This window comes from Aegilops tauschii, chromosome 3 (assembly GCF_002575655.3).
Source record: "Aegilops tauschii subsp. strangulata cultivar AL8/78 chromosome 3, Aet v6.0, whole genome shotgun sequence".
In the NCBI taxonomy this organism is placed as follows: Eukaryota; Viridiplantae; Streptophyta; class Magnoliopsida; order Poales; family Poaceae; genus Aegilops; species Aegilops tauschii.
The window spans coordinates 357,593,319-357,665,256 of record NC_053037.3 but is presented as its reverse complement, the minus strand read 5'-3'; the positions used below and the strand labels follow the sequence as shown (position 1 = coordinate 357,665,256).

Genomic DNA, 71,938 nt, shown 5'->3' with positions numbered 1-71,938 from the left:
CTCCCTCCGCCACTCAGCCGGAGCCTCTTCCCCGACGATGTCATCCACAACAACACCTCGACGTCCCTCATCCACCGTACCGGATGAGGATCCGTCGTCGATCTCGTCGTCCCGCCGGTTCAGCCACCCCGTCCTCCACCTCCAAGGAGCTGCCCCGACATTCCCCTCGTCTTTCGCGCCACCTCCATTCCCACACCTCCGTCTTCACCTGCACCACCGGAAGAGTAGCATCACCACCGTTTCCTCGGATGAAGCTGAGGCCTAATCGGCGCCACCAAAGAGGTTGTACACTAATCGCCGCATTTTCTTCTTGATTCGATCTCACGGTGCTGCCGGCGCTCGGTCCCGAGCCGACATGGCGCAGCTCCATCCACGGCGGCGTCGCGGGCCACTTCCTCCACGGCGTCGCTCCCTTGGCGGCGACGTCCACATCAGTACGAGCTGCTGCTGCTTTAGCTCTCGCTCGCGCTGCTGCTCTGCTCTTGCTCTCGGTCCCCTGCCTGGTCTGCTCTTGCTCGCGCTGCTGCTCTCGCTCTTGCTCTTGCTTGCGTTGCTGCTCCAATTTGGCTACACTTCAGTCGACTAAATCGACTTGTGGGTCAGTCGATTTTCAAGGGGTGGGGGGCTCGCCGAAGTTAAGGAAAAACCAGCCGCAGCGGGGAGGGGGGCTCGCCGGAGAGGTACCCCACTATCTATCTTAGGGTTCAGGGTGGGGGCGGTGGTCGCCGGCGATGGTGGGGCGGTGGCGTGGGGATTGCCGAAGAAAAAGCTCGGCACGGGCTGGCCTAGATGGATGGCCGGAGCGGTGGCGGACCGGCGGTGGGGAGTGATTTCGGGGCGGGCAGGGCGGCGCACCGCCGGGCGCAGGCGGCGGGGGGGGGGGGGGCAGCGGTTTGGCCAGTGTTGTTAGTCGATTGATGCTTCTACACGACCAGCTGCCCCGTCTCTCGCACATGCTGCTGCTACTGCTTTTCTGCTACTAGTGCGTTCAGTTTCGACAGTAAAATTCAGTTTTGACAGCAAAATTCAGTTTCAACAGTTAAGTTCAGTTTCAACAGTTAAATTCAGTTTTGACAGTTAAGTTCAGAGATGAGCGGCTGATGTATTTTACATCTAGCACTTTGTGGTTATGTATTTTACGTCATCTATTGGAGATAGTATTGCAATTGCACTCAGGTTAACGTTGTCTCTCTTGTCCTGCTTCAGCCTCGGCGTCGTACAACTCACCAGAGCTGCTCCAACGATGAAACCCTCCATCACAGCAGAGCAGTACCCCGAGCTCCATCTCAAGATGCCTAAGATGTTCTTCCCCTCCTCCGACAGCCAAGTCAGCCGGATCATCCTCACCGACCAACCCAATCACGCTGAGATCGACATGGCTTCGCCAAAGAGGTTGTACACTTGTTGCATCTCTTTTTTAGTCTACATGTTATATATATTGTCCACTGAGCACACGTAGTAACGTGACATACGATTAGTTTCTCCTACTATATGACAAGCACTGAGGTACCTAGCAACTTAGCTATCCGTGATGGACTCTCTTGAACACCATCATTATTTATCTCTGCGCGTTTGAGCTGTGCATTTGTCGATGGGCTTGGGAATTGAGCTAGTAGGGCAGTGGCCTGGGTCCAAAGTAGTAGAACTAGCACAAAAACATTTTTTGAGTGTAGGCTTTTCCTTGCTCAAGCCTGCCTACTAGAATCGCTAGTGCTTGAAAGGAAAAGTGAAGGAAAACATAGGAATTGGAAAGTTTCCTATGGTACTACTACTCATGCATTTGGTTCAAAGGAATGGAGCAAAGGAAAACTGTAGGATTTGTTCCTTTAGTGTCTCTTTGAAATAAAAACCGTAGGAATTTTAATATCCACTTGTCCTCCTTTTCAAATTCCTATTCATGAAGCACAAGACTAAGAGATAGTAACATAATAGCATTATAACCGTACATTTTCTTGTGGCTTGACTTAATCTCACCATGCTTCTTTGCATCCTGTGATCTTCCAATTCTTGTGAACCAAACACCCAGATTGGCAGAAATACTGTGTTTTTAAATTCTCTGTTTTGCACGTGCATTCCTATCCTATTACTGTGTATTTCCTATCCCTGCGTTGTTAGAATCCTCCATTTCAAACCAGCCCTTACAGAATTACTTATCTTATAGATAGTTGTCAAAGAAAACCTTGTGTGGTTTGTCCCGCTCCTGTTGTGCCGTCGTCCACCCCAGCTCAGCTGCTCCAACGACAGAAGGGTCCAGCACAATAGGGATCCGGCCTCCAGACTGTCTTTCGCCGCCTCAGATCTTCTTCCCCGCCGCAGACAGCCATGACAACTGCATTATCATCATCAACCGAGCAGATGACCTAGAGGACTACACGGGTCCGCAAGAGAGGTCGCACTCTTTTGTGTCTGCTTATGTTATGCATCGCTTAATATTACATGCTACTTTATCGTTATGTTCACCGATTAGACTCTGAGTCAACTCCAAACTAATGGTCAAACTTGAGTTTTTAAATGGTTTTGGGGTACATATCGGGGCCGCAATCAATAGTATCTATCTACTATCTGGTTAATCTCTGGTGTCTACTATGAGTTTCATGTTGGGTGGGAAACAAACAGTGAAGAAGCCATTATCTGTATTTTTTAACTGAAGACATTATCTGCCTGCTATCATTGGTTTTGGATCTATCCACAGGTTGCTACCATCACTCTAGATTTCTGCATGCACTCCTTACATAATCTCACTATGTTTTATTCCTATGCATGTCAGATATTGTACACAATGGAACTGAACATGTAGAGCAAAAGAGACGAGCCTTGCGTGGCAGTAAAATTTCATGCAGACGTCGCTCCATGGTAGGCGCAAAGGCAGCCCCCCTCCACCCATTTCGGATTGTAATCGAGAGGAAGATATTTGTTCTGAGGGGGATTCAGAAGGAGAAGACCACTCCTATTTACCCCCTGAAGTCTTCGCTCTAACTTGGCATGCTGATGTTGGTTATATCATGCATATAGTGCCTTGCATTGCTTACTTTATACATCAAATATGTCATCTGCTTAGTTTAGACATGCTTTGTGTGAATGCCATCTGTTTAGTTTATTCATCATTTATGTGAATTATGCAACGCCACCTTGTTTAGCCAGGCATCATATATGTGAATTTTGCAATGCCATCTTGCTTAGCCAGTCATCTTATATGTGAATTATATCAGGCCACCTTTTTTTCATTACGTATTACATTTGTCAACAATGTTAGTACATTCAACTACTCTTTGTGTGCATCAACCATTTGACACGGTGATGGAAAATTTTGGAGTGAAAACAAGGTCTTCAGAGCAGACTATGCTATCTGATGAAGTGCATATCTCGCTGGTTACGGATAGCTCCTCAGAGGAGGATTCAGAGATAGATGACCAGTCATATTTCCCCCCTGAGGTGTATGCTCTAACTTGGCAGGGTTATGTTCTCATATCGTGCATATGGTGTCTTGCATTGCTATGTCATTTGATTAGTTTAGACATGCTTTGTGTGAATGCTACCTGTTTAGTGTCTAATTACCATATATGTGAATTATGCATTGCCATCTTGTTGCAGGACATTATATATGTGAATTATGCAATGATATCTTGTTGCAAAGGCATTATGTATGTGAATTATGCAATGCCATGCTGTTTAGCCAATCATCATGTATTTGAATTATATCATGCTATCTTTTTTTGTATTACGTGTTCCATTTGTCGACAACGTTTGTATATTCAACTACTCTTCCTGTGCATCAGCCATTTGAAGCAGTGATGGAAGTATCTGGAGTGAAAACAAGGTATTCAGAGCAGACAATGCTACCTACTGAAGCAGACATCTTGCTGGTTACAGAGAGCTCCTCAGAGGAGGATTCAGAGACTGATGACCAGTCCTATTTCCCCCCGAGGTCTATGCTCAAACTTGGCAGGGTTATATTACCCATGTCATGCATGTTGTCTTGCATTGCTTAGTTTTTACATCATATATGGATTTCCATCTGCTTACTTGATTACTATATAAATCATATATTTGAATTATATCAGGCCATCATGTTTACATACACAGCATCTATCTGAATTATGGCATGGCAACCCATTTAATAAAGACATCATATAGTTATATCATCTCATCCTGTTTAGTGTTTACGGTCATCATATTTTGAATTATGTCATTCTATCCGTGAATTATATCATGCTATCATGTTTCCATAGGCGGCATGTATGGGAATTATGGCATGCCAACCTATTTAATAAACACATTATATAGTTATATAATGTCATCCTGTTTAGATAGTCATCATACTTTGAACTATGTCTTTCCATCTTTTTTAGTTAGCCATCATAATGTGAAATTGTGTCATGCTATCCTGTTTAGTTAGCCATCATATATGTGAAATCGTGTCATGCTATCCTGTTTGGTTAGACAACATAAATGTGAATTATTTCATGCCCTCTTTTATTCCCCACTATCCATTGCACCTGTCTATCATACAATGTATGTACATTCAATTACTTTTCTTGTTTATCAGCCATTTGAATTGGAGAGGGTGATGGCAGTATCTAAGGGAGTAGCAACCCGGCCTTCAGAAAAGATAGTGCTACCAGTTGATGTAGATAGAACCACGGTTGTACTTGCCCAAGAACCAGCCCCACCACACATAACCCAGACTCTCGCAGATTGTACCCCTACCCAGTTGGACAGAGAACCAGCTACACCCCTTCTAACCCCAACCCCAGCAGATAGTAACCCAGTTCCAGTTGACACAGCACCGTCTCCACCATAGAGCACCCAAACACGAGCAGTTAGTAAGGGAACTGCAGTACTCAAAGCACGAGGACCACCACTCCGAATCCCAACTCAACGCCTAAAGGAGAAGAAGAATTGTTCTCAGGTCAGGTTCTATAGCTATGGTTCACACTCCTTTGCTCTTGCATCACTCTATTTACTCATACCAACTATTTTCAATTTGAAGGATGGAATTGAAACTCCAATGGTGCAACAGGTATGTTTTAAACCTGTTTCTTTAACTGGTTTGCTATTCTAACTTGCTCTATGTTGATTTTAGTTTCAATTGAATAAATAGTTATGTTCTCATGTCATGCACACTACAAGTGTTGTTATTGTCTATAGTGTCCCACACTTATATTCTTTCTATTCTGCTTTGTCTTGAACAAATATTATCTGAACTGTGTCTCTATCTTGATTTGGCAACAAAAACTAGAATGATATAGACCATAAAGTGACCATGGTACATAGATACATGTTTGTTTCATGCTGTTATCCTGTGCACTTTACTACTGAACTGATTTACCAAAATGAGTTTCATATACAACATGGTAAACATGTGATGTGTCTGCTTGTTTCTCTTTTAGAATGCGGACAAAATATTGGAGAACACTACCCCGTTATGCAATGGTAAAGGAAGTAATGCAGATAAGGTTCAAGATAGTGAGACATCCCTGTCGGTCTCCAAGAAAGCTGATAAAAACTATCTTGACGACAGTGAGAGAACCCAAAAGTCCTGTCTTGATGTAGTGTTCGAGTTACTGGCCACTACTGCTCGCACAAGCTCTTCGAACTCGCTGCCTGAATCAGTTCATCTTCTTGAGTCTCACCTTCAAGTTGAAAGACATCGATCAGATGTGCTGCGACAGGAAGCTGAAGGACTGAGGAAGTCCCTGCAAAATTCAGATGCATACTTTCTAGAGCAACAGCAAGCGCTGGAGGATTTAGGCGCCAAACAAGAGAAAGTTAATAAGCTTGCTAAGCATCTTGCCAGCATTATGGGTACCCAGGATATTGTTTCTTGAGCTCTTCTGAAGTGGTTTCAGTTCTGGACTTGTTTTGCTACGGCGTTTATTTGCACTGGTCGCCAACTTTGACAACCAGTGTATATGATATGCTGCTTTGTTCCCTATATTTGCAGTGGTGGCGAACTTGGATGCCAAGTGGATGTAATATGTGTAATAGCCGTGATAGCCTAGCGTAAGTTGCTTGCTTATTTATTTCCTTGTTGTCTTGTTTATATGTTTGCTTGTAGTCAGAGTTCTTTTTCCGTGGTTTGCTAGTGGCCGCAATAACCTATTTTTTAAAACTAGGCCACAATAACCATGGGCTACATATTTACTGTAGTTACCATTGGCCTGCTACGGGCCATAGAAACAATGGGCCTTCTAAGGGTCGTAGAAACAATGTGCCTTCTACGGGCCGTAGCATCAATGGGCCTTCTACGGGCCGTATGATTGATAGGCTAAACATGGGCCAATAACAGACCGCATTATGGGTCGTAAACGGGCTAGATTTGGAATCGTCCGTTCATGGGCCGTAAACGGGCTAGATTTGGAATCATCCGTTCATGGGCCGACAATAACAGGTCGTCGTTAATCGGCTGTTTTTGATGACGCTATAAAAATGGCCCAACGGATTAATGGGCCGCAAACGGGCCGATTGTAACCACGGGCTGAATTTGGCCCACAAGCAGAAAAGGCCAATAACGGGCCGTAAGTAACCGAATGCTGGAAATGAGCCCAAGAATAAATGCGCCCTGAGAAGGCCGAAAGATAACACGGGTTGGAAACGGCCCAATGGAATAATGGGCCGTTGATGGGTATAAAGCGGTACACTGTTCATTGCGGGCCAGATTCACCACGGGCCGTTAATGGGCCAAGAGTTACAAATGGCCTCGTATGGGCCAAAAGACATCATGGGCCATACATGGGCCGGAAGTCACAACGGGCTAGAATCATATTGGACGGCCCAGATGAAGCTACTGGGCTTAATTCCGATAGGCCGTAACGAGTCGAGAGTTAGCGGGCCATAAATAGGCTATATACGAACATGCCGTTAAGAGGATTTCCATGGGCCGGCCCGTTACCTTTTGACCAAGTCAAATAGGCCGGCCTTTTTCACCGGAATGAGCCTCTGTTGGGCCATGCCACGTGTCGACGTATCATAGGCGCCTCCTGTCCAATGAATGGATGACATCTGTCCCAACGGTGAGCCAACACGTGTTTCCTCCGGCCAATGAGAATTTTACACGTGGAAAATCCTCATTGGTCTGGGCTGTTAGCGGGTTATCGGATCCAAAACCGGACCCGATAGCTTAACAGCGACCCGTTACGGTGGATGCCATGTGTCGGTCACCCTTGACGAAAGCACTTCCATGACGCGCCATTTATCGTCATGGAAGTGGACACTTCCGTGATGATAATTTTGGTAATGTCATGGTACACTTCTACGACAGCACAGGTATGACTATCTTGATTCTGTCATAAAATCGTCATGGATGTACATGCATGCAAGAAAACGTGACCTACTGTAACAAACACGTATCATCATGGAAGTGTATTTTTTTGTAGTGTAAGTAGTTCTACTACTGGGAATTCAAACGAATTAGCTTTAGATACTGTTGAAGAACAACATAGCAAAAAATATATAGGATGAGCTAATATTACAAAAAAATATAGGTGCTAATTGACAAGATCGACAACTTTTACTATGAATATTTATGACCCCTTTTTTATATTTGAGATGACAATACAACCTAAGTTATAGTGTACTGAGTATATATTTGCAATTGAAATATGAAAACAAAATACTTACATGTTTATGTGGTTTTAACTTGCCCGGGCCCCCTGAAATCTCAGGACCAGCCCTGAATGCGAGTACAATGATAAAGAGACCTTAGCTTCTTTTGTTAAGGAAAAACATGATTTTTGTGAAATAGAACAAATTGAAGAATTTGCTATTTTCAAGGCTACTTATGAAATGGGAAAGGCAGTCCCACGCGACGAGTCGTTTTCTTGCAACAAGGGTCTTGTTTCAGTAGATTTATGCAACAGATGACTAGTTTCAGAAAGAAAGAAAAAAGATTCGGTGGTGAAGGTTTTTTCCTGCAACTGGGGTCTTGTTTCAAAAGATTTCTGCAACAGATTTTTGTTTCAGAAAGAAAAGAAATGTTTCGTTTGTAAAGGGTTTTTTTTTCTGCAACAAGGGTCTTGTTTCAGAAACATAGCCCGAGCGCCGCAGGAGTGCCAGTCGTTAGAGAGTGAGTGGTCAGACATTGCAACAAGAGGCATGTTTCAGAAACATAGCTCCGATTGCAGAAAACGCAGAAGAAGTGTCGGGCGTGAGAGGTCGCCGCCGTCGTGCTCTATTGGAGCTAGCAGCTGCTCGTCAGGCTGATACGGAGGAGGAGCAGCAACTCCGGCAAGCACGGCAAGGACTAGTTCCCCAGCGCGCCGGCGGTAGCGATTTTGCGGTGGCGGCGACTGCCGCCGCGCTGGGCGGAGCTGTGGAAGGATGACAGAGAGGGGATTCTGCTTCTGAAACTGAGCGGCTGTTGCAGGAAATAGGCAGTAGGTGGTACCGGCGAAGGGGGGGAACATCCGGGAAAGTATTCCCGATGTTTCGCATTTTCGGACAGATGAAACGGAGGGGGAAAGTTGCGAGTTCGATATGTTAGGGATGTGTGGCGGACGAACGGACTACGTATTCGGGTTCGTCTCGTCGTTCTGAGCAACTTTCATGTACAAAGTATTTTCATTCGAGGTACGGTTTATTTTATATTAATTTTCAAAGTTTAAAATCATTTTTAGAATGAACAGAATTAATTTAATTCGAAACTGGATTTATGACATCAGAATGATGTCATGCTGACGTCAAAGGTCAACCGGGGGTTGACTGGTCAACCTGACCAGTGGGTCCCACTGGTCAGTGACACATATTAATTAAACATAATAATTAACCTAATCAGGATTAATTAGGGGTGGGCCCCACTGTTATCGACTAATTAATTAATTAACTAACAGTTTAATTAGTCTAGTTTTTTGATTAGTTTAATTAATCAAAATTAATTAAGTTAATTAATTCTTTAATTAATTAATTATTTTTAATAAATTTTTTTTTTATTTTTTTATTTTTATTTTTTTAAACCGTTCTGTGGGGGGGGGGGGGGGGCGTGTCATATGCCCAGGGGGCCTAACTGGCGCACGGGTAAGCGGGCGCTGGGAGAAATGGTGCAGGTGCTCGCACCCGACGCCATGAGAGGCGAGGGCGAGCGCGCCTGGGGGCCTCGGTGGCCGGAGAAGACAGGAGCAGCACCGGGTGCGGGGAGCTGCGGGCACACACGCCGGCGGACTCTGTTGAGCCTAGGTAGGGCTGCGACGTGTTGATCTTCCGCGGCCGGGTATGACCCAGAAAAGTGTGTCCGGCCAAATGGGATCGAGCGTGTTGGGTTATGTGGTGCACCCCTGCAGGGAAGTTTATCTATTCGAATAGCCGTGTCCCTCGGTAAAAGGACGACCCGGAGTTGTACCTTGACCTTATGACAACTAGAACCGGATACTTAATAAAATACACCCTTCCAAGTGCCAGATACAACCCGGTGATCGCTCTTTAACAGGGCGACGAGGAGGGGATCGCCGGGTAGGATTATGCTATACGATGCTACTTGGAGGACTTCAATCTACTCTCTTCTACATGCTGCAAGATGGAGGCTGCCAGAAGCGTAGTCTTCGACAGGATTAGCTATCCCCCTCTTATTCTGGCATTCTGCAGTTCAGTCCACTGATATGGCCCTTTACACATATACCCATTGCATATGTAGTGTAGCTCCTTGCTTGCGAGTACTTTGGATGAGTACTCACGTTTGCTTTTCTCCCTCTTTTCCCCTTTCTACACCTGATTGTCGCAACCAGATGCTGGAGTCCAGGAGCTAGAGATCCCGAGTATGATTCTACATGGAGTTCGGCTTCGAGGAGTAGTTAGGAGGTCCCAGGCAGGAAGCCTTGCCTTTTCGATCGTTGCTACTTTTGTGCTAGCCTTCTTAAGGCAAACTTGTTTAACTTATGTCTGTACTCAGATATTGTTGCTTCCGCTGACTCGTCTATGATCGAGCACTTGTATTCGAGCCCTCGAGGCCCCTGGCTTGTATTATGATGCTTGTATGACTTATTTTATTTTTAGAGTTGTGTTGTGATATCTTCCCGTGAGTCCCTGATCTTGATCGTACACGTTTGCGTGTATGATTAGTGTACGGTCAAATCGGGGGCGTCACAAGTTGGTATCAGAGCCGACTGCCTGTAGGAATCCCCCTTTCCAACTCCTTGGCCGAAGTTGAGTCTAGTCATTGCTAAACTTTTACTAACATGGCTGTGTGGCTTACGGGCCCACGTTGCCATTGGGTGGTATTAGGATCTTTTACTCCTTGTCTATACTCTGGGGCTCTGAACTCTCTCCTATTCGGGTTAAATGATTTTGCTAAAAGGACTAACTGTAGGTTCTCGTAAATGCTTTCTCCCGGAGAGCCCTTTTTCACAGATGGTCGCCGACTGCACCAGAAGATGTTGAAGATACTCTTCGATCATTCCCAAGACCCTTGTGCCCTCTGCCTTTTCAATTCCCTACTACCGATATATCCATATGGATAACAACATACACTTGTTGTTCATACAATTACTCTGAGTTTCTCGTGTTATTACCAGATACATCGAATTGCTCTCCGGTTTTTTTAGAATCCCTTGTACCACTGCCTTGCAGTTCGTTTCCACCTAAATACCCCTACGAATAATTTCTCGCACTTATCGAGTATCCGCTCATCCCCAAATGATTCATGTATTTCACAAAGTCTTCGAAATACCATTCGATCTTCCGAAAATCCTCAGCAACCTATTGCTCTGGAATTTCTTGCTTGCTTTAATTATGATTAATCCCATAAGTCTGGTAATCTTATTAGCATCCTTTGTCATTATAATTTGAGTATGTTGATTCAATATGTTGCGATGCTCGCATTCCTCAGTCGAATCCTAGAATTCATCCTTCCGGCTCAGATGTCATTTGAACAGGAGCTGGTTCTCGACTAATCAAATTACTGTCGATTGTATCCCTAAGGCTATTCAACTTATCCATCCCTAATCAGAGCATTGCTTCGGATCCCTTGATTTGGAAATCATAATTCCTTTGCATTTGAGCTTTGAGTTAGTCAGTTGCTTCTATAATCCGATGCACTTGCATTCCTTCTTCCTTTGATGGAGTACCGTTGCTCATGTCAGATCCCTTGTGGACCACCAGATCCTTTGTTGGATTTTATCCGACAGCGTCCTTCGTATTCACTAAACCTGTGAGCTTTTCCTCGGATACATAATGCCTTTGGTAAATTGTATCCTCTGCTTTGTCAACCATGCTCTACTTTTGAGCTTGTGTTATTTACTCCTGAAGTTTGTAGTATATCTTTCTACGATGCCCCGATGGGTTGAACTTATGCCTTCCTTAATCTGTGTGAACCCGAAGGATTTCGCGGGACATACTTATCTGGTATTGCACCAGGTAAAACTTTCGACAACTAATGTCATTATCAAAATACGAGAGGCGAATGGAAGGTTATGCATTGAAGAAGTGGGAGTCGACCTTGAACCTTTGTGTTCATGCCCATGGACACGATGTAGATCCTATCATGGAAGCTTCTTATAATAATAGCTATTTCCCTGGTATAATATCATCTGGTATCTGTGAATTGATCCTATGCAATCGTGGTTCCGACCATATTTTCCCTTTGATCCCATTTCTCGGACAAGTTAAAGCACTTGTCTTTTGCAAGTCAATACCCCAGACCAACCTCTACTTTGATCTACCGTCGAGTATTACCCTCTGGTATCTCGAGAATATCTAAGAACTGTGTTGCATCTTATGAGTCTTCATCAGCTATTATTTCTCACTAATTCCAATTTTTCCAACGGGTTCTGAGTTGTTAGAACCCCTCAAGGACACCGATAAGTGAATCAATTCCACACTCCGATTCAATAACTCTAAGTAATTTTCTTTGCTTATGAGTTTAATAATCATTTAAGTCATTCCTAGCCTGATCGGCTATATCATTAGCGGGCTAAATTTTAACTGTGCTACCTCGTCCTTATTCCCGGAGCACCACTTTCGATAATGAGCTAAGTTTACGTCGATTTTCCTCGTCGTATCATTTAGCCTTGAACAACAAGCTTGATTTCGAGTTTGTGTCGTACCCCTGGTTCCAATAACCTTTCGCTTCATCATTCCTTTGACTTGATGTCATCGCCGATCGATTACCTCTTCATAAATTCTCGCTACAAATGTGTCGTGAACATCATCAACATTCTGAGCTCTTCCAAGATATCTATCGAATTCTCGATGAGAAATACCATCCTTGCCCTCGATGATTTGTTTTATCATCGACCATTTTATTGCCTTTCATTCAACACAAACTTGTTCGTGTTTTGTGTTGTACCTTGATTTCCTTGCTATCCAACTTATGCTAAGTTCTACAGCAGAGTATTACCATCTTTGATGTCAAGTATGTTGTGAGGATTGCTCCACCTCTTAAGAATTCTTGCTATAATGATACTTATCACCATCACCATTCTTTCTTGGTCCTCGTGTTGATCCCAACCGGGGTACCCACAAGTGAACGGTGTTGTTTGGATTCTGCTCTTCTAGCAACCCTATTGCTTTGAAATTAATGATCGATAGTTCATTCTTAGCCTATCGGTTATTGAATCACCAGTCTAAACATTGATCGTGCAACCTAGCCCATATTTCGGGTGCACATTTCAACCAATGTTTAACTGTGTATGTTTTCCTCGAGCATACATCATTAAGTCATTCGATCTAGCTAATGTTATCTCCTTGTTCACATAGTTGTGGAAATCCATCTTTTGGAAATCTCAATGGATTGTCGCTGAGTCAATCAGTCACCTCCTCATCCTCTCGTTGGCTTACTGACGGACTCTTGTTTCGGAACTCGCTTCCATAGTTCATTTCCCGAGAATCTTACAATGTCGTCTCGTCAATTTGTTTTGCGCCTTTCTTCTCAGGCATCCTGAGTCTGAGGTATCCAAACACCGATCATATTTAAATCTCGGTCATATATGATGGTTGGAACATTTTTCCAAGAGTTATAACACTGGTCTTTTATGACCCGGTAAGGTGATGATGCCCAGCACACCTGGCGGGATGACCTGTTGTTATAGTTTCCTTATTAGCAAGGTTATCCATTCTTCCGTGAGGAAATTGTAAGACTTATTCTATAAGTTGTTCCTGATGGATCCTTTTTGTTTCCAAAGTCTGATCTTCACGTGTTGACCATGTCAAGGCTATCTCGAAACATGTCTATGGTACTCCAATTTTCAACAGGAACATTTGAAGCCCAATGCTAAATGTTTCCTGCTCAATTATCCAAACACCGCTGTATGGGTAATGTCATGAAAATTCTCTCCCGTACCTAAAGAGTTCTCTACATTATATCATGTCATGGATATCATGCTCTGCTTGTCCTTGGGAAGGATATACCCTTGAGATATGTGTTTAAACATATTTTCCTTTCCATTCTTCTGTTTAATCTGATAATCATATTTTTCCTTTCCCTTGTTTGGATTAACCATTCTTGTGATCTATATGATCTAAGCAGTAATATTCTCCTACTTATGTAAGCACCTCGGTGTACAGTTCTGTCAATAAGACCCTGTTACTATTGTTGATGGCATTCCGGTAGCCACCGATGGACGAGAACCTTGCCTATTGGTCCGCCTCGTTCAACGAGCAGGAAAATGGTTCTCTTCGTCCCTCGCCCTTGGTACCGATGTGGTTGCCGACATAACTGACAGGTTATCCTCTGACATGCCTTGCTTACATGATCGTGTAAGACGTCATCGCCTTCCTACTATTAAACCACATGGTGGGCCCATAACCCACAGATCCACAGGATCGAAACCTGACTCTCCTGTACACCCTGTTGTCAAAGTTATTCCTCGAGCTTGACTTTGTATGTAATTCACGGGCCACATGCCTAGCAATCTATTCTGGTATCATACGCAATACTTATTCTCGCTGCTCTGAACCCCTTTTCTCACTCTGGTTCAGACTTCGAGCAACTATCTATCCGCCGGGAACCTCTTATTGTACCTTCGTACCTTACCCTCGATGTATTTTATATGTTCAGCTCGAGAGATAATCTTAAGCTCATTCATGGGTTAACCCCAGATTGTTTTCCCTCATTAGCGTTCTATCGTTGTCAGGCTGCCCCTTTCCTATTCATAAGTACGATGGAGCTCCCGAGGAAAGGATGCCAACATCGTCATGATGACCGAAGCAGAGAAATGGAGACACCCACGTAATGGATTGACCTCCTCGAGAAGATCCACCGAGACCGAGATACTCGTTAGAATTTCGTAACCAAATCCCTTCCCCGTCACTTCCCCTCTTAAATCTCGGGACGAGATTTCTTGTAGTAGAGGAGAATTGCGACGCCCGGATATTTAAGCTACAGTAATTCCCTATTAATCATGCCACGTCATCGGGGTTACTGTTGTTAATCTCACGTTAGTTCGAAACCGATTCTAATTCAAATCCAAAATCAAGCAAACAATAAAAGTTTTCAAATATTAAAATTAAAATGTTCGGAAGGAACCAAATATTGCATAGATAATTATGGTGGAGAAACCACACCTTTATAAAATGTTTAAATAATATGAGATGAATAAAACAGTAGCAAAAACAAATATTTAAATTCTTTTAAAGTGATAAACAAGTTCAAACTATTATATTTATGTGCCAAGTTAATTGTGGCAGTGGTATAATTACTATTACTAGATTAGGAACTTACTATATGTTTTACAAAATTAAAACAAGTTGAAAGATGAAATAAACAGAAAAGAAATTGAAAGATAAAAGAAAAAAAGAAAAGAAAACAAAAGAAAAGAAAACACCCCGGCTCCCCAAGGGCATTGGCCCACTGGCCCATCTGAACGGCCGGCCATAACCGGCCCACCAGCCGCGCCCATATCCCCCACTGCTCCCGAAACCCTAGAGCCCCACCCCACTTCCCCCACGTTCCCCACCCTCTCCCTCCAGCGCCGTCACAGGAGAGGGCGCACGAACCCTCCCCCCCCCCATCGCTCGCCCCACTCTCCCCTCGCTCTCTTCCCCCACCCGAGGACCCGATCTGGATCGGGGCGCTCGCCTCCCCCGATCCCGGTGACCCCGTCGCCCCCGAAGCCCCTCGACCTCGTCGTCATCCATCGCCGCACCCCGTTTCCATCTCTTCCTCGCGGCCTCGGCGAGCACGCCCGCGCTCGAGGACTACCGCCGTCGCCCCGGAGCTGCCACACCGTCGCCGGACCTTGTCACCGCCTCACCGTCCTCCTCCTCGTCTCCTCCTCGACCCTCGCTGCCTAACCCCTACCGCCCCAGTGAGCTTCCCCCTCTCCTCTCTCCCATGCGCGCTCGGCCTCTTTCCCCGTGCTCAGTTCCGTCGCCCGCCGTTGCTCGCGGACGGCCGCAACCGGCCAACCCCGCGGCGCCCCGCTCGCGCGTCCCGCTCCTGCCGGCGCCCCATGGCCCCGTGCCTCGGCGCGCCTCGTCTCCGCCCTCTCCTCCTCCCGTGGCCGCGCCACCGCGCCCGCCCGCGTGCCAATGGCCGCCGGCGCCTCCCGCGCTCCCCCCCCCCCCGCACCTGCCGAAGGCCGCCACGGCTTGTCCGCCGGCGCGTGTGCCCGCAGCTCCCCGCACCCGGTGCTGCTCCTGTCTTCTCCGGCCACCGAGGCCCCCAGGCGCGCTCGCCCTCGCCTCTCATGGCGTCGGGTGCGAGCACCCGCACCATTTCGCCCAGCGCCCGCTTACCCGTGCGCCCGTTAGGCCCCCTGGGCATATGACACGGGGGGCCCACCCCCCACAGAACGGTTTAAAAAAATAAAAATAAAAATAAAAATAAATAATATATATTTATTAAAAATAATTAATTAATTAAAGAATTAATTAACTAAATTAATTTTGATTAATTAAACTAATCAAATAACTAAACTAATTAAACTGTTAGTTAATTAATTAATTAGTCGATAACAGTGGGGCCCACCCCTAATTAATCCTGATTAGGTTAATTATTATGTTTAATTAATATGTGTCACTGACCAGTGGGACCCACTGGTCAGGTTGACCAGTCAACCCCCGGTTGACCTTTGACGTCAGCATGACATCATTCTGATGTCATAAATCCAGTTTCGAATTAAATTAATTCTGTTCATTCTAAAAATGATTTTAAACTTTGAAAATTAATATAAAATAAACCGTACCTCGAATGAAAATACTTTGTACATGAAAGTTGCTCAGAACGACGAGACGAACCCGAATACGTAGTCCGTTCGTCCGCCACACATCCCTAACATATCGAACTCGCAACTTTCCCCCTCCGTTTCATCTGTCCGAAAATGCGAAACATCGGGAATACTTTCCCGGATGTTCCCCCCCTTCGCCGGTACCACCTACTGCCGCGTTAGGGCACACCTAGTACCGCTCATTGTCATGTCACGCATCTTCATGCTTATGTTTGCATTGTATTTACTGTTTCTTCCCCCTCTTCTCTCCGGTAGACTACGAGACCGACGTTGCTGCTGTCCAGTTCGACTACGGAGTTGACGACCCCTCCTACTTGCCAGAGCAACCAGGCAAGCCCCCCCTTGATCACCAGATATCGCCTACTCTACTCTCTACTGCTTGCATTAGAGTAGTGTAGCATGTTACTGCTTTCGATTAATCCTATTCTATTGCATAGCCTGTCATTGTTGCCACAGTTGTTACCCTTACCTTCTATCCTACTGCTTAGTATAGGATGCTAGTGTTCCATCAGTGGCCCTACACTCTTGTCCGTCTGCCATGCTATACTACTGGGCCGTGATCACTTCGAGAGGTGATCACGGGTATATACTATATACTTTATATACATGACACATGTGGTGACTAAAGTCGGGTCGGCTCGTTGAGTACCCGCAAGTGATTCTGATGAGGGGCTGAAAGGACAGGTGGCTCCATCCCGGTAGAGGTGGGCCTGGGTTCCTGACGGCCCCCGACTGTTACTTTATGGCGGAGCGACAGGGCAGGTTGAGACCACCTAGGAGAGAGGTGGGCCTGGCCCTGGTCGGCGTTCGCGGATACTTAACACGCTTAACGAGATCTTGGTATTTGATCTGAGTCTGGCCATTTGGTCTATACGCACTAACCATCTACGCGGGAGTAGTTATGGGTATCCCGACGTCGTGGTATCAGCCAAAGCTCTTCTTGACGTCAGCGACGGAGCGGCGCGCGCCGGATTGGACTGGAACGCCTGCTAGGCTAGGTATGCTTCCGGCCGCGTACGCAACGTGCAGGTGTGCAATGGGCGATGGGCCCAGACCCCTGCGCGCATAGGATTTAGACCGGCGTGTTGACCTCTCTGTTGAGCCTAGGTGGGGCTGCGACGTGTTGATCTTCCGCGGCCGGGCATGACCCAGAAAAGTGTCTCCGGCCAAATGGGATCGAGCGTGTTGGGTTATGTGGTGCACCCCTGCAGGGAAGTTTATCTATTCGAATAGTCGTGTCCCTCGGTAAAAGGACGACCCGGAGTTGTACCTTGACCTTATGACAACTAGAACCGGATACTTAATAAAATACACCCTTCCAAGTGCCAGATACAACCCGGTGATCGCTCTCTAACAGGGCGACGAGGAGGGGATCGCCGGGTAGGATTATGCTATACGATGCTACTTGTAGAACTTCAATCTACTCTCTTCTACATGCTGCAAGATGGAGGCTGCCAGAAGCGTAGTCTTCGACAGGATTAGCTATCCCCCTCTTATTCTGGCATTCTGCAGTTCAGTCCACTGATATGGCCCTTTACACATATACCCATTGCATATGTAGTGTAGCTCCTTGCTTGCGAGTACTTTGGATGAGTACTCACGTTTGCTTTTCTCCCTCTTTTCCCTTTCTACACCTGATTGTCGCAACCAGATGCTGGAGTCCAGGAGCTAGACATCCCGAGGATGATTCTACATGGAGTTCGGCTTTGAGGAGTAGTTAGGAGGTCCCAGGCAGGAGGCCTTGCCTTTTCGATCGTTGCTACTTTTGTGCTAGCCTTCTTAAGGCAAACTTGTTTAACTTATGTCTGTACTCAGATATTGTTGCTTTCGCTGAATCGTCTATGATCGAGCACTTGTATTCGAGCCCTCGAGGCCCCTGGCTTGTATTATGATGCTTGTATGACTTATTTTATTTTTAGAGTTGTGTTGTGATATCTTCCCGTGAGTCCCTGATCTTGATCGTACACGTTTGCATGTATGATTAGTGTACGGTCAAATCGGGGGCGTCACAAGTAGGGAGGTGGTCACGTGTGTGCGATGGTTAGATCAGATGGGTGTCAGGGTGCTCATCCAACGGTGCTCCATGCGGCGGATGTTTCCAATACATCCGCCGGAAGACGCATAGCAGCGCCCTTATGAAATTGCCTCTTTGCTTGAGAATGTTGGAAATGATGATGCTATTATAAATTTAATTTCTTTCTATACTTAAATATTTATTTGAAAATTTCAATAGTAATCCTTATATTACTAATTAAATCAAAATGATCACCTCTATCAAAGAAGAGACTAATGTTTTGCGCGAACCAATAAAAGAAGAAATTATTGTAAGCTCATTAGATGAAAAAGATGAGGAGGAGAGGGAAGAACAAAAGGAGAAACAATGGATTAACTATTCGTGCCCACCTTTTGATGAGAGTAACTCTTTAACTCATACATTGTTTAAATGCTTCAAGTGACTTAGGAAAGTATTTATTAAATGTAAAGAGGGGAGGAGAGATAAACAAACATGTTATATTGGAATTCCACATACGATAAATAAAAAGATGTATTACATGTTTGGAACCCTACAACAGGTGAAGGAATTAATTGACCGATATGCACTGTATATTGTTGGGTCCTATCACACAATGTGACGTGAGCGATTTTTGACCTGACATGGCCTTGTCAGAACATCTCCGACCAAATGGAAAGAGTTGAACTTCAACCACATTTTTTAGGATTTCAGCTGCAACATGTTAAATTTCAAATTCATGAACATTGATTTCAACTCATTTTAATTAGGAAATGGGAAGGTTTCAACTTATAAAACAAATTTTTTAGGAAGTTTTAACTAAATAAGGTTTGGTTCCATCTTCATGAACATCGGCTTTCAACTGCAAAAGCAATATTTTAGGAAATGTGAAGACTTCATTTACCACAGCAAGAGATATGGAGGGTGTTTGATTGAAAAACAAATGAGTTTTCAACTTCATGGACGTTAACTTTCAACTCAAGGTTTATCAACTTTCAATCTGATTCAAGCCACTTTCAACCCAAATCTCATCATAGAAATTTGAAGAAAATCAAGTTTCGCTTCCTAGTAAACTTTAGTTTAGTGAACCAACCGTCCTCTGTAGCAGAAAAAAATGAACAAGCCTTATGTTGTTGTTGATGTCACTAGAACCGAGAAGATTCACTACAAAAAAAAGACACATCCGTGACATTTTGGGCCGAACGATTTTTTTTCTGTCATACATATGACACTTCTATGACGATAATTGTGACAAAACCCGGTATCATCATAGATTTGGTGGGCTCCTACTTCTATGACAAAAAATCATGACAGAAAATGGGCTTTTCGTCCTGGGCGGGCCGGAGACGCAGCTGCATGACATTCTTTGGGCCGTCCATGATGGAAAAACCCGTGGTAGAAGCGAGGGCGAGGAAAATTTCGGGGAGTTCCCGGTTACGGTGGGAGGTCGGGGGCCGAGCGATGCGCGTTTCTCTCGTACACGTACACGCGTGTGTGCTAGGCGTTGGCTCTAACTGAACCCGAGCGAGGCGTTGGGCTCTAACTGAACCCGAGCGGGCTGGCACAAATTGAGATTGGGTTGTTTATATTGGGTACAATTGCGAGTGGGAACTTGTGAATGTGTACACTCATCAGCGGATTCCACTTCCAAAAATCTCCGAGTGCCTTGAGGTTGAGCACACAGATGATCTACGTACGTTCAAATACGATCATGGTGACTGTCGTCTACTGAAGATAGCAATTTGTCGAGTTCCCAACCGCTCTTGGAATTACAAGAACTATCAAGTTGTTGCTATCTTCGACAAGCTTGTTGCCGTCCTTCGTGGTTCGACTGGATGGATATTGCTCAAAAATCAGTTTCTATACACGGATGTGTACTGTGATGCAATTGAATACGAGGATCTTGTGTTTGCTGCCACCACTCGTGGCACTGTTTTTGCATGGGATCCTCGTAGTTTTGGTACGTTTGTCTTCCACCGTGATTATAATTGTTTCATCCACATGCATGCGGGTTAGCAAGTTTCCCTTTACTAATTAACCTTCTTCTTGTGTTTCCAAGGTCCTGTGAACATTCCACCACCTATACTTGAAAAATTTTATAAGCAAGGGGGAGATGACGATGGTGATGATCACGAGCATGAGGAGGAGCAGAACTTATATACTCAGTGGCGCCTGGCAACTAATTCCGATGGATCACCTCTTCTTGTCTGTGTACAGTGCACTCAGACTGTTACTACTGAGGAAGCAGGTGTTGTCTCCCATGGTCGCCCTCTCGTGACCTATTCCAACACCCGTTGCATGGTATTCAGGACGGATACTAGTGTGCTAGCGGAAACACCTTCTCCCTGGTTCAGTATTGATAGTCTTGGAACAAACTCGCTCTTTCTTGGACCAAACTATCCAATGATGGTGAAAGGCGATCCAGCTGCTGTTGACACAACGTTACTACCATTTATGAGAAGCAATTGTATCTATACCTCGGACATTTCGGTGGTTCCCTACCCTGGTCCTGATATATGCCGCTTCAGCCTGGATGATCAGTCCTGCGTTGCTCTCGATATTGACAATAGCTGGCCCTTCCCAGAGCATCTATGGTTCAAAGCAAGCGTTTCCAACGCCGAGGATTGGTTGGGTTGAAGTTCATTTCATTGCTTGTTATTTGTTGTGTGATGAAAACTTTAGTATTTGCTAGAATGTTTTGTTGGAAATAATCTATAATCCAACATGTATCCTCGTTGTCATTGTGTGTTGATGACTTGTATTTAATGAATGGTACATTTCAGTTGCGAATGCATGTCATAGACTCAATTTATGAATGGTTTTCGAGTCACTTCTTGGAGTGTGAGTACCGTAGTAGTATAGCCAGCATCCGGTTAGTATATGAAGTTGCCACATCACATAGAGCCAACCTAATATTGGAGTATGCTAGCCCTCCACCGGCGCGCCGCTTCAAATGGCGGAGGAAGTGAGAGGTCGCATCACCTTGTGTCCAGATCTGAGATGCCACGTGTACCAGATGAATGACTCCAAGTTCGACCACCGTGATGTTAGGTGCGAGCCCAGGAACACTGTTGGAGAGACCCCCCTCATAATTTTCCTACATTGGTCGTTTGATTCATAGGATAGAATGCACTCCAACTTTTGTTTCACTTCCTTTGTTCCTACGAAGAGAGTACTTGCTTTAAATGATGTGCTGCTGCAAGAGCCGCCTATATTTATTAACCATGCTCTAAAAAGGTGGACCAGCTTTGGCTATAGTAGTACTGTACTAGGTTAGTAGGTGACCTTGCGCTTGGCTCTTCTCCTCTTCCGGAAGTCGAACAATAATGATGGTACTACAGTAGTACTTCTGGCAATCTGACACCAAATGAACTGCTGCACGTCCACCGCTTGTAAGCAAAAGTTTCTCCTCGTGCTGCGAGCCACCGCGCACGCGTTGGCGAGGGAGAAGGCGTAGTAAGCAAGCTTCTCGTCGTTCTGCGAGTTGACGGGACACATCAAAGTTATTTATTAGTACTCTCTTCAAAAAGGGCCGACCATGTCCATGGCTACCATCCCGTGCTTTGTCATTGGGTACGTGCACTATTCACGTATCTTTTTTTCATCATTGATTTTTTGGTACATGGAAATACATCACCAAAATTTTGACTAGGAAAGCAAGACCAAAGAAAACAAGAACCACAAGAATACATAAGATATCCAACTTCCATAACCGCTCCTGTAAGTTGGATTAGTGCCTTCTCGATGCATTCATTGTTGATCTGCGGAGGCTCGATCTTGCGTGCTTCTTTCTTCTTCGAGTGTAAAGAAGTAGACGTGTCTAGCCTCTATTCTATCAACAAGTGCACTAGTCTCATCTCTAGCCTCTATGCTAGCTAAAAGTGCTAGAACATCTACTAAACTGTGCTCTATCAATATATCATTGTACTCTTCTTCCCAATACCAAAACTTGCTTCCATTCTACACAATAAAATTTTAAGTTAGCACAACTAGTCTAATCCGAGAGCACAACCGAAGATTTGGTCGAGTTCTTCCTCCTTTTGCCGACACGTGGGACATCCAGCATCCAGGTCGTGTCATGCAAGAAAATAGAGTGGTAGGTGAAGCCACGTGATGTGCATCTTGGGTTAAACTGTAAATAGAATCTTACTACTCTTGAGTAACTCCAAAAGCGGCCACCGAAGATCTTTATTGGATTTGTTTTTCATCACCAGCACGTCAAGGTGAAAGATGTACAGGTTCAGTGGGTCCTCTTGCGTTTTCACTGACATGTGGGACCGCATATGAGCAAACAAACGATGGGCTCCGCGCGTCTGCTGGCTGGCTGAGAAGAGAGATACAGGAGGGCCGAGCACAGACTCCAGGAAATTTGTTCTACGTACTCGATATAGTGGAGTAACCAGCACCTCGATATAGTGGGGTGGCATGGGCCATAACTAGCATTCATGTCTAGCAGTACGGCACACGCCACCCACACGAGTCCCATCTGACACCAATTTTCTTGGAGTCCGTGCTAGCTACAGCCATCTCTTCTCCCTCCTGTTTTCTCAGCCATTGCGCGGTGGGCGGGGTGGGGGTTTGCTGATAGTCGGTTTGCTCAACTGCGGTCCCACTTGTAAGTGAAAATGCAACACAGCACGCATTCCCCCTTGAGCGGCGTTCCGGACAAACCGTGTGGGGGTGCGACGCGAACACGGCAGGCTTTTCCTTTTGAACTTGTAACTTGTAAATTTTAGTTCTGCTCCATGGGGCGACCGATAGATAGAAATAACGATTTTCCCTAGAGTAATGAGAAGTTTGGTTCTGGCACGGTTCATGCATGGAGTACGTAGGAAAATTATGAAGTTGATGCGAAAGGTAAGATAATTACTAGTAGTACCATATACTACTACATGGATTTGACGGAAAGATAAAGATACATACGGATCCATCAACGACATCCTCACGCCCTAGTGCACCGGGTCACCAACCGACGTGTGAGGAGCAGCGGCGTTGGCGCCAAGCTCAACGTGCTTCTAGACAATGCCATCCAAGGTTGCCCTGCGGTCCAAGAAGGCCAGCGTCCTATCGTCCTCCTCTTGCATGTAGTAGTCCTTGTGGACGATTTGCGCGTAGACGTGGGTGATTATGTCGATGGTGTCTTGCTGCACCACGCGCTGCGCGGCGAGCGCGACCTCGAGGCGGACATTCTCCGGCGCGACGGCGGGCAGTCGCAGGGCAACCAGTGCGTCGAAGAGGTTGTCACCATAGAGGCTGTTGAGGGTGGCAGGCATCACAGAGCCTGGGCGCGTGGGCTGGAGGCGTACGTCAAGGTCGTCCGCGAGCTTCTTGACGATGGTGAACTTGTCGAGGAAGCCGACGAGGACCTCGTCGAACAAGGAGACGAAGCTGTCGTCCAAGTGGCCCCTCGCCCTGGCGGCCTCAAGCACTACCTGGAGACATTCCTCGGTGCCAGGATGCAGGCCGGCGTCGTGGACCATCTGGCAAACCCGGCTGATGCTCGCGCTCATCGCCTCCATGGGTCTAGCTTCTAGTCAACTAATCTTGCGATTGGAGTGATCACTCTTGCCCTTAGGTGCGTAGGTGCGTAGGATTTCGTAGATTGGACTGGCGGGAGCCTTTATATGAGAAGTGCAAACTGCGTTGAATTCACGTGCGTGTTGGCCATCTACTCCTCGCCCCTCTACTGCACCTGCCTTTGGCTGTATGACAGGTTGGCCAGCCACCCGTTGGACCCACGTGTCATACACCCAAAGGCAGGTGCAGTAAGAAGACGACGAGTCCTTTTGTACAATTTCCGAAAGGACGTGTAGGCCGAGGCGCCTCTTCGTGTACCGTGGCAAACTGGCAACCGTCCACCGACTCTTCGCCTTTCCCTCTCGATTTGGAACTGTTGTCGCACAGTTGACCGTATTTGAACGTACGTAGATCATCTGTGTGCTCAACCTCAGGGCACTCTACACCGTCGAGGCGTAGACGTGGATGTGCAGGTCGACGGTTTCTTGCATGGCGAGGCGCTGCGCGGCGAGCGCGGCCTCGAGGTGCACATTCTTCGTCGCGACCTCCGGCACCTGCAGGGCCACCAGGGCTTGAAAGAGTTCGTCACCATGGAGGCCGATGAGGGTGGCAGGCAATGAGGAGCCTGGGCGCGCGGGCTGGAGCAGTACGGCAAGGTCGTCCGCGTGCTTCTTGACGGCGGTGAACTTGCGGATGAAGTTGACCATCGTGTCGTCCATGCGAGAGGCGAAGCCGGCGTCGGCGAGGGCTACGATGCCTGCGGTCGCCAGCACCGTCTGGAAACGCTGCGCGGTGCGGGGCCGCAGGCCGGCGCCTTGGATGATTTGGCACAGCCGACTGCCGCCCGCGTCCATCGCCTCCATAGGTGCTTGTGGCTTCTGGTCACTTGGTTTTGGATTGGAGTGAGCAGTGTTGCGCAGAGACTTGGGAGTAGATGGATTGGAGTGGTGGGGCGCCTTTATTATATGAGAGTACAAACTCTGTTGCATTCACATCGTGCTGGCTCTATTCTGCTTTTCCAATTAATTCTCTCTGCATGTAATTGAGGATGCAACATTGACCGTTCAACCTCTTTGGAACCGCTACCCTCTCCCTCCTTGGCATTCAAGCACCTATGGACCCGTCGACAACGAGGTGCCTATGGTGACTTCGTAAATTTCAAGATGATAGTGCCGTGCGTGTGTGCGTTCATAGGGGTGAGTGTATGCGCGTGTATATGAGCGCTTGCGTCTGTACTGTGTAAAAAAACGTAAATGCGTGTCAAAAAGAAACTAGTCAGTATACTCAATATTGTGCACCTCGGAGAGGAAAACGATAGAACTAGTACGTATTTATTTACGATGCAGATTCACTCATTTTGCTCCATATGTACTCCGTCTCGGTGTAGTCTAGTCACTTGTTGAAATCTCTAGAAGGGCAAATACTCCTTTCTGGTTTACAGGGCTATACTAGCAAGTAGTTGTACGTACTAGTACAATAGTGGGATCACATAGCAATTTTGTCTCATGCAAGAGCCTGGCTATATGCGTGCTCCAATGTTCGCAACTGCAACGTTCAGTTTGCGCTTGGCTCTTCGCCTCTTCGAGAAGACGAACAATGATGTTACTACTACTGCTTCTACAGTGTCGAATCTACTGCTGCATGTCCGTCCACCGCGAGCGGGACGGATAGCTTGTTGTAGAAGTACTACTAAGCAAAAGCCTGTCCTCGTTTGCGAGCAACCGCGCGCATGGGTGAGGGAGAAGGCGTGTAGTAAAATCAAGCTTCTCCTCGTTGTATGAGTTGACGCGACACATCATAGCACTGGCCCCACATGCTTGCCTCTAAACTTGGCTGAAAGACCCGCAGTGTACAATATATTTGCTGCAACCTCTAACATTTACCCACCACAAATTAAAATATATGTGGCCGTATGCATCGTTCTGATGCAGAGGCCGGGGAGTCCCCCCTTTTTGAAAAAAACAAATTAAAATATATATTCCTGTCTTGACCAGATTTGCGTGCAAACTACAATCACCAGGGTGTCAGGTAGGGCCAGAAGACTATTTTAATTTTTTTTTAAACTTCAAGACGGCCACATAGCATGGAGCCGGCCCCAACAATATTAAGCTTACAGGCACGGTACACGCTATCCTAGACTACTCTACACATGAAACTGCCACACGAGCGTCCGGGTTGCGCTTGGCTCTTCGCCTCTTCAGGAAGTCGAACAATGATGGAGTACTACTGCACTGGAGGAGTACTACAGTACGCTTCTGGCCATCTGACACCGATTGAACTGCTGCATGTCCACCGCGTGCGGGAGGGAGAGCGTGTAGCGAAAGCTTCTCCTAGTCTTGCCAGCCACCACGCTCATGGGCGAGGGAGGGACGCTCCTGCCTTTGCGTGTATGACAGGTGGGCCCGACAGGTGTGTGGCCAACCTGTCATACAGCCAAAGGCAGGTGCAGTTAAGTCCGCGAGGGAGAGGATAATCAAACTTCTCGTTGATGTACGAGTTGACGCGACACATCAAAGCACTGCACTCGATATATTTCAATAATTTGCGTTTACCGATGCATTAATTACAACGCATGCATGCATGTCGTGACTCTCCTTTTGATACTTGCATGTGTTGATTTAATGCACCTTGAAGTAGTATAAAATATGTGACGGTAAAGCTTTGTAATACCCCAGCCCAAGTCGAGAGATGGTTGTGCACGAGGAGGGCGAGATCATGCAGACCGAACAGGACCCAACGATGGAGCTCTCTAAGGTCTCGATGGACCTCACCGTGCTCCACTGCCCCTTGTGCCTCCGCCCCTTGACGCCTCCAGTGTATTAGGTTCGAATACACCTCGTCCGTTCGGCTGATTGAGCAAGGTGCAAGTTTCTTGATTGATATGATGTTCGATTGATTTCTGCAGTGCAAGGGAGGGCACCTGGCCTGCGCGGACTACCGCGTCCTTATATATTCATCAGTCTTGCCATAAGTCGCAGTAGATGCTATATAGGTCCGTCGGATCTTACATCAAGATCCGTGCTTTCAGATTTTCTTTTTCTCTCTTAAATCTCAGTCGAGTGAGACATAGCCACGCCATTAAACAGAGGCTCGGGCGCCATTAATGGAGACCTTGGGAGAGAGGTGGACGGCAGATGGTGGTCAAAGGGCTCTCCTCCCGATAAGCACGCGCAGGGGTCTGATCGCACGCCTCTCGTACTCAAATAGCTACCCTGCACGGCGCCTCCTAGCTAATAAAAAATGGGGACGCGTGGCGGCACGTAAATGGTACTAGTAAGTAGAACGCCCACGGTTTCAATAATACTTGTGTTTCCGATTGTAACGTGACAACACTTGTTCCAAAATGACTTTGTTGATTGTTAATGTGTGCGCCTTCCCAAATCGGACTGCAAATTTACCACGGCATGTTGGTGCCATGTCATGGCACCAAGCCAAGTTTCATTATTTTCATGCGTGTTTTGGATTTACAGGAATTAAAAAACTAAGTTTCTCAATGTTTCCAACCCAGCCACGACGCCTAGAATTTTGAATTTCATTCCCATTTCTTGCATGGAACCTAGAAATTTACCCGAGGACACACATGTGATTTTTCAACCAACTTTGGTGCACTGGAACATGTGCTTGTATTTCAAATTTGAATTATGCACACAAAGGTAACACGTTCCCTCCCAGAACCACGAGCCTTCTTGAGAGAAGCTCCGATTTGCAAGAAGCTTATACCAAAATTTGTTCCTATTCGGCCAATTTTTTTTACCACAGCATGGTACTACCATGACATGACACCATGCGAAGTTTCATGATTTTAAAACCAAGTTTCTCAATGTCCTCGACCGAGCCACGATGCCCGGATGTTTGAATTTTATTCTCATTTTTTGCATGGGACCTACTCCCTCCTTCCATCTATATAGGGCCTAATGTGTTTTTCAAGACAGCCTTTGACTATTGACAAGATTAATAGCACATGAGATGTATACTATGAAAATTATATTATTGGAAGCTCCTTTGACATACAAATTTGAAGGTATGCTTTGTGTAAGTTGCATGTCATATATTATTGCTCTAACGTTTGGTCAAAGTTAGCCTCGAAAAACGCATTAGGACCTATATAGATGGAAGGAGGGAGTAGAAATTCACCCGAGGACAAATTTGTGATTTTTCAACCAACTTTGGTGCACGGGAGCATGTGCTTGTAGTTCAAATTTGAATTATGCACATTAAATGACCAAAAACTCAATTAATGTGTAAATAAGGCCAAACGAAGCCGGAATAATTCCAAAATTTAACAGAGCACTCATGTAGTTCTATGTTGCCTTTGTAAATAAACTGAAGGGGGACAACGTATATCGTTTCGCACTCAAAGGTGGCACGTTCCCTCTCAGAACCACGCGCCTTCTTGAGAGAAGCTTCGGTTTGCAAGAAGCTTATACCAAAATCTGTTCCTATTCGGCCAATTTTTTTACCACAACATGGTAGTACCATGACATGACATCCATGAGTTTCATGATTTTCAGACGTGTTTTGGATTTACATGAATTTTAAAACCAAGTTTCTCAATGTTCTCGGCCGAGCCACGATGCCCAGATGTTTTAATTTTATTCTCATTTCTTGCATGGGACCTAGAAATTCACCCGAGGACACAAATGTGATTTTTCAACCAACTTTGGTGCACGAGAGCATGTGCTTGTAGTTCAAATTTGACTTATGCACATTAAATGACCAGAAACTCAATTAATGTATAAAAAACGACAAACGAACCCGGAATAATTCCAAAATTTAACAGGGCACTAATGTAGTTCTATGTTGCCTTTGTTAAGAAACTCAAGGGGGGCAGCGTATATCGTTTCACACTCAAAGGTGGCACGTTCCCTCTTAGAACCACGAGCTTCCAAATCGGCCTAATATTTTACCACAACATGTTAGTGCCATGACATGACACCATGCCAAGTTTCATGATTTCCAGGCGAGTTTTGGATTTACATGAATTTAAAATCAAAGTTTCTTGATGTTCTCGGCCGAGTCATGACGCCCAGATGTTTGAATTTCATTATCATTTCTTCCATGGGACCTAGAAATTCAACCAAGGACACACATGTGATTTTTCAGCCCACTTTGGTGCACCGGAGCATGTGCATGCAATTCATATTTAGATTATGCACATTAAAAGTCCAGAAACTCAATTAATGTATTAAGGGAGATCGATCGGCATCCATGCATATGTGCAGGAGAGGAATAAGGTTGGGAGAGAGACAGAGCTAGAGTGTTGGAGGGGGTGGTAGTGGAGTTGCTTCTAACAAATGGTGGGATAGGCTTGCTAGACAAATGGAGGGCACGCCCGCAATATCAATAAGAGAGGAGATGGCTGCTTGTTGTCTGTGCACGTGCGTGTGAGAGATGGGTCAGGAGGCATGCACGAATGATGAGGGGGGACGATGTGGCTGTGGTAAGCAGACGTAACTACATAGGAAGATCAATCGCCCTTTGTTAGAGAAAGGAGAGACATAACTTGTGAGGTGTGTCGATCGATGGGGGGGTAGTTAAAGTCGATCTAGGTATATGTTGGGAGATCGATCGGTATACATGCATGTGTGTGTTAGAAGCAAATGAGGCACGAGGAGAAGGATAGAGAGAGGGGGATGCATGTAGGAGGTGGTACGAGAGGCATACTATATCGAGGGGGGAGGAGTGTGCGAGTACGAGAACGATGAAAAGAGTGGTGGGAGTGAGGCATGGACGGTGACAAGAGAAGAGGGGAAGCTTGTGTTTGTGCTAGGCACACCTGGCTAGAGAGGCATATCGATCGATGTGTGTCGTGAAGAAGGAGCTGGGGGGCCTACGCACACCATGGGTGAACGACCTAAAGTGAAAAGACGAATTTGCGCGATGGAGCTAGAGAATGCTGAGGGAGGGTGAGAGGGATGCGGGCGTGTGCATGCACAAGAGAAAGTTAGCGCTAGCTACAAAGATAAGAGGGTTGTGTGGGTGTAAAAGACGAATAGAGATCATATATACTTCATTATAAAAAAGCGAATTCGGATATTTGAAGAATTTATCATAGTGTTTCAAACCGACGCATGTGTGAATATATATAACGGTAATACACATGGTGTGGTTATGAACATGTTATACTATATTTAATATATTTTATCTCTACTCTTATAAAAAAAACAGAGTTGTTGATGATGGTGTGCCTGCCATCCTGCATTATAGGCCGTCCGATTTATATCTGGCGGATAGCAAGGAAACTATGATGGTTGAAGTTGGCAACAATCATGATTGTAGATTCTTATTGAAATAGAGAAACGAATTCAAATTTAGTTCAAATTGCAGCGGTAGTATAGACATTTGGAATGCACTAAAATGTTGGTATGAGTAGGTTACATGCATTATACAGCAAGCGAAAAAAATTAATCGGACATAACATGGACTCATACTCCCTCCTTCCATCTATATAGGGCGTAATGAGATTTTTAAGACCGCCTTTGACTATTGACAAGATTAATAGTACATGACATGCACAATGTGAAAATTATATCATTGAAAGAACCTTTCATAGACGAATTTAACGGTGTGCATTGTGTAAGTTGCATGTCATATATCATTGCTCTAATATTTGGTCAAAGTTAGCATCGAAAAACGCATTGGCTCCCAAAACTGGCTCCGAAATTACAACGCACGCGAAAACTCCCTCCAGCTGTCAAATCCCGACACGCGAAATCCCCCTTCTAACCCTGAGCCGAAAGGGCCGCTAGTTTAAATCGGTGGGGGATACTTTTGTAACACACCCTACATTTTGGACAAGCGCGTCCCTAAGTCATGCTTCACCCCCTCCCATCGCCCCCTTTTCGCCATTCGAAATCCCAGGCCGCCATAACCTCTCCTCTCCAGCCGCGAAACCCCGCCCTCCTCCGTCCGCCACGTCACCGCTGCCCAGCCGGAGCCTCTTCCCCGACTACGTCGTCCACCGCAACAGCTCGACGTACCTCGTCCACCTCCCCGGATGAGGATCCGTCGTCCATCTCGCCGTCCCGCCGGTTCAGCCGCCCCGTCCTCCACCTCCAAGGAGCTGCTCCGACGATCGCCTCGTCTATCGCGACTGCTCCATCCCCACAGCGCCACCTTAACCTGCTCCACCGGAACCGCAGCATCCTTACCGACTCCTCGGACGAAGCCGAGGCCTACTCGGCACCACCAAAGAGGTTGTACACTCATCGCATCGCACCTTCTCCTTAACTCGACCTCCCGGCGCCGACGGTGCTCCATCCCGCACCCCCATGGAGCGGCTACCTTGAAGCCGGCGCCGCGGGCGACATCTCCACGGCGGCTCTCCCCCAGTGCGAGGCCCCTTCAGCGGCGGCGTCCATACCAGCCGGATCTGCTGCTGCTGCTCTAGCTCTCGCTCGCGCTGCTGCTGCTGCTCCGGCTCTCGCTCAATCGCTCGCTCGCCCAGCTGCTGCTAATGCTCTCCCCCTCGCTCGTGCTGCTGCTCTGCTCCGATTAAGCCACACTTCAGTCGACTGAATCGACGTTTGGGTCAGTCGATTTTCAGGGGTTGGGGGGCTCGCCGGAGTTATGGAAGAACCACCCGCAGCGGGGACGGGGGCTCGCCGGAGAGGTACCCCACTATCTATCTTAGGGTTCAGGATGGGGGCGGGGGGCCTAGAGGGCTGGCCGGGGCGGCGGTGGCGAGGTGTTTCGGGCGGCGAGGCGGCGCTGGGGCCGGCGGTTCGGCCAGTGGTGGCTGGCGGATCAGGGGGGTGCAGGTTGAAGATGAACTGCAGGCCCTCCCTAAACTACATGTCAAGTGCCTCTCTGCTACCATTGCGTTCAGTTTCGACAGTAGCATTCAGATTCCACAGTAAATTTCAGTTTCGACAGTTAAGTTCAGAGTCAACAGTTTTTACCTCATCTGTTGTAGTCAGGTGGTTTTTGGTGATGTTAATTTTACATCCATTTTACATCATCTATTGGAGATGCTATTAGAATCCCACTTGAGATTGACGATGTCTGTCTTGTGCTACTTCAGCCTTGACGTCTTACGGCTCACCGGAGCTGCTCCAACGACAGAACGATCCATCACAACAGAGCAGTGCCCTGGACACCGTCTACAGATTCCTCAGATCTTCCTCCACACCTCCGACAGCCACCTCTGTCTCAACTGCTTCAGCGACCAACCCAATGATGCTGAGGTCGACGCGACTACGGCAAAGAGGTTGTACACTTGTTGCATCACATATTACTATACATTCATGTCGATCCATTAGGGCTATTTTGGTTCAACGGAAAAACGTTGATCCACTCGTTGTTGCCATCACTCTAAATTTCTGCATGCTCTCCTTACATAATCTCACCATATTTTTTTCGTATGCATGTCAGATATTGTACACAGTCATGCTGAACATGTAGAGAAAAAGAGAAGAGTTTTGGGCGGCAATACAATGTCATGCAGACATCGCTCCATTGTGGGTTCAATGGCAAACCCTCCCCACCCCTCTCCAGATTGTAATCCAGAGGAAGATATCTGTTCTGAGGTGGATTCAGACGCCGCTGAACACTCCTATTTACCCCCAAGGTGTTTTCTCTACCTTGGCATGATGATGTTAGTCATATCATGCATATGTTGCCTTGCAGTGCCTACTTTTGACATCATATATGTCATCTGCTTAGTTTAGACATGTTCTGTAATGCCACCTGTTTAGTTTCTATATCATATATGGGAATTATGCAGTCTCATGTCTTTTAGCCAGCCATAGTATATGTGAAATGTGCAATGCCATCCTGTTTAACCAGGCACCATATATTTGAATGATATCTTGCCCATCCTTTTCTTCATTACATTTCCATTTGTCGACAATGTTTGTACATTAAACTACTCTTCCTGTGAATCAGCCATTTGGGTGGGAGATGGAAAAATCTGGAGTGAAAGCAAGGCCTTCAGAGCAGACAGTTCTACCTGTCGAAGCAGATCTCTTGTTGGGTCCCGATAGCTCCTCAGAGATGGATTCAGAGACAGATGACCAGTCCTATTCCCCCACTGAGGTGTATGCTCTAACTTGGCACGGTTATACTGCTCATATCATGCATACGGTGTCTTGCATTGCATAGTTTAGACATCATATACACAATATTCAACACCATGTTCTTAGTTCAGACATCATATCGAATGCCCTCTGTTTAGCATATAAATCAGATATGTGAATTAAATGGTGCGATCCTGATTACTTAGATAACATTTAGGTGAATTATGTCATGCGATCATGTTTAGTTATTCATCATATCTTTGAATTATGTTATGCTATGCTATCCAGTTTAGATAGACATCATATATGTGAAATTATGTCATGCTATCCGTTTTAGTTAAACAATATACATGTCAACTATTTCATGCCCTCTTTTTTCCACACTATCTATTGCATCTGTCTCTCATACAATGTTTGTACATTCAACTATGTTTCCTGTTTATCAGCCATTTGAATTGGAGCGGGTGATGCCAGTATCTAGCGGACTAAAAACACGGTCTTCAAATAAAACAGTGCTACCTCTTGGTGGAGATAGCACCCCGGTTGTACATGCACAAGAACCAGCCCTACCACACATAACCCAAACTCTCGCAGATTGTACCCCTACTGCAATGGACAGAGAACCAGCTTCATCCAATCTAACCCCAATCCCAGCCGATAGTAACCCAGTTCCCGTTGACACAGCACCATCTCCACCACAGAGCTCCCAAACAAGAGCAGTTAGTAAGGCAGCTCCAGTGCCCAAAGGGCCAGTACTATCACGGCGAACCCCAACTCCACCAGTTAGTACGCCTATTCCTGTGGAGGAAGCACAGCCAGCTAGTCGTAGTTTAGCATCTATCGCATTTGATGTTGTTAAATCGTATGTGCGTATCTTCCCATCTTGGAAATATTATACTGAAGATGAAGGAAAATGCCAGTTGCAGGTGTTTATCCAGGAGTTATGTGTAAGTAATGTTATTCATGGCAATTACTTTGCTTCGTCCCATACATCCTACCTCCATGATGGTTATAATACATCAAATTTTCCCATTTTTCTCTATAGAGAAGGACCGATTTGGAAACTCAAGATGAGGTAACCTGTGCTAATACCTATGCTATCTTCAAGAATGCTTGGTGGCAGTATCGGAATTACCTGAAGAAAACGTACTTCACCGGCAAAGAAACTCATCAAATTCCCTTACGTTCTCCTGAGACACATTTACTGGACGATGACTGGGAACGCCTTGTTCTGTACTGGTCCCGGACCAAGAATGTGGTAAGGTCTATGAGCTCATTTTCTATTTTTAAGTATTATATTCTTGCGTCTTACTATACTCTGTTCATGTAGAACAAGTGCCTAAACCTGAAGAACAACTGTTCTAATTTAAGATTCCATTGCTATCACAGTTCAAAAAAGCGCTAGGTGTTAATTGTGCGTTTTGCCACCGTCTTGCGCTTTACTGACCAAAGCGCATGCTTATGCGCAGTTATGCACAGATTATGCGTAGTTATGCACAATGCGTTTTGCCAACGCCTAGAGCCTAGGCGCGCTTAAGCGCTCGCTTAGGCGCGCCTTTTTAACTATGATTGCTTTGCTCTTGTATCACTGTATTTACTCATACAAACTTATTTTTTAAATTGAAGGATCCAATCGAAACTCCAATGGCACAGCAGGTATGTTCACGCATGTTTCTTTAACAGGTTTGCTCTTATCAATAGCTCTGTTGATTTCAATTTCAATTGTGTATACAGTTGACTTTCATATCATGCACATTACTAGCATCACAACAGAGCCAATAGTGTTGTTGTACATGTAGACCCGTGGTACCCATCAGAAATCTTGTTGTCCCGTGTAGTTTTCCACGCTTTGTATTCTTTCACTGCTGCTTTGTCTTGAACTGATCTGATTTGAACCGTGTCTCTATTTTGATTTGGCAAGACAATGCAGTGACCATAGGACATAGATATATGTTTGTTTGATACTTTTATTATGTACTAGTACTTGGCAATAGAATACTTGGTAGTTTAATCCTCTCCACCTTACTAATGAACTGGTTCACCGAAATGAGTTTCATATACTAGTACATGCTAAACTTATTATGTGTCTGCTTGTTTCTTCTTTTAGAATGCTGACAGAATATTGCGGAAGAGTGCCTTATTAAGCAATGGTAAAGGAAGTAATGCAGATAAGGTTCAGGATAGTGACACATCCTTGTTGGTCTCCAACAAAGCTGATAAAACAGCTAAGGAAGACTATCTTGAAGACAGCGAGACAACCCCAAAGTCCTGTCTTGGTTTAGTGTTCGAGTTACTGGCCACTACCGCTTGCACAAGCTATTCAAACTCACTGTCTGAATCAGTTTGGTTTCTTGAGTCTCAACTACAAGCTGAAAGACATCGATCAGCTGTGCTGCGACAAGAAGCGGAAGGACTGCGGAAGTCCCTGGAGCATTCAGATGCATACTTTCTGGTGCAACAGCAAGCATTGGAGGATTTTAGCGCCAAACAGGACAAACCTAATCAGCTTGCTAAGCTTATTGCCAGCATGGTGGATACCCAGGATAACGTTTCTTGAGCTCTTCTGAAATTGTTTCAGTTATGCTCTTGTTTTGCTGCCGCGTTTATTTGCACTGGTGGCCAATTTTGACGGCCAGTGTATGTAATGTGCTGCTTTGTTCCCTATATTTGCACTGGTGGCGAACTTTGATGCCTAGTGGATGTAATATGTGTAATAGCGGTAATAGGCTAGCGTTAATTGCTTGCTTATTTATTTCCTTATTGTCTTGTTTAGTTGTTTGCTTGTAGTCACTGCAGTTCTTTTTCTTTTTTTTCTAGTGGCCACAATAGCCTATTTTTGGTAACTAGGCCAAAATAATCGTGGCAACACACGGACTGTTGTAACCATGGGCCTCCTGCATGTCGTATGATCCATGGGCCTTCGTCCAGCCGTAGGATCCATCGGCCTTCTATACGGGCCTTAGGGTCCATGGGCCTTCTACGGGCCGTAGGGTCCATGGGCCTTCTACGGGCCATACGATCCATGGGCCTTCTACGGGCCGTACTATCCATGGGCCTCATACGGGCCGTAGGATCCATGGGCCTTCTACGGGGCGTATCATCATTTCGCCAATCATGAGCCGTACTATTCGTGGACCATAACGGGCCGTTAATAGGCCGTATTTGATAACTCTATGAAAACAGCCCAACGAATTTTTTTTAACATGAAAACGGCCCAACGTATTAACGGTCCGCAAACGGGCCGACTGTAACGACGGGCTGAATTTGGCCCATAAGCAGAAAATGACAGTAACGGGCCATATGTAACCGAATGCTGCAAATGAGCCCAAGAATCAATGGGCCCTGAGAAGGCCGAAAGATAACTTGGGCTGGAAACGGCCCAATGGAATAACGGGCCGTTAATGGGTATAAAGTGATACACTGTTCATTACGGGCCAGTTTCACCACGGGCCGTTAATGGGCCAAGAGTTACAAAGGTCCTCATATGGGCCGAAAGAAGTCATGGGCCACACATGGGCCGGAAGTTAAAACGGGCTGAATCATATTGGACGGCCCAGATGACGCTACTGGGCCTAATTCGGATAGGGCGTAACGGGCCCTGGGTTAGCGGGCTGTAAATGGGCTATATGCGAACAGGCCGTTAACAGGCTTTCCGTGGGCCGGCCCGCCACCTTTTGACCAAGTCAAATGGGCCGGCCTTTTCACAGGAATGAGCCTCTGTTGGGTCGTGCCACGTGTCGCCGTATCATAGGCGCCTTCGGTCCAATGAGCGGATGACATCTGTCCCAACGGTGAGCCGACACGCGTTTCCTCCAGCCAATGATGATTTTACACGTGGAAAATCCCCATTGGTCGGGGCTGTTAACGGGTTACCGGACCCAAAACCCGACCCGATAGCTTAACGGCGTTCCGTTACGGTGGATGCCACGTGTCGGTCACCCTTGACGAAAGCACTTCTGTGACGCGCGATTTATCGTCATGGAAGTGGACACTTCCGTGATGATAATTTTGGTAATGTCATGGAACACTTCTACGACAGCACATGTATGACTATCTTGATTCTGTCATAAATTTGTCATGGATGTACATGCATGACAAAAAACGCGACCTACTGTGACAAACACGTATCATCACGGAAGTGTATTTTTTTTAGTGATTGATCTACTCTCTAAAATATGAGACATGTACACTTAAAAGAGGTATTGCACAACTTTACAAGCAACTCCATTAAGTTTCATTCTAGGAAGACCAATCAGACGCCAAATGTTATCCAGTGTTTGATCAAGGAGCTAGGTGATGCGTCCCAGTAACAAAGAAGCGCCCCGAAGCAGGATCTTGAGCAGCATAGTAAACTGTGCCAGGGCTCGCATGGTTGTGAACCCCCTCATACATCGTCACTACATAGTTTGCGTCGTCTTTATCTCTCTCTACCCTCTTCTTCACGTAGCACCCCTCCGTTGAACACCGGTAGTAGTTCCTGCAGTGATAATAAATGAAATTTAGATTAAATAAAGTCTTAGGCTATTGAGGACGCACCTAAGACTGTTGTGAGGCCATGGACAATGAGGTCCTGAGGGGCCTAAGAAGCAAGAAATTTGCTAGCCCATTGCTCTCATAGCAAGAGATTTACACTAAGAAAAAGTAAGAGGTTATTTTTCCTCTATAAGAAGTAATATTTGTTTCTGGCAAAGAACTAATAGGGGAAATTTAAGACTTGCCAACAAATCCTAACTGATTGATGGATCAAGTGTAAGTTTGTTTATATAGACATGGTAAACGTGTACAACAAGATTCAAATATTTAGTGACATATTTCTGGTAGATTTTAGTGTTCACCCCTCAAAAATTTATTGTAAAATCAAAGCTCATGACATCATAAAAGATGCAACGGGAACCATGTGCTACACAAAAGTTTTACGAAAATTTCACAAAACATAAAACAGCAATTTGTCTCATTACAATGTAGAACTAGACACTTCCGCAAAATAAAATAAAATCGTGGAACTAGACACATATGTTAGACAACAATAATTTGCACCAATTGAGATTTCTATGTAGATGTCCAAAGGCTATGCCGATCAAGATTTATTTATACCTCGGTCAACTCTACAAGCTTTAGGATCAGAACCCAACAATAACTCAGATGGTTACCAATTGAAATTATGTGTAAATTTTGTGTTGAATTTTTTTTCGAAACGGATGAAAATTTGTTGTTTAGTAAGAACACTCAAAAAGTCTAATTTCGCAATTGAGCAGTCACACATTTCCTAGCCTGAAATTACACATATTTTTGTGCAACTTACATTAGATATTGTACAACTCAGGCGACCGAGGATAAGGATTTCTCGAGCAATTTACATTTGATTGTACATCTTAGACGGCTTAACAAACAGGGATTTCTGGATCGACAGAAGAATAGCAAATTGAGACCTCGAATTCATCTTCTTTTTCTTTTTTGCCGAGAATTCATCATCTTTTTTCCTAGCTACTTCAAACACTAAATCTCATCATATACAATCCGTTTTTCTTTAATTGGTCACATCCAAACACGATCAAATCGGGTCAAACATCATCGAACTAAAGTCACGGATCTAAATGTGGATTTGATGAACTAATTATAAGAACAAATAAATTATCATTTGGGAAAACCTAAAGGGTCCATCAACAAGCTAGGATTTTTTTCTTCCTTTTTTAAGAATGCTTAGCCAAGCAAGAACCAAGCAAAATGCAACAGAATTGTTCCATCAGCTACCGCATCAGGCTGGTCCATACCAGCTGACCTAGAAACTAGGCCAGTGAAACTACTGGCTGGAAATCATGAACCATGGAAGATAACTGGAGAAATAAACACATTAAAATTTTAGCTATTTCACCCAAACGTATGGTCATCACACACTTGGGTAGAGCTATAGTCCATGCCAATTAACCCCTTCCTGCACCCTTGAGCTAAACTTTTCCAATTCAATCCAAAATTAAATTTATTCGTTAGTTTTTTTTTGGATGTAATTTATTCGTTAGTTTTGGGTACCTTGGGTTAGGGCTGTTCTTGACAGACTTCTTGCCGTACTTCCTCCACTTGTAGCCATCGTCCAGTATCTCCTCCTCCGACCTCGTCCGGAACGCGATCTTGCCGCTCGCCGCCACCGCGGACGCCCTACTGAAATTTATGCCCAGAACAATCCCCAAACCGATCCGATCAAAACTCTGCACGCTCTTGTGTTTGTGCATATATGCGACTTGATTCACATCACAATGTGCATCTTGGTCTTGGCATGCATGCACGAACTGAGTCATATAAACTCACCTCGTATGATCACAGTAGCCAACATCCGGCACGACCGCCGCCTCAACCGGCAGCGGCGCGCCGACCGTGCCGGGCACCCCGCCGTCGTCGGACAAGTAGTCCAGGACATCCAGCTGCTGCTGAAGCACCCCGGGCCCGGTGGCCGCACCGAAGGCGGGAGAGCTCAACGGGGCTCCGGAGCTGTACGGGCAGCCGGATCCCGGCGGCGGGGGAAACGCCATCGAGCGGCCGACGCCGGCGCCGTGCGGGTGGAAGCGAAAGCGATACGCTGTCCCGACTCCAGCTACCGCCATGCGTATGCCGATGGATCAGTGCATGGGGAGCTAGTACGACAAGCGGGCGAGGCGTCGTATATTTATAGCGGCGCGACGTCGTTGGGCGCCGGGCTTTCGCGGCGAGCTTCCTCCTGCTGGTCCCGTCTCAGCGGAAGCTTCGGCGCGCGCGGGCGCCGTCTCTACGCTGTGCAAGTAGCAGTATGTGCGACAGCAGCACCCGCACGTTTCGAATTGTTGCCTGCTACGCCCACGTATGGCCCTATTGTCTTGTCTCGTTGTTTGTGCATGGGGGGCACGGCTCAGCTCTGACAAATCGCAGGCGCGCGGTTACACGTACGCTTCGCCTACTACTGATGCTCGCCGAGGCGAACGGAGATGGATACAACGGAATGTTAGGTGTGCAATGTCGATCGACAGCGACGACGGGCGCTGTGCCTCGACGAATATAGTATGAGTAAGCAACAGAGACTGCGTCAAGGCGAGTCTTTGAAACGTCAACTATAACTAGTTTGCTCTTTTCATTTTCCTTTTGGCAGCAAACCTCTAGTTTGCTCTTGTTGTATCCATCTGTTATTATTGCCACCAAAACTCGAATAGCTCTGAACTGTTATCTCTCTCCATTTCTTGCCCATGAATGTATTCCCACCTCCTTTGCTTTGGGGCCTGAGCTTGCCAGATGTTGACATGTTGTAATCTATACTACTTGCATTCTTTTCCGATGGCCACATGCAACAACTAATGTCTTATGTATGTCATGTGTTAGTTTAGCAAAGCTTTAGATAAAATTCCCCATCATATGTCACCGACAGGTGGCCCAAACCACTTGTGTGAGTGAGGAGTGACATGTCATTTATCATACCTCCTGTATATACACCGAGAAAAAAATGATGTTTTTTAACTACCAAATGCCTGCGCTAAGGGTCAAGATTTGTTTTTTGGGGGTTTTGCTTATCCTCATGCAACTGATATTTTTTCGATTCCTACATTTTCTCTCATGATGACTGTTTTGAGTGAGAAGTGACGTGTCATTTATCATATTTCCCGTATTCACACCATTCTCTTCGTGGCATCGCCGGCGGGAGCAGGTTCGAGACTTGACCAGTTCGGGTGCGGGGTGCAGGAGCGAACGCCAACGCCGGAGAAGGTAGGGGTTTAGAGGGATTGTCGGGGAGGTGCGACACCCCGACAGAGGGGACGCGGCGAGGTGGTGCGGTAGCGCCGCCAGCCTCTGGTGGTGGCAGCAGGCAATCCGACCTGGGCTGGAGGGTGGCCGGAAAGGAGAAGGTCGCGGCAGGCGAAGGGGTATGGATAGCATTTGCGGGCTACAAGACGGCCGTTGAATGTCAATTAATGGTCCAAATGAAAGCCACCGAATCCTTTAAAAAAAAGGCAACTCAACATTGCCCCTTATTTATTTATTTAACATTTTCTCTCATGAAACAAGCAGGAACGCGCCTCTGGTGTACTAGTTAGGGCATAGCCAATGTGTCGCCCCAACTGGGTGCTCCGCAAGCCAGCTAGGCTCGGGTGTCAGGAATGGCTATCTCGCAGGGTACTAGTGTCGCCTGCAGAAGAGGCGGGTGCTTCAGGGAAAATGCTAGAGAAAAAGAAAAAAAAGGGGTGAATTAGCAGCAGCCCATTGTTTATCTCCTGGTAAATGGGTGTGTGAATGAGGAAGGAAAAGTGAAATAAATGGGAAAAGTAAGCCAGAGGAAGAAACAAGAGACCTATGGGCTGCTGATGCTTATGTTGGCTGATAGTTACTCCCTCCGTTTCTTTTTAGTCTGCATATAAAATTTGATCAAAGTCAAACTTTATAAAATATAAAGTTTGACTAAGTTTATATTAAAAAATATCAACATTCACAATATGAAACCAATATTATTAGATGCGTATGAAATTAATTTTCATACTATATAATTTTATTATTGTAAATATTGATATTTTTTATGTAAATTTGGTCAAACTTTGCTTAGTTTGAATTCAAACAAATCTTATATGCGGAGTAAAAAGAAACGGAGGGAATATATATACGAAACGATGGCTTCATAGAGGACATGACACCACCGTCTAGTAATGCTTTCATAGTCCATGCCCTTACCAGTTATCATGCCTAAAATAAACAATGACTAACCAAGTGTGGAGGTTAATTGCTGAAAGCATAGGAAAGCTCACCCCAAGATGAGTGCTGTCTTGGCAGAGTAACCTTTCATCCCAGGTCAAGAAATGGAAAAGCGCTTCCTATTTATGAAACCAGGACCCCACTGAGGCCGTAGAAGCTAGGCGCATATGTGGATCTAGCTAGTCTGGTAGGCACACACGATGAGTGAGAGTTTGGGACCTTTCTATTCCCATCATTTAACTTTGTGAACATTAACATGACAAGCACAGCCTCTAGCAGTGACCCAATTCGAGGGACACTATTTGCAGGTGCTCACTTTTGATGTCGTACGTCCTTGTCGATTTAGTTCGCTGTGTTCCCATATATACACTGCTATCGTAGATTAGCACCAATCAAACAGAGAGTGGCGATGGAGCGGACGAGCTCGCCCGCTCTCACTACGTGTACCAATGGGACAAGGGCGTGTCGGTTCATATGTTGAATGCGATCGTAGTCAAACAGTAACATACGGTGCCGCGGCTGACAATGGATAACGTTTGGCGACCGTTCGGCCCGTCACACAAACGGCGGTTTCGTTTCCACCCCGCACCGCCCACCTCCCGACACTTATAGTAAAAAAAAAATCTATCTCTTCAGCCGCCGCACGAGGCGAGCAACTCTGAGCTACGGCGATGGCGGAGGCGGGAGGGAGGCGATGGGTCAGTCCGGATCCGCCACCGCCCCGCGGAGGTGAGCTGCGTCGCCCGGATCCGCCGTCACCGAAGCAGCCGCGCCGCCGGGATCTGCCGCCTCAGTAGGCTGACGGCTCCCGAGCAGGAGACGCGCCGCCGCGAGACGAGACCGCGCAGCCGGGCCGCCGCCGCCGCGGCTCCTGGTGGCGGAGAGGTGCTGGCCGGGGGTGCTGCTGGTGGCGGCACTAGGTTACTCCTCGGGAGCGACACGGGAGTCGGGGGCAAGCCCGTACAACTTAAACTTGCACACACAAATCATGATATCACAGGATACCAGATGGTATGAGCCGGTGTTATTGTCTTCAGTAAATAGTTTATTTTCCCATGATGAAAGACTCATACAAGGTTTATTTTTGTTGTTTTTTGTTCCTGTCATTCTAGATCATGGATGGGCTGCATACATGTGGGATATGCTGAAGAAGGAGATTCATGTTTTGGACTTATTGTGTGCTCAAGTTGCTGGAGGAGTGCAGCGGCATATGATCCACCAGGAGGCTGTCTCACAGATTCACTGCATTATTCAGCTGCCTATAGTGAGTTCTTTGCGAAATGACATTGTCTAGCTGACAGATGGAAGGGCAGCTTCCCCAAGATAATGTGAAGCCTGAGCTAGATGATTTCCCAACTACACTCAAATTCAGATAAACATCAAGAACAGGAAGGGAGTTGAGGAACTTTGCTTAGGGTTTGTAGCACTCAAAGAGGAACAGGTTGAGCCAGCCGGGTCACGGCGGCTGGGGTTTAATCCTATTACAACTCTAGATGCCTCTACCGATCTCCAAATCCTGGCTTTATAGCAATTACAAAACAGAAAGTGAACTGAAAGGTGAAGTTGTTGGACGATCAACAGCGATCCTTGACGCGACGGCTGCTGTCCGATGAAAGATCAACATCTCTCAGCAGCTGCCTCTGGCGCGAATCGATAAGTGGAGGCCAGCATCGTTGGATGTGATTCAGACGGTGGAGTTTGAATCAACAGCTGAAGCGATAACCTGCAGTTAACTGAAGATGGTTGTTGTCGATCTTCAGATAAGGGGCCTGACAGATAACGCACGATGTTTTCACTAGGTAAATGGACATTTTTATCACAGACCTGTGTATGTCATAAGTTTTACTTCTGGAGACCTGACGAAGATTCAAATGTTATGCCCTTTTTTGCAGGGACGAGTCTGGGATGTGTATGCTTCATGCAATCAGGCAGTAAGATGGGGATAAGATGATGTGGTCATTGATGAAAGCTTCATAGTCTGTTTAACTTTCTTACTTCTTTCATAAAATTGTTGGATGAGAATTTCAGCAGCCAGAGCTTGGATGCTATTTTGGCTCTGAAATCTGCAGAAAAACTTGGCCACTTCTCAGCAAATAGCTGTTTTTGAGGTATTTCGTTTGCATGATGAGCACCGAAATTGTGGCTGACAATGCGTTACGGGCTGCTCTAGAAGACAATGAGGAATGAGTGTTATCGTCAATGCTTATGTAGTGTGCAATTTGTTCATCACCTTGTGAGGGTTTGGACGGTATGTTTAGTGATCTAAACGCTCTTATATTTCTTTATGGAGGGAGTACTTTTTATTAGGATGGAACTAGCAAGTACGTGGATCTTCTAAATGACTTGTTAGCTATATTGTGTATGAAGAGTAATGCACTCAAATGCTGATCGACGAACCTCCTTTTTTCTGAACATTTTTTTTATGATCAGCTTTTGGTCAGTACAAGGTGTTGATTCAGCCAATTCTATATATGTCTCTCCACATGGGAATCCAAAGCTGTGTCTGTGATGTGGTTGTTGGGAGGGCAATTTGAATTGTTTTTTTGGAGGGGGGGGGGGGGGGGGGTGGGGCACAGGTTTGATAATTTTTTTGAAATGAACTTTGAAGAATGTTCAAATCTTGCATGAACCTGTGATCTCAGTGATACTCATGCATATTTGACAAATTTAGCGCAGCTGTATTTTAGTTGATAGTGATTTTGCAAAAGAGAATAAAGAAAAAACAGATTTTTTGGATTTTGTCATAAACTTTTTGTTTTTTTCCTGGGTGGTAGTAGCTCATTGAGACTAATATGCTCGCGGAACATTTTTGAGGGATCGTTTGGCAGAGACTGAGCGGCCGTGAGAGAGCGACAAGTGGAGTAAAATGGAGTTTTTTTTTTGCAGGGAGTAAAATGGAGTTGGTGGCAAATCCCAGCCCGAAGTGGAGTAAAATGAAGTTGGTGGCCGATCCCAGCCCATCTACAACCCATAACCGGCGTTACTTGCCGTTTGCACAATCGGCACAACGTCAGCTCCTCCCGTCCATAATAGGCATTAAATGAGGCGCGTACATGCCAAGCAATACAGCGTATGATGCATATCCTAGAAAGAGCGGACGGCTCGTGATAACGTGACCAGGCGAGCTCGTCCACGCCAATGAGTTTTCGCAATCAAACATCGCTATTTGCTATTTGCCTGGAAACTGCCAGGAACATACACCAGACAAAAGAATCGCAGCCGGTGACGTCCATTTTGTATTGCCGGTCGTTTGTGTTAATCTACATGGGCAACTGTAGGCTGTCGGCGAGTAAAACGTTTTTTTTTTTTTTTCTTTTTCGAAAAGGAGGTTGGAACCCGCGATGCACACAATCAATTCTTACGAATTAAGCAGAGCACAACCAAATGCCACCACCGTGGAACCATTACAAGGTATGAAATAGCACATATGACTAAGCCAGACTTCTTGCGGAATAAACGTCTTTAAGAAGAAATACACGTCCTTCCGCACAATAGAAAAAGAAAAAGAAATACACGTCCTTGCGTCATCGTTGGTATCGTTCTATAGTTGTTTTTCATTCTTCCAGGAAAACGCATGGTCCTATTTCCTATAGTTGTTTGAGGTAATGAGGTAAGAGTATCTATAGCCGGACCTTTCAAACACGTCTTAAACGTCGGTTTAGGCCGTCCGGTCACAAAATACGACCCAACTAAGGCTCTCAAACCGCGGCAAATGTTCGAGCTGACCGGCACCCCTCATATCCAGCCCAAATGTACGGTGGATATGAGGTGGGCCGGGCGTCCGCCATGTCAGCCTGGCCCACCGCTGGCCCATCCCGACCCCACAAAATCCCCCTTCGGAGTAAACCCTAGATCACTTCACTCCGCTCCCGATGCTCCCTTTTTTCCAATCCGTACAATCCTTAGTGCCGGCGAGCATGTCCAGCACCGGCAGCTACTCCGACGACAGCTCTGGAGGCGAGGACGAGCTGGCACTTCGTATCGCGCTCTAGCGCTTGCGGGTCGATCAATGCGGGCAGCAGCTCCGGGTCAGGTGCGACGCCACTTGTCGTCCGGCGCCGCAAAGCCGAGCCCAGACTTCCCGCCCCGCGCGCGGATCAGCGAGGCATGCCCAATCGGCGCCGCCCGCCCGACGGCCTCCTCCACCTCTGGCCACTGCTCCGGGCGGGCAGCGGTGGGTTCTAGTGCCCGCTCCGCCGGTATCGAGGATGCGGACTCTGGAGTCGGAGGCACGCGCCGCCCACCGTGAGAGGCAGAGGGCAAGGGAGATGGGGGGCGCGTACGACGCAGCTGCGTAGTCCGCTCGCCCTTCCCGCGTGATGCCGGTGCCCGACGAGGAGGAGCGTCTCTTACAATGGGTGTGCCGTCGTTTTACCACAGCGGAGACGGACGCCCGGAGGCTCCGGAGGATCAACGCCAAGCAGCTCCGGCTCGACATTGAGCAGTCCGAGTGGGAGGTGCGGAGGCGACGAGGGTGGCCAAGCTCAAGCATAAGCAGGCCCGCATCGTTTGGTGCTTGCACGGTTACATCGTCATCTTCGATTCCTCCTCCTCCGACAGGTCCGACTCCGACGGCTCCGACATCGACCCACCTCCTGCCGCGGACGGCTACAGCAGCGCCGGTGACCGGAAGGGCAAAGGGCCGGCGAGGAAGTGGTGAAGCTCGACCCTCTCTTTTATATAATCTAGCTCTAGTATCTAGTTAGAATGTGTCAGGTCGTTGAACTGTGTGAATTTTGCCTGTTTGGTGATCTTCTGATGATGTTTATGTGAATTATATCCGTTTCGTATCGGTTTATATGTCCGTTTTATGTCGATTTTGATCATTTCATGATATACGTACTACATTTGATGAATTTGTATGGATATAGAGTGCCGAATATGAGATACGCGGTTGTAGATGTGTGAATTTAGGAACTGCCCGGTCACTGTCCACGGACACACCGGACATGTCCAAGGGTGTATAGAGTGCCGGATTTCGTAAGTCCGACTGTAGATGCTCTAAGGAACAGACCATGCATGCAGATGCAGCAGCACGAGCATTGAAAATGGAGTGCTTCTCGGCACCCGGGGTACGTCGAGGGAAGTGAAGAAAAACCGTACCGGACGTTGCTGCCATCCCATACAAGCACGAGAAAGCATCGACAGCGACGATAGTCAAAAAAGAGAAGAAACGCACTTGCCCTTGTGGAACCACCAAGATGATCCAGAGGTCCACTTTCACTGGGGTCTGGAGTGAAACAAGTTAGTGGCTGCTCGGCTCCCGTAAAGAGGACAAGCACCGGAACTACCACAGTGTAAGTAGGAGTATAATCTTTAGAAGAAGCACGGGATCAAATACTCCATGTCCACGAGGAGAAGTTTCAATATGTGGCTCGTGTTTTTTAGTGCATGCCACTCACTACCTTTCTTTCTTTCTACTACTAGTTTCCTCCTCGCCGCCGCCCCGGAATAGTCTCTGTCGCGGTCCAAGCACGTGGGCATGCACTTGAGAAGGGCCTCACTCGGTCCAAATTCCGGATCCAGCCCAATCCATTGCACACTGTTTTAGTACATGTAGGTACGTACCTTTCGGTTACTCAAAAAAACGGTACGTACCTTTCGGCAAAGATTTTTTTTCCCAATTCAGTACTCCCTTCGTTTTTAGAGATTTTAATATAGACTACGTACAGAGCAAAATGAATGAAATTACACTATAAAGTACGTCTATATATATCTGTATGTAATTCATATTGAAATCTCTAAAAAAACTTATATTTAGAAACGGAAAGAGTAGTGCTTTTCTTGTCTGCATTCCATGATTACCCTCCTAATCTTTCGTCGTTGTACTTCATGTCATGCATGGTCTTACGCCCATCTGTGGCAGACAAAGGCCCTGTTTGGTTCAGCTTTTATCGATGGATTTCGCCGCCGCGCAGCAGAATCTGAACCAAAGGGCGAACCCAGCAGAATCCGATTTCAGAAATCCGCTGCCAAAATCTGAACCAAAAGCGGAACCAGCCCAGGACGTGTTTTCCAAAATCTGATTCCGCTGGGGGCCAAAATCTAAAAAGGCTGTATCAGCTGGTTTGCCAAATAACCTACATCTTTTTCACATTAGATTTTTCATAGCAGATTTTACACAGCTGCTTTTAGAAATTCACAGCCGAACCAAACAGGGCCAAAGTGTGGGAGGTGAAGGGTGGTGGCAACGTGCAAAAGAAAAAGTTGATCCTGGGAGGATACGTCCATGGGGTTGGGGACGAAGATTCTCACCGAAACGTCAAAAGCCATTAGTCCACTAGGTAGCGTTTCTGAACCTTCTAGCCACCAGGTCAGCAGGATCCGGGAAGACGGCATGGTTTATAAAGCTCGTGCGGTTCCACGAGACATTATCTGCGAGATTCATCGACTGTGACCCCCACCGACGTCAACCATATCTGCCAGGACCAGCAGAGAAAGGTCCTTGCACTATGGTTTCCCGGCAAAGATTGCTTCGCCACCGAGTTTTGGACCAAGTAATAATGCAGCAAATAGATAGAAAAACTACACCCGCAGCTCAAGGTGGATGAGAGAAGTAGATACTCCCGGTGATAAAAACGCTTTTATATTATGAGACAAAGGGAATAGTTTTAAGTATCATTTGTCAAAACAAGCTAAAGTCATCACAGAAAGAAAAGCATGAGCTGGTAGGGCTTATTAGTTGGCTAAAATTTCAAGAAGAGAACCAGCATCATATCCCTCACAATTGTGCTGGAAACATGTTTACTATCTTTAGTTTAGTATACTACCCCGTACTAAGCGTCAAAAAAAAAATACTACCCCGTACTAAAACATAAGACATTTTTTTGGCTAAAATAGCCTACCAACACGTCTTATATTCTGATACGAAGATAATGTTTCGAAAGGCACTCGGGGTCAGGGGAGCGTACCCTTTGCGGAGGGTACACGCAGGGGGTTTCTATTTGTATGAGATTATGATTGCACGATGTATTGCTCAAGAGAGCTCCTGAAGCAGCTGACGAAGCCATGAACACTCGGCGACGGCATTGGCCACCGCACGATACTCAGCCTCAGCACTGGAACGGGAGACCGTAGGCTGTCGCTTGGACGACCAAGAGATAAGTGAGGGTACACAATAGCCCGAAGTGGAGCGACGAGTGTCAGGACAGCCCGCCCAGTCGGCATCGGAGTAGGCGGTGAGGGCGGTGTCAGCGGAGGCGTGAAGCGTGACGCCAAGATCCATAGTGCCACAGATATAGCGGAGAATCCGCTTGACGGCAGCCCCAGTGAACGTCTCCAGGAGCATGCATATGAAGACACACCTTCTGCACGGCATACTGGATCTCCGGTCGAGTCAAAGTGAGGTACTGGAGAGCATCAACGATAGACCGATAGAAAGCAGCATCCGAAGCAGGAGAACCATCCGTGGCAGAAAGCTTGGCCTTCGTATCAACAGGCGTAGCGGCGGGCTTGCAGTTAAGCATGCCGGCGCGCTCCAGGAGCTCGTGAGCGTACTTCCGCTGATGAAGGAAGAAGCCATCCGGACGGCGCACCACCTCGACACCGAGGAAGTAGTGCAAAGGACCAAAGTCCTTGATGGCGAACTCAGCGCGAAGACGAGCCGTGAGCTGACTGAGGAGACCAGCCGTACATGCCGTCAGGATGATGTCGTCGACATAGAGCAGCAAGTAGGTCGTGTCAGAGCCCTGATGATAGACAAAGAGCGAGCGTCCGAGCAGGTAGAGCGGAACCCAAGCTCGTGGAGAAACGCGGTGATGCGCTGGTACCAAGCGCGCGGAGCCTGCTTGAGTCCGTATAGGGACCGTGAAAGTAGGCACACGTGGTCGGGAAGCGTCGGGTCAACAAACCCGGTGGGCTATTGGCAGAAGACCTGCTCCTCGAGGTGACCATGGAGGAAGGCGTTGGAGACGTCCATCTGGTGCACCTGCCAAGCACGGGAGACCGCAAGGTGGAGAACCGTGTGTATCGTGCCGAGCTTGACGACCGGAGCGAAGGTGTCGGTGAAGTCGATGCCAGCACGCTGTCGGAAGCCACGAACGACCCAGCGCGCTTTATAGCGATCAAGGGTACCATCAGGATGGAGCTTGTGTTTAAAGATCCACTTCCCGGTAATCACGTTGACGTGCCGGGGACGGGGAACAAGCTGCCACGTCCGGTTGCGCAACAGGGCGTCAAACTCCTCTTGCATCGCAGCCATCCAGAGCGGGTATCGAAGAGCGGCTCGAATGGAGGACGGCAACGGTGACGGCTCAGAGGTGGACGCCGCATGGACGTAGTCATCCGAGGCGTAGCGCGAGCTCGGGCGAAAAACGCCCTTTCGGGCGCGGGTGACCGGACCGACCACAGGCGCCGGGGGCGCCACGGGCGCCGAGGGGGCCGCGGGCGCTAAGAATATGACAAAGTGTGACGGGGTTGGGATGACCCAAACGAGCGTGCCAGAGATCGACACCGGCGGAGAGAGCAACCAGTGCAGTGGTGGAGGTGGACGGCGGATGCACCGGATAGAGCTCGTCGAGGTTGTCACATCGGTGAAGTACCATCCTGGTTCGAGTGTCCATGACACAAAAACCAAGCTCGTCAAATTCAACAGTAACAGGATTTTCGCGAGTTAAACAACGAACGGAAATAAGGTTCTTAATAAGATGAGGTGACACAAGTATGTTAGACAAAGTAATAGCCATGAAATTAGAAGGAAAAGAAGTGTGCCCGACATGTGTGATAGGGAGGGTGGAACCGTCGCCGACAATGATGTGGCGGTCGATGGTGACGGGAGTGAAGGAGGCACGATTATCAGGATGAGCAAACATGTGAGCCGTAGCCCCGGTGTCCATATACCAATCACCGCCTCCAGTTTAGTCGTTCGGCGTAGGTGCGGTGTCCAGCGCGGTGAGGAGCGCCGGATCCCAAGGCGCCGGTGGCAGGGCCGGCGAGGGCAGCCGCAGGGCCGCAGGGAGACCATAGGCGCCGCTCAGCTGCGGCAGTGGGTATCCTCCGTACGGCTGCGGATCTGCGTAGTACGCCCGATGCACCGGCGGGCGCGGCACGGGAAGGGTCGGTGCAGGAGCCCGTGGAACCGCCATGGTGTAGGTATGAACGACACCAGTCCATGGGTTGGAGCCGGAGGCCCACGGAGGGGGCACCTGGAACTGCTGCTGCTGCTGACGGGGCTGGCCGGCGCCCTGCGGCTGCTGCTACTAACCGCCGCGTCGGCCCCCACCGCGTCGGCCCCCGGCGGCGCCGTTCGGCAGGAGGGGAGGGAGGGGCAGGCGGCCCATAGGGCAGCGGGAGCAGCCCCGGCTGCTGGGTGGCCGGGTACGGCGGTGGCGCCGGGTGGCGCTGCAGCGGGGGCACGGATGGGGCGGCTGGAGGCGATGCGGAGGCGCCGCGGGTGGTGCCGGCGGCGAGAGCGGTGTGGATGGCCCGCGCCTTCACCTGCTTCATCCGCCGCTCCTCCAAGCGGAGGTACGCAACGAACTTGGCGAAGGATGGGTTGGGGATGAGGCCGAGGTTCGCCGCGGCGTTGCCGAAGTCCTCGTTGAGCCCGGCGGTGAGCGTGCTGAGGAGGAGGTCATCATCGATCTTCGCGCCAATATCATGGAGCTCGTCAAAGGGAGTCTTCAGGCGGCGACAATAGTCGTCGACAGAGGTGTTGTCCTGGTGACACCCAAAAAACTCTTGCTGCAAAAAAACGCGACGCTGGAGCTGGTTGTCGGTGAAGAGCTCGTTCAGCTTGGTCCACACGGCGCAGGCTTCGTTTCCGTCCGCCACGACCGTCTGGAAGAGGTCCGGCGAGATGATGAGGAACAACCAGCGGATGATCGTAGTGTCGATGGTGGACCAGTCATGGTACTCGGGGACGAGGCTGGAGTCGACGGTGCCGTCCACGTGGTCGATGAGATGATACTCTCGGAACACGAGGGAGAAGTACGTCTTCCACGTGTAGTAGGAGGGATCCGCCTGGGAGAGACGAACTGGCACCCGCTCGAAGATGTTCAGGTTGCAGATGTCGCTCACGTCGGGAGGGTTGGAGTCGGCGAATGGGTTGGAGTTGGTGGACGCAGAGGACGTGACGGACGACATGGCAATGGTGAGGCGGCTGTGGCAGCTCGGGTGTAGCGGCGGCTTCGGCGGCTCAGGCGAGAGATGCGGCGCCTGGCGGCTCAGCAGTGGCTGGCTGGCGGCTCGGAAGTGGCTGGCGGCGGCGGACGATGTGGCTGTACGATCCAAGCGGAGCTAGCGATCGGGGCAGTGGCCAGCGGGCGGGATGCAGCAGCTTGTGAGGCTGGCGGGCGAGATGCAGCGGCTTGCGAGGCTAGCGGGCTGGATCGAGCTAGCGATCGGGATGCAGCGGCTAGCGGGTGGGATGCAGCGGCTGGCGAGGCGGGCGGGATGCGGGGCTAGCGGGCGATTGGGGCAGCGGCTAGGATGGCACGCGAGCGGCGGCCGGCGCGGGAGGCGCGCAAGCGGCGGCGGCTAGGTGGGGGCGGTGGCGGCGGCGCGGAGGAGCGCAGCGGCGGCAGCGGAAGACTAGGGTTAGAACCTAAAAATTGATACCATGTATGAGATTATGATTGCACGATGTACAGAGGTCGGCCACTGTCGGGGGGATGAGCCCCGGGCAGGCAACGGAATCCGGATCCTTTTCAAAAACATCGGGGCCAGCATCGCCCCTCGAGCCGGCTCACGCTTGGCCGGGTCGCTGAACCCGGCCAAGCCCCTCGACCCGGCCTCATCCTCGACCCAGCCAGACTCCTTAACTTGGCCCCAACAACCAGCTCAAGACAGCCGAGCCCGGCGCACCAAGACTTCTCCAACAAGCCAGCTCCACCCTTGTCGTGTTCTCCAACCCTGCCAAGGGTCAGTGGCCGTCCCATCCCAGCCGTACTATGGGACGAGTCTCCACCAACTTATGACCAAAGCAACAGTGCCCCACCCATGCCTCTGGTCAACCGGGCATGGCAACAGTGCCCCCCACCTACTTCCTGACCGGGGCTGGCGTGGCCACGGAGAAATCGTCGTCACCCATGACGCCAGCTAGCGGCGACCTGACGGAGCGCCACTATAGCCGACTCGACTCGGCTACTCCCTGATGATTGACAAGATGGTGAACAGTGCCCCCGTACCCGACGGGTCCCACGCCCGGGGAACCTGGCGAGGGCTGGTACCCGGCGGGTCCCAGCACCGGGTTCCCGGACGTTGACAACCCGGCCCTACGGGCCTTGTAGCATTACCATTGTACCCCTGGGGAGTTGACCTATAAAATCCCCCAGGAGCCCTCATGCACACGGGTAACTCATTCACTCGCACAGGCGACTAGCACGAAAGACACCCACTCACTCACACACACCTAGCAAGCAACACCCGAGGAGGGGGAGCAGCCTAAGCCTTGGCCAGCCTTCCTTCTTCCTCCATACAGCTCTAGGAGCAACTATGTTCTGATACATATCAACTACACTCGGCAGGACTAGGGGTGTTATCTCTCCGGAGAGCCTCGAACCTAGGTATGTCTTGCGTCCCGCGCTCGCTCATGCCGACCTCGCCTCTGGAGCCCACCAGTGCCCTCGAGCCTCCTCCTCTCTTTAGCCATCCCTTGGCATCTACCGTGCGCCCCCCACGACAGTTGGCGCCCACCGTGGGGCAGCTCGAGGTCCTGGCCGGGAGCATGCTTCAGACGGGGCTCCTCTCCGACTCCGACGAGCCCGTCACGCTGGCGGACGATGTCATCGACGCACTCGCCGCCTCCTTCACCGCGCTGCGCATTTCCGACGCGCCTACGGTCGACCAGTACCCCAGCGAGGTACTTGAATTTTCCGACTCCCCTCTTTCCCTCGGCAGCGGCACTTCCGCCGGGGCAATGGACCTTCGCGTGGAGGTCTTCGTCACCTACACTGGCGCCTCTACCTCGTCGAGCGCGGCGAGGAAGGCCGCCGAAGCCAAGGCCGCAGCGAAGCGGGCCAGCCCGTCCAACCCGCTGCGTGCCACGATGCAGAGCCTTCGTGTCCCCATCGGCACCGACATCGACGCCTCCAACATCGCCGAGGCCCGGACTCGCCTCGCCGAGGACCGTCAGCGCCTGCTGGACCTCACCGAGACGCTCGCCGCCACGCAGTGTCGCCTCGACTCCGCTCAGCTGGAGCGCAACGCCGCCTACGGATTCACACCTGCCACGCCCGAGCCAAGCCGGGTCACCGACATGCGGACCCGGGGCGGCGCGGTCGGGCGTGCTTTCGGCGCCGTCCCTCCCATCTACGAGACTCCCGTGAAGAACATGCGCGCTGCCCAGGCGGCCGCGGTCGGCCTGGACCAGCTCGCAGGCGAAGAGCTGCAGGACCGCCTCAAGAGGGTGAACGACCTCCTCGCCGTGGGCAACGCACAGCAGGACCGCCTCAACAAACTCGCCAAGCCGGCCGGATCCGGCTACGCCCGCATCGCTGGACCCGGCGACATCCAGCACACGGCATCCTCGCCACCCGGCGAGGCGCACTCCGGCCGCACCCGCACCCGGCGCAACCCCGCCCCAACGACTGCCGGTGGCTTGGGCGACCAGCCGGCCTCGGAGGTCCGACGCCGACTCGACCCTCTGCTCCAACCCAGCGGGCGTCTGACTGGAGGCGACCCGGCCCCCCGCGGCACGGTCACCGACCGGCTGGGCCTGCGCGCCATCGACAAAACCGACGCCCGTCACCGCCTCGACCGACTCGCCCTCTCCCAAGAGATGAAGGAGACCGGCCCCGTCGGACCAGCGTGCTTCGGGCCACGCATCCGGGGTGAGCCCTTTACTAAATGGTTCACGCTCCCCCGCGACACCCCCAAGTACAACGGTACCGTGAAGCCGGAGGACTGGCTCACCGACTACACCACCGCCATCGGCATCGCCGGCGGTAACCGCCGCCTCGTCGTGCGCTACGCGCCTCTCATGCTCCAGGGGTCGGCCCGCACCTGGTTGAACAGTCTGCCGGAGGGCAGCATCAACGCATGGGTCGACTTCGAGCAAGCCTTCATGCGCAACTTCACCGGCACGTACAAGCGACTCGGCCGCCCCAGTCAACTCGCCATGTGCGTGCAGGGTCCGGCGGAGACCGGCCGCGAGTACCTCGCACGCTGGACCGAGCTCCGAAACAGCTGCGAGGGCGTCCACGAAGTCCAAGCGATCCAATACTTCGTCAACGGGTGCCGGGACGGCACCCTCCTCAAGCACAAGCTCCTGCGCTCCGAGCCGGCCACCATGGCCGCGCTCATGGTGAGGGCGGAGAAGTACGCCAACGCTGACTCCGCCATGAAGATCCAGGTGGCGCTGGATGAAGCCGGCAAAGCAAAGCCGGTACCCCCCCCCCCGAAGCCGGCCGACGAAGGAAGCCGGCAGCAGCACAACCAGCAGAACAACAAGCGCAAGGCCGACCAATCGGCCCAGCGCTACGACAACCGGCTTGTCGCGGCCGCCGAGCAGGCGCCCGTAGCCGACCCGGCTGCCAAACGCCGGCAGACCGGCAAGACGGCGTGGCAATCCGCCATGAGTTTCGAGGAGATGCTCGACGCTCCCTGCAAGCACCACAGTGGCGCGAGGCCGTCCACGCACACGCTTCGGCAGTGCGCCATCACCAAGCACATCATGAGGGGTGACGTCCCGCCTCCTCCGGCCCCGGCTCCAGGAGCGGGACAGCCGCCTCCGCCCCCTCCCCCGCCGCCAGCTGGCGGCGCGATGCGCGACGACGCCTATCCGGCCCAGAACGTAACCTACATCGTTTTCACCAGCCTCGGCGACGACAAGCGTAGCGAGCGCCTCCTTCAGCAGGAGGTGAACACCGTCATCCCGGCCAAGACGGAATACATGCACTGCTCGGAGCGCCCGGTTACCTGGACCCGGGAGGACCACCCGGCCGTCATGCAGAATCCGGGTGGCTATGCCCTCGTCCTTGACCCCACCATCGTCGCACCTCGGCGCACATGCAAGTTTTCCCGAGTCCTCATCGACGGCGGCAGCAGCATCAACATCCTCTACCGCGACACCATGACCAAGCTCGGCCTCGAGGCCAAGGACCTGGAGCCACCCCAGACGGTCTTCCACGGCATCGTTCCCGGCCTCTCCTGCTCTCCGATCAGTCGGGTCCGGCTCGACGTCCTGTTCGGCGACAGCAGCCACTTCCGATGCGAGCCGATCTGGTTCGAGGTGGTGGACCTGTCCAGCGCGTACCATGCGCTGCTGGGCCGGCCCGCGCTTGCCAAATTCATGGTGGTTCCCCACTACGCCTACCTGAAGATGAAGCTGTCGGGTCCGAAGGGCCTCATCACCGTCACCGGCGACTACCACAAGTCCATAGAGTGCGCCCGAGACGGCGCCAAGCTGGCCAAGTCGCTGGTCGTAGCCGAGGAGCGGCGCCAGCTCGACCGGATCATCGCCCTGGCCCAAGCAGCGTCGGCCACGCCGATCCCGGCCGAGGAGCCGGCCGACAAGGCCACGTTCAAGCCCTCCAAGGAGACCAAGAAGGTGAAGCTGAACCCGGAAGACCCCAGCTGCAGCAAGTACGTTGTCGCGGGCGCCCGCCTCGACAGCAAATAGGAAGGCGAGCTCGTTGACTTCCTCCGTGAGAATCGAGATATTTTCGCATGGACTCCAAAGGACATGTCGGTATCCCGAGGAAGTATGCCGAGCACAAACTCCACGTCCGCAAGGACGCCAAGCCCGTCCATCAACCCCTGCGACGTATTTCTGAAGAGAAGAGAAGGACCATCGGTGAAGAGGTCGCCAAGCTTTTGGCGGCCGGCTTCATCATGGAAGTATTTCACCCCGAGTGGCTGGCCAACCCAGTCCTCGTCCTGAAGAAGAACAAGACCTGGCGCATGTGTATCGACTACACCAGCCTGAACAAGGCCTGCCCCAAAGACCCGTTCGCCCTCCCGCGGATCGACCAAGTCATCGACTCCACTGCTCGGTGTGAGCTCCTGTCCTTCCTGGATGCTTACTCCGGCTATCACCGGATCAAGCTGGACCCAGACGATATCCTGAAGACGTCCTTCATCACGCCCTTTGGGGCGTATTGCTACATCACCATGTCATTCGGTTTGAAGAACGCTGGCGCCACTTTCCAGCGCTGCATGCAGAAATGCCTGATGCCGCAACTTGGCCGCAATATCCACGTCTACATGGACGACATCGTGGTAAAGACCAAGCAGCACCTCACGCTCCTCGACAACCTGAAGGAGACCTTCGCCAACCTGCGCGACTACAAGGTCAAGCTCAACCTCGAAAAGTGTGTTTTCGGCATCCCGGCCAGAAAGCTGCTCGGCTTCCTCATCTTGGAGCGCGGCATTGAGGCAAACCCGGAGAAAATCAAGGCCATCGAGCGCATGTGCAAGCCGGCTCGGCTGTGCGATGTCCAGAAGTTCACCGGCTACTTGGCCTCGGTCAGCCGGTTTCTCAGCCGGCTGGGCGAGAGGGCCTTGCCCCTATATCAGCTGATGAAGAAGACAACGCCGTTCGAGTGGAAGAACCAGGCGGACAAGGCTTTCCGGGATCTCAAGCGCATGCTCTCCACCGCACCAGTCCTGGCCGCACCGGCAGAGAAGGAGCCGCTGTTGCTCTATATCGCCGCAACCTCACGATCGGTCGGCACGGTGATGGTGGTCGAGCGACCAGAGAACGACAAGGTCCAAGCCGTCCAACGTCCCGTCTACTACCTGAGCGAGCTGCTCTTCGCCTCGAAGGAGAACTACCCACACTACCAGAAGATGTGTTACGACGTGTACTTCACCGCCAAGAAACTGAAGCAGTACTTCCAAGAGCATGTCGTCACCGTGGTCAGCACGGCCCCTCTCGGCGAAATCATCGGGTGCCGGGATGCCTCTGGCCGGACCGCCAAGTGGGCTCTCGAGTTAGCCGGCCACACCATCCTCTACGAGCCCCGCACTACGATCAAGTCCCAAGCTTTGGCCGACTTCCTCGTCGACTGGACCAAGACCCAGTACCTACCGCCGCCGGACTCGACGCACTGTCGCATGCACTTCGATGGCTCGAAGATGCGACTCGGCCTAGGGGCCGGCATCGTGCTGTCCTCCCCCAGGGGCGACCGGCTCAAGTACGCACTGCAGATCCACTTTGCCGCCTCCAACAACGTCGCCGAGTATGAATCCCTTGTGCACGGCCTCTGGCTTGCCAAGGAACTCAGCATCCGGTGCATCCTGTGCTACGGCAACTCGGACCTGGTGGTGCAGCAGTGCTCCGGCGAGTGGGACGCCCACGACTCCAACATGGCAAGCTGTCCGGATTTTTCGCGGGCTGTGAGTTCCTCCACGTCCCGCGCGTAGAGAATGAGGCGGCCGACACGCTCGCCAAGATCACATCGTCCCGACAGTCCATTCCGTCCGGCGTCTCCCTCGAGCATCCGCACAAGCCGTCCGTCAAGCCTTCTCCGGACTCCAAGTCCATCCACGTCCCAGCCGACCCGGCCGCGCCTCAACCTGGCCCGAGGACTGCTCCAGCCGACCCAGCCGCGCCTCAACCCGGCCCGGGGACTGCTCCAGCCGACCCGGCCGCGCCCCAACCCGACCCGGAGACTGCTCCAGCCGACCCGGCCACGCCCCAACCCGACCCGGAGACTGCTCCAACCTGACCCGGGGGCTGCCGTGTCTGACCCGGGGGCTGCTGAACCCAGCTCGGGGGCTGCCACCCCAGAGCCCGAAATAGTGGCCGTCATCGCCGTGGCGACGACACCATCCTGGGCCCTGCCCATCTCGGAGTTCCTGGAGAACAGGGTCCTCCCCATGGACGAGACTGAAGCTTGGCAAGTGCAGCGCCGGGCGTCCGCCTACAGCATCATCAACAACGAGCTCGTCAAGCACAGCTCCACCGGCGTATTCCAGCGCTGCATCGAGCAAGACAAGGGCATTGAGATTCTCCTCGACATACACCAGGGCGAGTGCGGGCACCACGCCGCCTCACGGTCCCTGGTGGCCAAGGCTTTCCACCATGGTTTCTAATGGCCCACGGCCCTCGAAGACGCAGAGTCACTCGACCTCAAGTGCGAGGGATGCTAGCGCTTCAACAAGCGCAGCCACCAGCCGGCGTCGGCATTCCGAACCATCCCGGTCGCCTGGCCCTTCGCGATCTGGGGACTCGACATGGTAGGGCCCTTCAAGACCGCTCGAGGCGGCATGACGCATTTGTTGGTGGCAGTGGACAAGTTCACCAAGTGGATCGAAGCAAGGCCGATCAGGAAGCTGGACGGGCGGACGGCCGTTCGATTCGTCAAGGACATCGCGGTGCGCTACGGCATGCCAAACAGCATCATCATGGACAACGGCACCAACTTCGCCAAGGGCGCGCTCGCGCAGTACTGCTCCGTCTCCGGCATCCACCTCGACCTGGCTTCCGTCGCGCATCCGCGGTCCAACGGCCAGGTCGAGCGGGCTAATGGCCTCATCCTATCCGGCATCAAACCACGACTCGTCGAGCCACTCATCCGTTCACCCGGCAGTTGGCTTGACGAGTTGCCAGCCGTCCTCTGGAGTCTCCGAACCACGCCAAACAGGTCGACCGGGTTCACCCCGTTCTTCCTCGTCTACGGAGTAGAAGCCGTCATCCCGACCGACGTCGAGTTCGACTCGCCGCGCGTCACGATGTACACGGAAGCCGAAGCCAAGGAAGCTTGCGAAGACGGCGTCGACCTGCTTGAAGAAGCACGTCTCCTAGCGCTCAGTCGCTCAGCCATCTACCAGCAAGGCCTGAGGCATTACCACAGCAAGAAGATCAAGCCCCTCGCTTTCCGAGAGGGAGACCTCGTCCTCCGGCTCGTCCAAGAGCAGTCCGGCCAGCACAAGCTGTCCTCCCCATGGGAGGGCCCCTTCATCGTCAGCAAGGCCCTGCGCGACCGCAACGCGTACTGCCTCATCGATGCCCGCAAGTCAAACAAGCGCAAGAGGGACACCGCCAGCGAAGAAACAACCCGGCCATGGAATGCAGAGCTCCTCCGCCTGTTTTACAGTTAGCCGTGTGCACATATGTATCGCTGCCTTTTGTAATCATCTGAAAACTATGGGATCCCTGAATGACGCTCGGGGGCTGCCCTTTTGCGACCAACCTATTGTGTCTCCTACTTTTGTGCATTGCTTTCCTCTTAAACCAACCCGATCGCCAGGTCGACTCGCTCGACCCGGGGACTCGGGGGCTGGCCGGCTTGGCCACCCGCCGTTCTCCTTAGCGGCTCCTGACGCGTTGGATCGCCACGGCCTCTCACTTCGCCCTAAGCCGCAGAACCGGCTTCGGCTGTTGGCTGGCAAGCACATGAGACCAAAAGCACTAGCGCACCACGAACACTAAGTCAAGAACCGCCGGGTCGCCCAACCCAGCCCCGCCATTTTAAGTCGCTGCACGACCGGCTGCTCGCCAACCCGGCCCTGCCGGATTGCCGCCAGCCGGCCCAGTGGGTGTTTCGCTCACGCTCAACATTTCGAAAGCCTAAGTATCGCACGCTCCTCTTAAAGGTTGAACCCCTTGTCACGGACCGGAGCCTCGGTCGTCAGACTCGCGGGGGGGGGGGGGGGGGGAACCAAAGGGGGAAAGTTGCGAAAAAATGGCTCCCAATACGGAAAGCAAGAGCGCAGGCATCCATGAAGTTTTTGCATACCGCCGGGTTGCTCAACCCGGCCTCACCACTTTAAGTTGCCGCACGACCGGCTGCTCGCCAACCCGGCCCCGCCGGATCGCTGCCAGCCGGCCCAGTGGGTGTTTCGCTCGCACTCAATGTTTGGAAAGCCTAAGTATTGCACGCTCCTCTCAAAGGCCGAACCCCTTGTCATGGACCGGAGCCTCGGCCGTCAGACTCGCGGGGGGGGGGGGGGGGAGCCCAGGATTGGAGAGTGCAGGAAAACGGCTCAAAAATGGAAAGCAAAAGCCCAAACATTCACAAAGCTCATACATCGTAAATTCAGAAACAGGCCTAAGGCCAGAGTTCATTACACCCAGTTAACCCCCAGTGGGTGGGTCGACCTGCTACCTAACAGAAATTTCTACTAAGTTAAAAATCAGGCATTCCCGCAGCCGGAACATGCAGCTCCCGGGTCCGCTGAGGTGCCGGTATCCTCCTCCCCGGCGTCCGCGTCATGGTAGACGTCCGTCTCCTCAGAGCTGCCCTCCGGGTCGTCCAGAAGCAAGCCGTAGTCGTCAGCAGGCACGACTCCGCCGTCTTCCGCCCGCTCCGGCCGGAACTCGTCATGGAAGGCGAACCCGGCGATGTAGCTGGCCCGAGCAGCAATCCGGCCGGCCTCCGCCTGCAGCTGGCTCTCCGAGCCGGCTCGCCGACCCATCAACGCGTCCAGCGACAGGTCCGGATGCAAAGACATTGTGAACCTGAGCGCCATCTTGGCGCCAGCACGAGCGGCGGAAACCCGCCAGTCATGGAGCCGATCCGGCCCCGCGTCCAACCACCGCGCCAGCCGCGTGAAGCTATTCGGCGCGATGGAACCCGGCCAGAGGGCCGCCGTCATCGCCACGCTGGCCTCAGAGAGCCGCCCCATCTGCTCACTCAAGACTCGCAAACGGGCCTCGGCGGCGGTCACAATCTTCGGGAAGGTCCACGCCACCCGCGGGTCAGTCCCGGAGCCAACGATCCCTTGCGGGTCGCACTGAAAGCGGACCGCCTCCTCCGCCAGCTGGCGCGTCTCCAGGAAGGCCCCTGCCGAGAAGAAAAGCAAGTCAGAAGGTCAGTATGGAAGAAAAGACGGGGTCCCAACCTGGGAACAACCAAACCAAAGGAAAGCACTTACTGGAGAAGGACTCTTCCAGGTGCTGCGCTTCGAGCAACATACCGCGCCGCTCTCGGGCGATGGTGCGGTCACGCTGCTGGAGCGTCTTCTCCAGATCGGCGACCTTGGCAAGGGCCGCCTTTAGCTCGGCGTCCTTATCCTCGGCCGCCTTCACGGCCTCCTCATGGCGCCTGGTCTCCCCCTGTCGGGTCTCCTCCGCCGTGGCCACCAGCGCCTTCAAGCGCTCCACCTCGCCCTGGAGCTGCCCCTTGTCGTAGGCCAGCTTGCCGTGTTGCTGGTCCGCTTTGGCAAGGGCCCGCTGCGCCTCCAGAAACTTGGCGGCCTCCGCCTTGACGTGCTCCACCTCGGCCTCAAGACGGCCCTTGTCGCCCGCCAACTGCTCCTGCAGCTGGCTGGTGAGGGAGTCCTGGACTAAGGGGTCCTCGGGCATCCGACCTGTTAGACATGGGCCGGACTGATGGGCTGTGAAGATATGAAGACCGAAGACTTTCTCCATGTCCGGATGGGACTCTCCTTGGCCTGGAAGGCAAGCTTGGCGACCAAATATGAAGATTCTTTTCTTTGTAACCGACCTTATGTAACCCTAGACCCCTCCGGTGTCTATATAAACCGGAGGGCTTAGTCCGTAGAAGAGGGATATGCAGTCATAATCATACAGGCTAGACTTCTAGGGTTTTAGCCATTACGGTCTCGTGGTAGATCAACTCTTGTAACACTCATATTCATCAAGATCAATCAAGCAGGAAGTAGGGTATTACCTCCATAGAGAGGGCCCGAACCTGGGTAAACATTGTGTCCCCTGTCTCCTGTTACCATCAACCTTAGACGCACAGTTCGGGACCCCCTACGCGAGATACGCCGGTTTTGACACCGACATTGGTGCTTTCATTGAGAGTTCCACTGTGCCGTCGTCAAAAGGTTTTTGATGGCTCCTTTGATCATCTATAACGATGCTATCCAAGGGGAAGTCTTCCTCCCCGGATAAATCTTCGTATTCGGCGGCTTCACACTGCGGGCCAACTTGCTTGGCCATCTGGAGCAGATCGAAACTACGCCCCTGGCCATCAGGTTAGGTTTGGAAGCTTGAACTACGTCGCGGATATCCGCGAAGACTTGATCTTTGACGGATTCGAGACCACGGCAGCCGCTCCCTGCCACCACGATGAACATGACGTAAATCTGTCATCGGACCACACCCAGGAAATAGCGCCTGTAACTGCTCTGGCCTTAGATCCGGAGCAGATCGCGCCATCCGAGGACGGGAAGCGCAACCCCGCCACGGAAGCCGCAGACTCAGTGGCGTTGGAGCCGCACCCAGACTTAACTTCAAGTGACGTCTGTGTCGCCGGAACCATGGACCCGTCTCCGGCTACAGGTTCCGAACCTTGTGCTTCCGCGTACGTCGAGCTTGATCGGTCGCCGATCATTGAATTCAGGTCCGCGGACATCTTCCGGCACTTGCCCTTGGGCGACGTGCTGAACTCATTAAACATTCTATCCTTGGCGGGGGACTCACAGCTGAATTATATCTGGTTCGAACTGGAGGCTGATGACGGAGAATTTCGTTTCCCACCCACCGCCCACTTCATAGCCACTGTCGAGGAACTAACCGATACGCATCGACGATACGGATGACGATGCCGGAGAAGAAGAGGCCCAAAACCCGCCGTTCACCGGACGATGGACGACGACCTCCTCATATGACGTATACATGGTGGATGCACCAAAACATAATAGCGGCGATGACAAGGAAAATCCAGTCGAGGATGAGCCTCCTAAGATATAACCAAAGCGCCGGCGTCAGCAGCGCCGCTCTAAATCACGCCGCATCAAAAACAGCAACACCGACACAAGAGACGTTAACACTCCGGACGGTGCCGAAGACAGAGAAGATCTCGACGAACAAACTGCCGAACAGGACGATCGGGAGGATGGGCAAGCTAGCCCTGATGAACAGGCCATACACAAAGACTCGGAGGACAGTAACTATTTTCCGCTCTCCGAGGAGGAGGTGAGCCTTGGTAACGAGGATTTAATCATGCCTGAGGAACCTCTTGAGCAGGAGCGCTTTAAGCACCGGCTAATAGCCACTACAAGGAGCCTGAAAAAGAAACTGCGGCAACTTCAAGATGATCAAGATTTTCTCAACGATAGATGGACTGATGTCCTGGCAGCCGAGGAATGCGGCTTTAAACGCCCAGCCAAAAGTTACCCGAAGCGTAAATTGCTACCTCAGTTCGATGATGAGGCACTCGAGCCCGTACCATCATCACGCAACGCGGCTAACCGACCACCACGTGGTCAGGACAAAGCGGCAACTCAAGCCGAACACCAGCCTGCCCTACCTCACAGTAAAGGCAGAGATAAAATAGCTCAGGGTCATGCATATGACCTTCGACAGAACCTGTACAATAGAGCAGGACATACCAGATCGATCTACGGATCGCGAGGGTGTGCCCAGACACGCGACAACGGCTCCCTATAAGGACGTGACAAGCCTAGTCACGCCCGGGCCGAAAACCCCAGACGGACTCCATTGGAGCTACGGCGCAATGTGGCCCGATATAGAGGCGCCGCACACCCTCTTTGCTTCACTGACGAGGTAATGGATCACGAATTCCCATAAGGGTTTAAACCCGTAAACATTGAATCATATGATGGGACAACATACCCCGCGGTATGGATCGAGGATTTTCTTCTCCATATTCATATGGCCCGTGGTGATGATCTCCACGCCATCAAGTATCTTCCACTAAACTCAAAGGACCAGCTCGGTACTGGTTGAACAGTCTGCCCGAAAACTCCATTGGCAGCTGGGAAGACTTGGAAGAAGCCTCCCGCGACAACTTCCACGGTACATATGTCCGGCCACCAGATGCCGATGGCTTAAGTCACATCGTCCAACGGCCCGGAGAGTCAGCCAGGAAAATCTGGACTAGGTTCTTAATTAAAAAGAACCAAAGCGTCGACTGTCCAGACGCAGAAGCCCTCGTGGCCTTCAAACACAGCGTCCGGGACGAATGGCTTGCCCGCCACCTCGGCCAAGAAAAACCAAAATCCATGGCAGCCCTTACCGCTTTAATGACCCGCTTTTGCGCGGGAGAGGACAGCTGGATCGCTCGTAGAAGCAACAGCGCCAGCGATCCGGGTACTTCAGAAGCCCGAGACGGCAACGGCAAGCCACGACACAATATACACAAGCGTCACAATAATAACAAAATAACGCAAGACACAGCGGTTAATGCCGGATTTAGCGGCTCCAAACCCGGTCAACGGAAAAAGCCATTCAAGGCAAATAGAGACGGACCATCCAATCTAGACAAGATACTGGACCGGCCCTGCCAGATTCACGGCACCCCCGATAAACCAGCTACTCACACAAATAGAAGCTGCTGGGTTTTCAAACAAGCTGGCAAACTTAATGCCGAACACAAGGGGAAGTGGCCACCCAGTGACAGTGATGACGAAGAGACTCGCCAGCCGAACACCGGGGTTCAGAAGCAATTTCCCCCCGAAGTGAAAACCGTAAACATGGTATATGTGACGCACACCCCTACAAGGGAGCACACGTCACGGGACATACACGCCATAGAGCGGACCCCCCCAAAACTTAGTCATATTCATCCCGACGGTCTGGCAGCTCTGATCATCGATCCAATTATCGATGGTTTCCACCTCACGGAAGTCCTTATGGACGGCGGTAGCAGCCTCAATCTACTCTACCAAGAAACTGTCCGCAAAATGGGCATTGATCCTTCAAGAATCAAGCCCACCACAACTATCCTCAAGGAAGCAATGCCCGGCGTAGAAACTCACTGCACGGGCTCTATCACACTGGAAGTCATTTTCGACTCGCCGAACAACTCCCGAAGCGAGGGCTTGACCTTTGATATTGCCCCGCTTCACATTCGCTACCATGCACTTCTGGGGCATACCGCTCTTGCTCGTTTTAATGCGGTCCCACTCTACGCCCGCGCAAAACTTAAAATGCCCGGTCCAGGCGGCGTCATAACAGTAAATGGAAATACGGAACACTCCCTCCGTACAGATGACCACACTACGGCTATTATGGCCGAATTACAAAGTGGCCTCATCGAGCCGCATAACTCATTGGCCATTAAGCCGCCGGTCTCTATTAAATGGAACCAATCAATCCCAGAGCTGGAATAGCAGTTCGGCCTCCGCCGTTCACCTTACACACTCGTGCGGTTTACACCGCGCATGCATAACTACGCACTCAAAATATCCTAGTCATCGGCGGAGGCACAATACGGACAAGCTTACAAGCACTCCCATTTACTCCTTTTCTTTTCTAACCACTTTTTATCTCTAATTACAGGTGGCTCAAACATTGGTCATCTTACGGACTCTCTCGGAGTTCGGCTTCATACACTCACCCAAAGGTTATTCCTGTTAAGGAATCCTCCCACCTAGGCAAGGCAACGCAGACGTGCGACAGGAGGTCCAAATAATTTTGTGTAGACCGCACTCTCTATTTTGAGCCTGTAAAGTACCTTCTCCCTCAGCCTTCGACCACTGGCATGTCAAATTGCCTGGGTCGTGGCGTTGTTATTTGTACAATGGCAATTGACATATCAATCAAGTTCCAGTGAACATAATCCGTATCCAGTATTTGCTTCTTTTAAAGAGCTAAATTTTTCTGGTTGTTTCACACTCGCACCTCCGCACAATCACCAGGGGCTCAGCATGGGAACAAATGAGTTGCCGACAAAGTCCGAACAGCTTTATAGCGCACTTCGGCGTCACGAGTTTGGCCTTATATGCACCAGCTCCGAATCATGCCTTTGGTCAATAGTTGGGTTGCCTGACTCCTGTGCTTACTACCTTATGTTCCGCTATATCGGCTAGGGTAGTAAAGGGAGAACTACTGCGATTGTGTCCTGGTTCATCCGGATGAGCACCTCAGTAGAGAAAGCCGAAAACTGACTGTCATGATATGGCGAGAGCTGGTCAACCACTCGATGACTCGCCAGAATCTTTAGCGATTCTTTTCGTACTAAACAAAGGGCCGTTCTTAAGGTCACCCATGTAACGCACCGTATTCGGATAAACTGCGTGCATACTAGGGGCTATATCGTAGTCCCACCATAAAACTCCTATGGCTAAGTGAAAGTGTTAAAGCCCTATAGTCCGATTGCCTAGTTCGCCACATTGACACCTCATTTACGGACCAAGACGTTGGATTAAGAGTGATCAAGCGCTTTTCCGAACACCCCCGCATTTTATGCGAGGGGGCTGAAGCCGACGACTGGAAAACTTTCAAATTACAAAAAAAGAACGGCTGCACAGGAGGAGCCAAAATTAAAGTATTATAATATTGTTTTTACAATCCCAATACATTTCACTCGAATATCATATCTTTCGAGCACTGACCCTCTATTAAGCGGGCACCCTCTAAGACATCCTCGAAATAATGCTCTGGCATGTGATGGTCCTTGCCTTTGGGTGGACTCTTCGCTGCAATATCGATGGCCTTCATCTTCGCCCAGTACGTCTTGACGCGGGCAAAGGCCATCAGTGCACCTTCAATGCACGTCGACCGCTTAACGGCGTCGATACGCGGCACCACATCAACAAGTCGCTGCACCAGACCAAAATAACTATTCGGAATTGGCTCAGCCGGCCACAGTCGGGCTATGACGTCCTTCATGGCAGAGCCGGATATCTTGTGGAGCTCGGCCCACTGGGCCATCTGCTTGTTCAGTAACAACGAACGCTTCGGCGCGCCGAATTATGACCACAAAAGCTTCTCCGTTGCGCACCCTTCCTGCGCTTGGTAAAATTGCGCCGCATCGGAGGCACTCTTTGGCAAGTCCAAGAATGCATTTGGGGAGCTCCACATCTGATTAAGCGGGGCATACTTCGGATTGCCGAATTTAGTTTGTAATAAGAAAGGCTTACCGGCCGCTATCTCCCCAGCTTGCCGGATCTCCTCCCGAGCCGCTCTAGACTCGGATCGGGCTTCTTTCGCCTCTCGTAAGGCCTTGTCAAGATCTGCCGCTTTGGCTTTGTTATCCCTCTCGAGGAATTCGCACCGGGCAGTGGTTTCTTTTAGCTCGCGCGCCATCATAGAAATTCTCTCTTCACACTGGCGCCGAGCAGCCTGTTCGGCCTCTAACTCATCAGCTGCCATATTGGCAGCCAAATTACTCATTCGGGCTTGCTCCTTGGCTCGGGCAATTTCAGCCCGAAGGGTCTCCACCGCAGCAGCACCATCTGCAGTTATGCATGTCTCAGTATACAACCCTAGCTTCGTGCTCATGTTTTCATACATACATATACTGACTGCCCCGAACACATACCTTGTGCCTCGTCGAGCCGCCTGTTAATAAGCGTGATGTCATCATCCGCCACATCAAGTTTTTCCTTCAGACCTGCAACCTCCGTAGCGTGGGCAGTCGTCATGAAGGTAGCAGCCTGTGTTTCCATTAATTAGGCTATCTCCTGGGCATATTTTTCGATCCTCTGATTGCCTCCCTTTGGACGTCAACCAGAGTCTCAGGGGCTACTACATATACACAGTTGCATTTTGCGTATAGAGCACAATTGAAAATATGATAGTACGTACCTCGAAGCCTCTTAGCAGGCTCATGAAGGCTTCGTTCAACCCGCTTTTCGCGGACAAAATCCTTTCGGCCACCATACTCATTAAGGTACGATGTTCCTCCGAGACAGATGCATGTTGCAGCATGCGCGTCATTGTATCCGGCGCCCCCGGCTATAAACCGGATAGCCCGAGACCTTCATGGTTGATCCCCGTCGGGGCCGCACACCCCAGGCCCTGGGAAACCGAAGTTTCACCTTCGGGCGTTGTCTTCGATGTCCCCCGCACCACTTGTTGATCGGGAAGGATCCTCCGGGATGACACCTCGAAGTCGTCCTCCCTATTGGGCGAGGAAACCGGTGGAGGCGTTTCGCTCTCCATCATCTCCGGAAGCAGATCCCCCGAGGAGGAGGACTGTTGAGGAAGACTGCGCGCCGGACTGCAAATATGTATATTAAATGTCACCCTGGTAACAGGAAGAGGAATGGGATATGTTTAAAACACCTTGATTCACTTACGATTCGGCTGAAGGCTTGTCCTTCTGAAGGAACAATGCGACAACGTCACCTTCTGAGCCCGAACCGCCTGACAGGGGCGTCTTGCCTCGCTTAGGAGCCTTTGCCTCCCAAACTTCGGAGGCGGCCCTTTTCTTACTATGAGGGGAAAGGATGACAGCTTCTCCTTCTCTTTTGTCTTTGGAAAAAGGAGCCTTAATCTCCCCGGACACAGTGTTTGGTGTACCTCCGAGGCTACCTTTGACTCCCTCGCTCTCCTTATTATCCTCCCTCACCGGCACTTGGCATGGCGCCGGGACCAGCATCCTTGTTAGCATGGGACTAGCTGAGTCTTCAGGGAGAGGGGCCGAACACCGGATTCGTTCCGCCTTCTTTATCCAGCCCTGGAAAGAGGTGGTTTTCTCAGTATCCTATTACGAGATGTTTAAACTCAAACTGCGTTCGGGACTCAAGGGGTTACCAAGGTATCCGGATGGTTGCAATCGAGGCCTATGTCCTCTGTTGTATCCGGCCATTGTTTTCGTGTGCCGAAAAATAACTTCCACATTCCTTTGTGTGTCGCACCAAAGAAGTGCTGAAGGGTTCATGGTCCTTCCGGATTGAACTCCCACATACAGAGTGGTCGTCTCTGGCACGAGAGGACCTGGCGGACTAACATTACTTGAATCACATCGATGAGTTTGGTGTTCTTCTCAAGGAGACTCCGTATGCGGCTCTGCAGGGTCTGCACTTCATCAATTGATCCCCAGTCCAATCCCCTATTTACCCATGATGCGAGTTGAATTGCAAGGCCAGATCGGAACGCAGGTGTAGCTGCCCACTTGGTACCACGGGGTTCGGTGATATAAAACCACTCCCGCTGCCATAAGTCGGAAGATTCTGAGAAGGATCCTTTAAGCCAAGGAGCGTTGATGAGTTTGCTCACTGCAGCACCACCGCACTCTGCTTGTTTCCCATCGACTACCTTTGGCTTCACATTAAAGGTCTTGCACAAGCCGAAGTGTGGGGGAACACGGTGGAAGGCCTCACATGTGATAGTGAACGCCGAGATATGAAGGAAGGAATCCGGAGTTAGATCGTGGAAATCTAGCCCGTAATAGAACATGAGCCCTCGAACAAAGGGGTGGACAGCGAACCCTAGCCCTCGGAGGGAGTGGGCGATAAACACGACCCTCTCACTAGATCTGGGAGTGGGAATAACTTGCCCTTGGGCAGGAAGCCTGTGGGGGATCTCCGCGGTCAGGTATCTTGCTGCCCGGAGCTTCGCAACATCCTCCTCTGTGACAGAAGAAGCCACCCACCGGCCTTGAGGGCTGGGTCCGGACATGACTGGAAAGCTTGAAGAAACTAAGCTGAACCTTGGGTGATGGAACTCAAGGTTGGAGAGGTTGAGAAAAGGTTTGGCGCGGAGGGGAAGGACGGGTCTTGGCCCCTTTATAAAGGCGATGAATATAGAACGCCTCCTCCTAAGCCTTAAAACTTGCCTACTCCTAAGGAATCGTACCAACCGAACTGTTGGGTTACCCACGTTTGTATTGATGAGAATCCCGCAATAAGAGGACACGATCTCTACTTCGACAAGACGTGCCAATAAAACCGCGTCTCGAAACATGGGGCGTCAGGCCAAAAAGGTTCAAAATAATGACCGGGTGATGTCGTGGAGTCACATCACCAAAAGTTGTCAGCGGATTGTACTCGTGGAATATTATGCTCTCTGCGGTTGTGCGTGGAATTTGTTTTGCAGAACCGGACACGTTCGTTTCGTCCGAAGACTGGGTTGGGGTATAAGGAGAAGGAACCCGCCTTGCAATGCTGAAGACAATCTGCGTGCCGGACACCTCATCATTGAAGCCTGGTTTAGGGGCTACTGAGGGAGTCCTGGACTAAGGGGTCCTCGGGCGTCCGACCTGTTAGACATGGGCCGGACTGATGGGCTGTGAAGATATGAAGACCGAAGACTTTCTCCCGTGTCCGGATGGGACTCTCCTTGGCGTGGAAGGCAAGCTTGGCGACCAAATATGAAGATTTTTTTCTTTGTAACCGACCTTATGTAACCCTAGACCCCTCCGGTGTCTATATAAACCGGAGGGCTTAGTCCGTAGAAGAGGGATATACAGTCATAATCATACAGGCTAGACTTCTAGGGTTTTAGCCATTACGATCTCGTGGTAGATCTACTCTTGTAACACTCGCATTCATCAAGATCAATCAAGCAGGAAGTAGGGTATTACCTCCATAGAGAGGGCCCGAACATGGGTAAACATTGTGTCCCCTGTCTCCTGTTACCATCAACCTTAGACGCACAGTTCGGGACCCCCTACCCGAGATCCGCCGGTTTTGACACCGACAGCTGGCTTCATCGAGCGCCTGCCAGGCTCCCGCCGCCTCCACCCTCGCCCGCTCCACCTTGGCTCCAAGCCGGCCGGCGTTAGCAACGAGCCGGCCGTAGGGGAAGCCGACCCGAATCAGCCGGGTCCTCCAAGACAGCACCTCGGCTGCAGAAGAGAGACTCAGAAACAAAGCACTGCTTTAAGATTCGACCCAACTGCTACGCAGTTGGCCTGAATCTCAGGGGCTAAACCCAGTGGGTGCGCTAGCGCGTCCCCACTAAAAAAGAGCGTGCAAGAAAAGTACCTGCCGCAGCGCGGAGCTCCTCCTCCTTGGCGGCGAGCCTTTACTTGAGACGCCGGTGCGTCTCAAGGAGCCGGTTGAAGACGCCGACCCGATAGGAGTCCAGTTGCTGCAGAAAGCAACGATCAATACAAGACAGCAAGATAAGATTCGACCCAACAGCTACACAGTTGGCCCAAATCTCGGGGGCTACACCCAGTGGGTGCGCTGGCGCGCCCCCACATAGAAGAAGCAACAAAAAAAGAGAATGCAACGGAAAACATACAAACACGGCGCGCTCCAGCTCCTGCGTCGCCTCCACCTCGGCCTGGGCGAAGGCCTGGATCCGGTCCGTCCGCCCTCGCAAGCGCCGGGTCACGGCAGCCATCGCCGCCTCCTCCTGGGTCGGAGGCCCAAAGAAGACATCGCCGGTCCCGCTTCGCGTCGCCTGCGACCCGGCGGCCCGGCGACCCCCTGACCTGAGCACCAGGGCATGTTCCCCGCTGGCCGCACTCCCCGCGGCCGGCGCCCTCTCCGGCACCGTTGCTGGCTCGGTGGCCGGAGCGGCCCGTGGCTCCACCGCCAACGGCGCCTCGCTCGTCGGCGCCCGGGGCGCCCCCTCCGGCTCCATCCACGGCACCTCCTCCAAGACGGCGTCACCGCCGCCTCCGTCGATCCCCGCCCGCTCGACCACGTCGGTCTGCGGCGGGTGTCGTCCCCAATGACCACGACCTCCTGGTCGAGGTCCATCACATCCGCACGGCCGCCTCGGCCGTGCTCCCCCTCCAACGAAGGCACGAAGACCGTCGCCGCCATCATTGACCCTGCCGGCATCTCCGGCCACGCCGGCTCGCGCCCACGCCGCCGCGGCGCTAACCCATGCCCGGGTCGACGCCGCCTCCAGCTCCGCCTTGGCCCAGTTCCGGTCCCGCCAGGCCAGGCCCTCGGCATCGGCTGGGTCCAGACCGAGATCCGGATCTGCCCACTCCTCCTCCTCAACCCGGTCGGCGGTACCGTACCGGCTCATCCGGAACGCGACGCCCTCGTTGGACGCGGCGTCTACCTCCGTCAACGCCGGCGAGATCGGC

The 71,938-nt window shown here is 50.4% G+C and overlaps 2 protein-coding genes across 3 annotated transcripts; one reads left to right on the top strand and one right to left on the bottom strand.

Annotated features, from left to right (window-relative positions):
- Nucleotides 1-36,829: 36,829 nt before the first annotated feature.
- LOC109781126 (uncharacterized) lies at nt 36,830-39,312 on the bottom strand. Of its 2 annotated transcripts, none has more exons than XM_020339715.3 (3): nt 39,003-39,312; nt 38,727-38,855; nt 36,830-37,176 (listed from the first exon to the last, which is right to left on the bottom strand). In XM_020339715.3, exons 1-3 carry the CDS (start codon nt 39,293-39,295, stop codon nt 36,981-36,983), a joined length of 618 nt encoding a protein of 205 aa, XP_020195304.1. In that variant the 5' UTR covers nt 39,296-39,312; the 3' UTR covers nt 36,830-36,980. The 2 variants fall into 2 exon arrangements, with proteins under 2 accessions (XP_020195304.1, XP_020195305.1); XM_020339716.3 differs by having other exon boundaries at nt 38,727-38,852.
- Nucleotides 39,313-58,160: 18,848 nt separating this feature from the next.
- On the top strand, nt 58,161-59,384 carry LOC141042947 (uncharacterized). The gene is made up of 3 exons (XM_073511857.1): nt 58,161-58,368; nt 58,600-58,796; nt 59,235-59,384. Exons 1-3 carry the CDS (start codon nt 58,161-58,163, stop codon nt 59,382-59,384), a joined length of 555 nt encoding a protein of 184 aa, XP_073367958.1.
- The last annotated feature ends 12,554 nt before the right edge of the window (nt 59,385-71,938 follow it).

Bases quoted from the DNA above. Each gene is read 5' to 3' on its own strand.
- LOC109781126 (XM_020339715.3), bottom strand. From the start codon at position 39,295: ATGGCGGTAGCTGGAGTCGGGACAGCGTATCGCTTTCGCTTCCACCCG. The intron at 38,856-39,002 runs GTGAGTTTATAT...CATAAATTTCAG, and splicing joins GGCTACTGTGATCATACGAG to TAGGGCGTCCGCGGTGGCGG. The intron at 37,177-38,726 runs GTACCCAAAACT...TTATCACTGCAG, and splicing joins AAGAACAGCCCTAACCCAAG to GAACTACTACCGGTGTTCAA.
- LOC141042947 (XM_073511857.1), top strand. From the start codon at position 58,161: ATGGACGAGACTGAAGCTTGGCAAGTGCAGCGCCGGGCGTCCGCCTAC. The intron at 58,369-58,599 runs GTTTCTAATGGC...AGTGGATCGAAG, and splicing joins GGCCAAGGCTTTCCACCATG to CAAGGCCGATCAGGAAGCTG. The intron at 58,797-59,234 runs GTCGAGCGGGCT...TCCCCATGGGAG, and splicing joins ATCCGCGGTCCAACGGCCAG to GGCCCCTTCATCGTCAGCAA.